Source organism: Diabrotica virgifera, chromosome 1 (genome assembly GCF_917563875.1).
Source record: "Diabrotica virgifera virgifera chromosome 1, PGI_DIABVI_V3a".
Lineage (NCBI taxonomy): Eukaryota > Metazoa > Arthropoda > Insecta > Coleoptera > Chrysomelidae > Diabrotica > Diabrotica virgifera.
The window spans coordinates 199,557,091-199,629,179 of record NC_065443.1 but is presented as its reverse complement, the minus strand read 5'-3'; the positions used below and the strand labels follow the sequence as shown (position 1 = coordinate 199,629,179).

General features: G+C 31.8%; 3 protein-coding genes across 3 annotated transcripts in view; 1 reads left to right on the top strand and 2 right to left on the bottom strand.

The window, feature by feature from the left end:
• Positions 1-15,808: 15,808 nt before the first annotated feature.
• On the top strand, positions 15,809-24,655 carry LOC114332970 (uncharacterized). The gene is made up of 2 exons (XM_028282777.2): positions 15,809-15,888; positions 24,199-24,655. The coding sequence occupies exons 1-2, from the start codon at positions 15,844-15,846 to the stop codon at positions 24,544-24,546; spliced, it is 393 nt and encodes a 130-aa protein (XP_028138578.2). The 5' UTR covers positions 15,809-15,843; the 3' UTR covers positions 24,547-24,655.
• Positions 24,656-39,897: 15,242 nt separating this feature from the next.
• Positions 39,898-52,922, bottom strand: LOC114332974 (uncharacterized). Its single transcript, XM_028282779.2, has 2 exons — positions 52,718-52,922; positions 39,898-40,314 (listed from the first exon to the last, which is right to left on the bottom strand). Exons 1-2 carry the CDS (start codon positions 52,781-52,783, stop codon positions 40,147-40,149), a joined length of 234 nt encoding a protein of 77 aa, XP_028138580.2. The 5' UTR covers positions 52,784-52,922; the 3' UTR covers positions 39,898-40,146.
• Positions 52,923-58,693: 5,771 nt separating this feature from the next.
• The window catches only part of LOC114332973 (uncharacterized), a 22,849-nt gene continuing 9,453 nt past the window's right edge, over positions 58,694-72,089 (bottom strand). Inside the window, exon 2 of the mRNA XM_028282778.2 lies at positions 58,694-59,107. Coding sequence (XP_028138579.2) covers positions 58,772-59,107 — 336 coding nt within the window. The 3' untranslated portion in view covers positions 58,694-58,771. The remainder of the gene's footprint in view (positions 59,108-72,089) is intronic.

Below are 72,089 nucleotides of genomic sequence, written 5' to 3'. Positions count from 1 at the left end.
TGGATCCAAAGTACAAAACAAAGTAGGATGTGCAATAATCAATATTCAAAGTGGATTTAAAAAATTATTCAAATTGCCTTGTGAATCATCGATTTATGTCGTTGAAATGATAGCGATACTTTTTGCTTTAAGACACATATTTAGTAACGAACCCTATAGCTGCATAATATTTACAGACAGTAAGAGTGTCGTTGATAGACTAATTAACGTACATAAGTCCCGACAACTCAATCATATAGAATTGGAAATTATAACTCTTTATAATAAAATTGTAAATTTAGGAAAAAACATCATTATATCATGGATAAAGGGACACGCAGGCATTAGGGGTAACGAAATAGTAGACAGGCTAGCCAAATCCGCCCTAGAAATAGGCGAAGAACTTCCCATGAACTTACTACCAATTTCGGATATTGATGTTATTAGTAGAAGACACCAAAAAGAAAATTGGCAAAGGCATTATCGAAACACGAGAACTGGTAGTAATTACAAACAAATGCAGCCTGAAATTCCCATAAAAGATGGTTTCATTCTGTATCAAATCGCCACTTCATAAGAGTTATAAACAGATTGAGATGTAATCATGCTCTTACCCCCCTTCATATGTACAGTTTGGGTCTCACAGAGTCACCTAACTGTGAGTGTGGAAAAGAAGGTGATTTACTACATATTCCCCTCGAATGTTCACATCAATCAGTAAATATAAACAAATTATATGATAATTTTAATATATTAAAAATTCCACTTCCCGTCTACCTGAACAGCTTGATATTTTCTGAAGATATTAGTACGTTAAAAACAATTTAGGAACATATCAAAAACTGTAAATATAAATTGTAGCAATAAAATTTACCGTATATTTAAGAAATTTTGTTAAAACAAAGCAGGCATGTTTGTTAAAACAAAACAAACATATAAAAAAAATACAAAAAAAATAAAAATTTACAAAAAAAATATTTACAACAAAAACAGTGTTATTTAGATAATAATTGTAATATGTTAGTTTGTTATGTATTTAGAGTTAGAAATACAGAAAAAATTCCTTTGATTGAAAAAACAAATTTGTTTACTTTTAAAATAACAAAATGTCTGGCTAATTGGCTCGGCCAAGGCCATCAAATTTACAGAAAAAAAAGAACAAATCAATTGGAAGTTCTGTCCGACAAAATACATGGGACGTTTTCGTAGTCTGACGTTCCAAATTTTTAACCTGTTCCACAATTACAACTTCCTTTATTCCAGTGTTTCCGTACATCAAAGTTTGTCCGACTAGACACCCTTAAGCTATTAACAAATTTTCAGCTTGCTATTAATCAACTTTTTTTCATACGCAGGATCAAGGCCTATTTGTTATAAAAATAAACCTATAGGTCTGGATCCCGCGTATGAAAAAAAAGTTGATTAATAGCAAGCTGAAAATTTGTTAATAGCTTAAGGGTGTCTAGTCGAATAAACTTTGATATATGGGAACACTGAAACAGGGGTAGTTTTAATTGTGGAACAGGTTAAAAATTTGGAACGGTCACAGCACGAAAACGGCACATTTATTTTGTCCGACAGAACAGACTTAAACTCTCCGAACAGAGATTAAACTCTCATGAAAAAATCAGACTGCTATTTATTACCTGTCATAATTCCTGTCATTTGACATATTCTACATGTTCCACTCATTAAAACGCCCATTTGGTGATAAATAGCAGTCTGATTTTTGCATGAGAGTTTAATCTCTGTTCGAAGAGTTTAAGTCTGTTCTGTCGGACAAAATAAATGTGCCGTTTTCGTGCTGTGACCGTTCCAAATTTTTAACCTGTTCCACAATTAAAACTACCCCTGTTCCAGTGTTCACACATATCAAAGTTTATTCGAATAGACACCCTTAAGCTATTAACAAATTTTCAGCTTGCTATTAATCAACTTTTTTTTTATACGCGGGATCCAGACCTACTAGACTTGTATGATGTGTGTATTTTAAATTACGTAATTAAATACTTTCCTTTGTTTTTATTTTAACTGCTTGTAACTATTTTATAGCCTTGTTGTGTCATATTTATTTTTTATATTGATTACAGTATTTTTAGATACCTACCGTATGTATGTATTATATAGATGAATAATTCAAAAAACTTTATACGCCAGTCAATGGGAGCAAGAATAAGATATTACCTCCGAATTCTATCCTACTTCATGGATTTTATTGAAATTTTGGGTCTAGCCTCTACTTATCTCCTAATTCAAAGTATACCCTATGCTGATGTGTGCTTTCATCTTGGGGGTGGTTCCCAAAACTTCTTAGAGGTGGAAAATTTTAAATTACCACGGGATTCGCTAGAGAACCTAATTCCAAGCAAAAACTGTTCTAAATTTTTTTTTTGAAAACTCGATACTTTTTGAGATATTCGTGGTTGAAAATTGGCCATTTTCATTGAAACAATACCTTTTCGAACGGTTTTTTTGCGAATACCTTAAAAACTATGCATCTAACTAAAAAAAACTATATTAAACATTTTTGTAGGTAATAAAAAAACAAAGAGACGCTTGCCTTCATAAATCTTCTGGTTATAATACAAAAAGAGATGTGGTAGGTGGAAATACAGTGGAACATACCTAATTCGAACTTGCATAATTCGAAATCTTCTTTAATTCGAATTTTTATTCTGGTCCCTAGCATTTCCTATATAAGTAATGGTAAAAAGTCGTGAATAATTCGAATTATATTTTGGATAATTCGAACTTTTCTGCTATCTTTTCTGAATATCTTAGAATCTTTTGTCATTACTGAGAAGCTAAATTCTAAAAAGCAGCTAAAAATTTCAGATCTCTTTGGAAAAAAATAAAGTCGGACTTTTTTATAGCTTGCAAATGTTTTAATTGGTGTTTTTGGCCGAATTTTGTTAGCCAATTTTTTTAGGTTGACAAAACTCGGGCAAGATTAGGAACAAAAACATCTCCAAGCGATAAAAATGATCAACTACTGTTTTTTTGCTGATCAACTACTAATATTTATCATTTGCAGATGTTTTTGTAGGTAATCCTTGTTTTTGTAGATTTATTTTTTAACTCGAATTTTTGGATAATTCGAATTTTTTAACGGTCCCCTGAGATTCGAATTATCCAAAATTCACTGTAGTTTATTTTTTGGTACATTTACAAATTGGTGTATTCAACTTGAAATAACCGAAAAACAGTCGATTTTCGGTGTATAATGCTACTTATATCTTTTATAGTGCTTGATAAGACCTTTAAAATGAGCTATATTAAAGGTCCATTGCATTTAAACTAAGCGAGATATGCTGCAAACAAAATTGATAACTAATGTATTTTAAGAAAAAATGAGAAGTAATTTTAACGTCCATCCATCAAAATGTAAATCCATCATTTTCCTTCTACAATACCTTTTATTATGGTGTTATTTATATGTTCAAAAAGTTGTACGGGTTTAAAATGAATGGTTTTTGAAAAAAAAAGATCAAAATTATAGAGAGCATTTTTAAATTTTCTTAAAAATCTTCCTTTTTCTCCATGTAACTTGAAAATGATAAGAGATACAGTAAAGAAAAATAAAAAGGAAATTTTTATCTAAAAAAGCCCTACATTTTTGTTTGGTATCTTTTTTTCGTATCTCTTATCTTTTTCAAGTTACATGGAGGAAAAGGAAGATTTTTAAGAAAATTTAAAAATGCGCTCTATCATTTGATCTTATTTTTATCAAAAACTATTCATTTTAATCCTGTCCAACTTTTTGAATATAAAAATAATATTATAATAAAAAGTATTGTAGAAGAAAAACGATGTATTTAAATTCTGATGGATGAGGGGTTCATTTCTTCTTAAAATACATTAGGCATAAACTTTTTTGCAGAATATCTCGCTTAGTTTGAATGTAATCGATATTCAGTATTGCTCATTTTAAAGGCCTTTTCAAGCACTACGAAAGTTATTAGTATCATTATACACCTAAAATCGACAGTTTCTCTGTTATTTCAAGTTGAATACACCGATTTGAGCATGCAGCAAAAAACAAACTTTTCTTCCTACCATATGCATTTTAAGTAGAAGATTTATGAAGGAACGAATCTCTTTGTTTTTTTTATAACCTACAGAAATATTTTATATAGTTTTTTTGCTAGATGCACAGTTTTTAAGGTATTTGCAAAAATCCGTCCGAAAAGGTGTCATTTTTCAATGAAAATGGCCAATTTTCAACCACGAATAACTCAAAAATATTGAGTTTTCAAAAAATAATTATGGAAAAGTTTTTGCTAAAATTAGGTTCTCTAGGCTTTTCCGTGGCTATTTTGACCAAAACATTTTCCACCCACGAGAAAGGGTGGAGGCCACCCCAAGATAAAAGCGCACATCGGCATAGGGTAGACTTTGTTTCTTGAGCTATTCCCTACTTACTGTGAAAATATCAAGTAAATCGATGTAGCAGGATGGAATTCGGAGCCAAATACCCTCATTGACTGCTCTATTAATTTTGACAGCAATTATTACTCTTTCAGTTATAAAGGGTGTCCAGAAACTCTCCTGACAAACGAAGACCGGAGATTCCTGAGATAATTTGAAGATTATTTTAGCCCAATTCACCTAGTCCGAAAACTAAGGGAGCTAGAGCTCTTTAAAGATGTTTTGTAAATAGTTTTTTTAAAATATCTCCAGAACGCTTCTATTTAGAAAAACTAAAACTCGTACGCCTATTTACCTTCTAGAGATAAATCGATTCCACCAATCGTGAATTTCTAGTACCGGTCATAGGCGTCCGGTTTGGGTAGGACAACGGTAATTTATCACTTAACTTTTTTGTCCTTAACGCTAAAGCATTTCTGACACAGGATTATTAAATTGTGAGGTATTATAGTACTAAATGGTACTCTTGCTTTAAGTCGGTAGGATGCACCGTTTTATAGAAAAATCAATGTGAATATTTTTCGTTTGTTGAATTTGAAAAAAAATCACAAAAAAACTATTTAGAAAAACGAAAACTGGTAGGTTTATTTATCTTCCAGAGATAAATCGATTTCCTTAATTGCGAAAGTCTACTACCGGTCATATGCGTCCTTTTTGGGTAGGTCAACGGTTATTTTATCTCATAACTGTTTTGCCTTTAATTTTTAAGCATTTTCGACACTTGATGATTAAGTTATGAGGTATTCTATTACTAAAAGCTACTCTTCCTTTAAGTCGGTAAAATACACCGTTAGCAGATGCCGCTAGGCACCTACTACCATCTCGTCAGTTGCGGTGGGAGATGGATATGTCGAAGATTTTTACCTGGGCCAGAGAAAAGCAGCCTATGCAGTCTCTGATGAACCTCTAAAAAGAGGTGAAATCGTCGATAAGATTGCTGGCTGCACTCTCTGATCTGAGTAAAAATTAAGACAGTTTTGGTTTCGCACCGCAACTGAATGAATAAAAATGGTATACATTTTTATTTTTACACCGTTATTATTTAAATTTTTTTCAACGAAAACATTTCGTTTATAAATTCGCAAAAGTCTGTGTGTTATTGCGTTGCCGCTTCTGCAATACTCAGATCAGATTTATCGATGGATACTTATGTAGTTTTTTCTTCTGAATCCAAATCTGAAAACAGCATTTCGATATTTCTAACCGTATTCGGATAATCGACCCAAAGTGTAAAATGTGACGTCACAATCGGGTTATTTTCTTCCGACACACTACACGTCCAGCTGAAATCGTTGCTATTAAGTAGGCTAGTTTTTTTAATCTCGATTTGTTAAGCAAAGCATAATAGGTTATGTACATTTGAGTTTGACACTTCGTGAATGTCAAACTAAATTTTAAATTAAGTATTAATAAAACGTTAATGACATTTGATAGTGAATTTAATTATTATATAAAATAAATAAGATGTTCAAAAATACAATTTGAGTATATTTTAAATCAATAATTTATTGTGTGTGTTTATGTTTTATTGGCACTGGTTTAAGCAACCAACTGGCCAGTCAATGTGTTTTGAATTCTCTCTTTTACAAAATATATGCTTAGTATCTAAATTTAAAACTATTAGTACTACTGTTTTTTTTACTCTGTTTTTTTTATTATTTTTTTTATTATATTTTTTAACATTTTTTTTTATTACATTTTTTATTTTTTTTTTATTTTTTTTTATTTTTTTTTTTATTTTTTTTTTTTTTAGTTTTTTTTTTTTTTTTTGTATATTTTTTTATCGCGCTAAGACCTAAACCCGATTCAACCTCGCGGAGGTTTAGATCTTAGTAACTTTTTATTTTATTTAATTATTTTTTTTTTTTTTTTTTTATTTTTTTTTCTTTTTTTCTCAGAGCTTTAATTTTAAACAATTAACATGGTTGTACAAAATTTTATAAACATCTAGATTGTTTGATTATAAAAGGTATATAAGATTAAAAGGAATTTGTACATTAATTTGAACTAGATTGGCAAAAAAGTTTGATATTTCAATAAAATGTAAAGGACATTCTAATAGCATATGTTGTAGATCAGCTAGCTCTCCACATAAACATTCATCATTATCTACAAGTCCTATTTCTCTTTTGTAGACTGGAGTCAGACAGTGATTACTTCTTATTCGACAAATAGTTTTGATAAAGCCTTTGTTGGAAACTTGATTAAACCATGTCTTGATGGGAAGTGTAGGCTGGATTTTTTTGTAATAATTTCCTTTGTCTGAATTATTGTATTGTTCCTGCCATTTCGTCCGTTTGATAGATCTCATAATAGAAATTATGTCTCCCATAGGAAGTTGATAAGTATGCAGAGTGGATTCCTTCGTTGTTGCTTTTTTAGCCAGATCATCTACTATTTCGTTGTTTTTTATACCAATGTGTGCTTTTATCCAACACAATATTATATTTTTGCCCGATTTCAAAGCTTCACTGTTCATTGCTATGATGTCACTGATGATATAATTTTCTGCAAAATTATGTACATTGTATTTCAATGTCTTTACAATGCTTTGGCAGTCTGTAAATATAACATAATTGAGTTCTTTTTGATTAATACATATTTTGTATGCTTCTTTGATTGCTATGAGTTCAGCTGTGAAAATTGTCATTTTATCAGGTAATCTGTTGTTTATTTTTATACTTTTTTGTGGGTAATATATAGCATATCCAACTTTTCCTTCCATTTTTGAACCATCCGTATATAATTTCTGATAACTCCCCCAGTTTTTTTGTACACACTGAAGGTGGTCTATTTTAGTAAGGAAGTCTGTCGCACGAATATTACTTAAATGACAGTTAACTGGAGATAAATAATCTTCATAATTTAGCTTTCGAGACGAGCTTTGTTCAATTTGGTGTATGTCGCCAATGGAATTAGAAACGTTGAGGAAGCTTTCCACAACTAAAAGCAGTTTCTTTTTTTCCCAGTAATAATGAGTTAGGTATGAGGTGGTTAAATGAACAATTTTATTTAATAGCAGTTTATCGTTAACCGCTGTTTTAACTATAAATTTCTCACTTAGGTATTCCCTGCGTAATGAAAGTGGAGGTTCATTAAGCTCACATTCCATGACCAATATAGGTGTGCTACGAAGATAACCAGTGCATAACCTAAGTGCCTTATTTTTGATCCTCTCGATTTTTTGGAGTACAGAGTTTGATGCTGAGCCATAAAAAATAGATCCATAGTCTAAGATTGATCTTATCAAATTTCTGTATAGTAATATTGATATGTTTGGATCAGCTCCCCAGTTACTGACACTTACAGTCTTCATGATATTCATTGCATTTTCCATTCTTCGTAATATGTAATTTGTGTGTTCTTTCCAATTTAATTTGGAGTCTAAAAATACGCCAAGAAATTTTATTGAAGTTTTATAAGGAATACTAGTATTATCAAATTGTAGATGGCTTTGAGGAACATATCGTTTTTTAGTGAAGGTAACAATGGTTGATTTACTCTCTGATATTGTTAAGTTATTATCGGTAGCCCATTTTTTTATAATATTCAATGTCGATTTAAGGTAGTTATTACATCTATCTATTGACTTATTTTCTGCATATATCGCAACATCATCAGCGTACTGTAGGATTTTTATGTGTTGAGGAAGTTTAGTTTCTAAGTCAGCAGTATACAGTATATATAATATAGGACTTAGGATGCTACCCTGAGGTAGTCCCAAAGATGTGTATCGGGAGTTAGATTGATCTCCATTTAATCTAACGTGAACTGCTCGATTAATGTATAAGTTAATGATGTTCCATGTTACTATCTCGGGTATTCCTATTTCCAACATTTTCGCGTATAGTATGTGAAGATTAACGTTGTCGTAAGCCCCTTTTATATCTAAGAACAAAGCACTAACTGCTTTCTTATAAGTAAAGGAACTATAAATGTCTATTAAAAAGTGGCAGAGGCTATCTTGTGTGGATTTACCTTTTCTAAAACCAAACTGACTTCTTGGTAATAGGTCGTTCTTTTCTAGCCAAAATTCCAGACGGTTTTTAATAAGTCTCTCATATGTTTTTAGTATACAGGAAGCCAGACCGATTGGACGGTAAGAATCCCAATTCTTTGATGATTTTCCTGGTTTTAAAACCGGGATAATAGTGTAAACGTGCCAATCGTCAGGAATCTTTATGCGGCGCATCCAAATTTCATTATATATATTTAGTAGTGCAGCCTTACCAATTCTTGAAAGATTTGATAGCATCGAGTAATGGATATTATCGGCACCTGGTGCTGAATTTGAGTTTTTCTTCAACGCAAAGTTTAGTTCAGTGGCAGAAAATGGTTTGACTAGGAAACGGATTGGTTCTGGATAGTCGTACAGAGCATTTAGTTGTAAATCAGGAATTACTAATTCTGCAGACGGCGGTGTGATATTTTGATGGAACTCTTCTATCCACGAAGCTTCCGACAGAATAACAGGGACTTTGTTCTTTGTTTTTCTATTTTTTATTTGGTTAACTTTTGACCATACATCTTTAATAGGGACTGACCTATTTAGGGATCCGACATAATCTCTCCAGCTATTTCTTTTAGTTTGTTTAGTGATCTTCTTGACATGTGCATCATCTTTTTTATACTTAAGTAGGTTTTCATGGTTTGGATTTTCTTTGAATATACAAAAACTTTCCTGTCTTCTTCTGACTGCTTCTTCACATTCTAAATCCCACCAGTATTTTCCTCTGGAAGTCGGTTTTTTTATTTTAAATTTGGGGATGCAGTAGGATGCAGTTGTATTTATATTGTGTAAAATTTGTTCATAAGAATTTATATCTTTAAATTGAGAGAATACATCTTCCGAATACTGTTCATATAATTTCCAGTCGGCATTCTTTAAATTCCACTTTTGTGAATATGGATTATATGTATGAGTTGGTTGATCCTCTAACTCTACTCTTATAGGTGTATGGTCTGAACCAAATAGGTCTTGAAGTGTTTTCCAAGTGATCAGGTGGTTTAAGTCAGGAGTACAAATGGTCAGGTCTATTGCCGATTTCGAGAAGTTCCTAAAGAAAGTAGGAGAGCCATCATTTTTGAATATTAAATTATTATCGTCTATACAGTCCATCAAGATTTTACCTTTCATATCTGTTTGGTTGTCTAGGCCCCAGGCAATGTGGTGAGCATTAAGGTCACCTCCTATTATAAATGGTCTTTCTATAGATGTTATGAAATTGTTCCATTGTTGTAACAATAACTTGGTTCCTGGGGGAACATACATAGATATAAATGTGACAGTATATGACTTAAACTTTATTTTTATTGCTACTTTATTGACGTTTATTAAATCTACTTTCATGGTGACTTCCTCGTAATATAGGTTTGAATTTATTAAAATTGCTGAGCCACCGCCAACAGTTACTGAAAAGCGGTCGTCTCTGACAATATTGTACCCGTGAAAGTTATAATACTTTTCTGGTTTAAATCTAGTTTCTGATAATAATGCGATATCAACTTTCTGGTCTTCTAATAGGTGGATAAGGTTTTCTCTATTAGAGTTAGCCGATCTACAATTCCATTGACAAATTACCAATCTATTCATTATTATATAAGAGAGAACTTAAAACTGATTGAATTGAATTTACTAGAACTGATTTTTCTGGAATTTCAAAATTTTTGTGATTTATATTAGAGATAATACTTGTAACTATATTTGATATTAATTCTGTTAATTCTTTTGATGGTTCATGTATTTTAGATCCTTGTTCTGGATTAAATGTAGATTGATACGAAGAAGAGGTGATAATACCACCAGGTCTGTTGGACATGGGGTTTAACTTTATTATTTTTTGATGTTCCATTGTTACTTGGTCTGGTGAGGAAGAGATAGGTCGTTTGTATTTTGGTGGTTTTATTATTGTATATCTATTTGAAACTGAAGGTAGAGCGAACTGATTGGAAGATGTTTGAGACGTGGACAATTGAGTAAAGGAATATGAAGAGGATGGTGCATTCATATTTGGAGTTTGATGAGAATTTATTGAGGAATTATTGGCTGCTATAGATGCATAAGTTATCTTAGGAAAGAGTTTAATTGTTTCCTTAAAAGATAAGCTGTTTTCAGACATATAATGTTTTATTTTCTTTTGGCGATCAAATTCTGGGCATATCTCCCATTCATTAGTGAAGTGTTCACCTTCACAGGATAGACATTTTTTGTTAAACGATGATAAAGAACAAGAATCGGAAAGGTGAGATTCATGACACTTAAAACAGCGAGGATTACTTTTACACTGCTTACTCATGTGCCCATACCTATAGCAGTGGTAACAGATAATTACCTTTTGCTGGTATTTTTCAACAGTGTGTAAGACATGATTAATTACTACATACTTTGGTATATTCTGGCACTTAAAAGACACAATAACTGATTTTGTTGGATTAAATATTACTTTGTCATCTGCTACTATTTTTCTTGTTATTCGTTTCACATACTCAACCGAGAATTTGCAATGGTGATCAAATTCCTTTATTCTATTTTTAAGATATTCTTCCGATATATCTGAATCTATATCCCTTACTACACCTAGTTTAAACAATTGAAATTTTGGAATGTATGCGGTCAGATTTTTTTAAATAAGGAATTTGGAAGTAACTAAAGCATTTGCGCTACTATAATTTTTAAATGAGACCCTAACTCGGTTGCGTCCGATTGAGTCAATTTTTTTTATATAATTGTCAATTTCTGGATGTAACGTAAATAGGATCTCGCCTATTTTAACAGCGTTTAATTTTCCTGTAAAATTTAAACTGGAGTTTTCAATGAAAATGTAAAAAGGTCCTAAATCAATTTTTTCGTATAAATAAACAGGCCTGGTTTTTTCTGGTTGATCTGAGTTTACTAAAGTATTTTGTTTTTCATTAATATTGTTAAGATTAATACTACTACTTATCTTATTTTGAGGCTGGTTGGGTAGAAATCCATTTAAATCTTGTAAATCACAGCTACTATCCATCGAATTCTCAATATCAGGCGGTTCGCCTCCACTAGATGACTCCATAGAGGAGTTTTCAAGTAACGTTTAACTTATGAACACTTTCAAAATGTAAACTAAATAAGGAAAAGTTTAACAAAACTAAACAAACTAAATTAGAACGGTATAAATCAAATAATCCGCCAAAAATTAATATTTTTCGGAGAGATTTCCAAATTTAAATTAACTTTGACAATTATTTTGACGTATGTGAATAATTTATTAACAGCTTCAAAAAGGTTTATACGAGTATGCGGCCTCCCCTTTATGATAAATGGACTGCTCCATTTGCTATGAAATTAAAATATAGTCGTTTCGCTAAATTCGACACAACTGGCTAGTGTTTTAGTAGGTAATTTTTTTGTTTTTGCGAATTTTGCCACAATTGACAAAATTACTAATTATTTAGTAATTATTAACTAATTAATAATTATTTTTCCCTATAAAAATCACTAACCAGTTGTGTCTGAGTTTAGCGAACCGACAGTATATGAAAGAATATTTTTTGGTATAAACAATTATGGTCTGATATGTGCAATTACATCTTTCTAATGGAAAAAAATATTTGAAGATTTTTCTCAAATTATAGATACCAGCAACATTTTCATTTATAACTCTTTTATTTTTAATTTGACGAAGAAAAGTTAGTCTTCATAAAAAGCTCTTCATGTTCTAAGATTTATGATGCAACCATCATATGTAAAATTTTATTAATTTTATACGAGGTATATAAAAAATATTAATTTCGATCAATAATGAACTGCCTTTATAGTTCATAACATTTAAATTAGAATGATATAATTGCACATTAAAACATGATTATTAATTCTAAACTACTTTTCATAATTAGTCCATTCTTTCACGGTTTTTGCTCTAAATTTTAAAGAACCGCTTGGATTGACATGAAATTTGGCATACGCATAGCTTACATGTCAAAGAAAAAAAGTGATATTGTGCCGACGTGCGCTTTTGCCCTGGGGGTGATTTTCACCCCCACTTGGGGGTGAAAAAATAGATGTCCAAAACAACTCCGGAAATAGGTAAACTGACTAATTTTAAGTAACTTTTGTTCTATAGAGCTTTTTCGCCAAGTCAACACTTTTCGAGTTATTTGCGAGTGAATATGTTCATTTTTCAACAAAATAACCACATTTTTAGACGGTTTTTCGCAAATAACTCAAAAAGTAAGTATTTTGTCGAAAAAACTATTCTTAGCAAAAATATAGCCTATAAAAAAGTAAAAAAATGGTGTACGCGTTAGGTCTCGGGATCTCGTAGAACCAGAGTTATAGCGAATGAAATATAGATTCATATTCACCAAATTTCAAATAGAATATTTCGACGTGAAATATCCAAAAAATTAAGCACTTTGTGGGAAAAACCCATGTTTACCCAAGTGTTTAAAAAAAGCTTTATTTCTGTTTTTACAAAAAGTTTCTAGCATTAAATTTAAGCAAGTTACGCTCAAAATAATGTTGGTCCCTTTTGTTTTTGCAAAAAAAATCGGGAAGACCACCCCCTAATTAGCAACTTAAATGAAGTTAATCGTTGCCGCTCCATAAATTATTTTATTTATATTGTGTTTATATGATCTGTAAGTTTCATCGATTCAAAGTGTTTATTTTTGCAAAAATTTGGTTTCAAAGTAAAATTTTTAAAAATTTAAATTTTGAAAAATATGCTTTTTTTCAAAATAACTTAAAAATTGTTAGAGATACCAAAAGTCTCGAAATACAAAAAAAGTCAGATTTGCTTTTCTGAATATCATGTATTTTTTGTTTTTCTGTTAGACAAAAATTGATCAAGATTTGGTGTTTCTAAATTTGCATACATTCGTGATCAGTGACTCGTTCAACCCCTTTTAACTACAGCCGTTTCAATAATAAGGACTTTGAACCGATGAAACTTACAGATCATATAAACAATATATACACGAGTCAAGAAACTTGTGAAGTCGTTACGAATAAGTTCATTTAAGATACTAATTAGGGGGTGATTTTCTCGATTTTTTTACCAAAACCAAAAGGGACTAACTTTATTTTGAGCGTAACTTGTTTAATTCTGATGCTAGAAATTTTTTTTATAAAACAAAAATGAAGCCTTTTTAAACTAAATAAGTTTAAATGAGTTTTCCCCGCAATATGCTTCATTTTTGCTTATTTCACGTTAAAGTATTCCACTTGGAATTTGACGAATATGAACCTATATTTCATTAGCTACAACTCTGCTTCTACTAAATAAAAAAACGTGATATATTCACTATTTTTTTAAATTTTTTATAGGCTATATTTTTGTTAAGAACGCTTTTTCGACAAAATACTTACAATTTGAGTTATTTGCGAAAAACCGTCTAAAAGCGTGGTTATTTTGTTCAAAAAATGAACATATTCACTGCTAAATAACTCGAAAAGTTTCGACTTAGTGAAAAAACTCTATAGAACAAAAGTTACTTTAAATTAGCCAGTTTACCCATTTCCTGACTTTGTTTGGACGAATATTTTTTAACCCCCAAGAGGGGGTGAAAACCACCCCCAGGGCAAAAGCACATATCGGCACAATATCACTTTTTTTCTTTGACTTGTTAGCTGTGTGTCTGCCAAATTTCATGTCAGTCCAAGCGGTTCTTTAAAATTTAAAGGTTTTGCAATATTTTACCGTTGATGAATGGACTAAACAGCAATTTATCATATTATGAATTAAAATACGTAAATAAATAAAGTTTTCGTTATGATAATGCTCGCATTTTCAGATTGTTTTTATTTTTTCTTTTATTTGAAAAAACTAAATATTTTCAAATCGATTTTTCTAGAAAATGGTGCATCCTACTGACTTAAAGCACGACTACCTTTTAGTACGAATACCTCACAATTTAATAACCCAGTATCAAAAATGTTTTCGTTTTTCTAAATAGAATCGTTCTTGAGATATTTAAGAAAAACTAATTCCAAGATGCCATCTTCAATGAGCTCCAGCTCCCTTAGGAAGCATTTTCGAATTAGGTAAATTGGGTTAAATTGTCTTAAAGTTATCTGAGGAATGTCCTGTTTCCCTTTCTTGGTAGAGTTTTTGGACACCCTGTATTTATACCAATGGAAAAAACAAAATCACAATATTAGCGCTATAGCTGATAATTATACAGGGTGTAACAAAAATACAGGTCATAAATTAAATCACATATTCTGGGACCAAAAATAGTTCGAATGAACCTAACTTACCTTAGTACAAATATGCACATAAAAAAAGTTATAGCCCTTTGAAGTTACAAAATGAAAATCGATTTTTTCGAATATATCGAAAACTATTAGAGATTTTTTATTGAAAATGGATATGTGGCATTTCTGTGGCAGGAGCATCTTAAAGAAAAATTATAGTGAAATTTGTGCTCCCCATAAAAATTTTATGGGGGTTTTGTTCCCTTAAACCCCCCCAAACTTTTCTGTACGTTCCAATTAAATTATTATTGTGGTACCATTAGTTAAATTCGATATTTTTAAAACTTTTTTGGCTCCTAGTATTTTTTCGATAAGGCAGTTTTTATCGAGTTGCGGCTTCTTTTTTAATATGTTTACATAAAAATTTTATGGGGGTTTTGTTCCTTTAAACCCCCCAAATGTTTGTGTACGCTCCAATTAAACTATTACTGCGACACCATTAGTTAAACAAAATGTTTTTAAAACTTTTTTGCCTCTTTGTATTTTTTCGAGAAGGCAACTTTTATTGAGATATGGCTTCTTTTTTAATACGGTTCAAAATATACCTAAAAATGTAAATCATACATAAATTTTCATATAATTACAAAGTCTCCATAAACGTACTTAACCATATACAAATATGTGGTGGATTTGAAAAATATTCAAAATATCGCGATAAAAACTGACTTTTCTCGAAAAAGTACTAAGAGCCAAAAAAGTTTTAAAAATATTGTGTTTAAGTAATGGTACTACAATAATAATTTAATTTGAACGTACACAAAAGTTTGGGGGGTTTAAAGGAACTAAACCCCCATAAAATTTTTATAGGGTGTCCAAATTTCACTATATTTTTTTCTTAAGATGCTACTGTCATAAGAATGCCATATGTCCATTTTCAATAAAAAATCTTTAACAGTTTTCGATATATTGGAAAAAATCGATTTTCATTTTGTAACTTCAAAGGGTTGTAACTTTTTTTATATGCACATTTGTACTAAGGTAAGTTAGGTTCAATCAAACTATTTTTGGTCCCAGAATATGTGATTGACTTTATGACCTGTATTTTCGTTACACCCTGTATAAAATATTAATGTCAGTATTATTGCTCTATTAAAATTCTATTAATTGGCGATTAGGTACCATCATTTTAAATGTTAATTATTCACTTTAAATATATTTAAATAGATCAATGTGGTTCGTGCTCTACAAAAATTTTCACAATGAAAGTGTTAGTCGTAATTCTTGTTATAATATCCGTTTCAGCGGTAAGTAATATTTTTGATTCATTTTGTCACTTGTTCTTTTTTTGTAGCTGAATTACTGAAATACACTGTTCTCTACATTATTTTACAACAGTTGTTATATTTTTTATCTAAATTGATGGGCATAGAAATCGGCCCGCTTAAAAATTTGGTCATTTTTGATGGCTCGAATTTCCTAAACTTGTTGTCCGATATAAATGATTTTATTAATATGTTATAGCCTTATTCCTTAACAATATCGCTGTAATAATATTGTTGCTAAACAAGAAAATATTCATTGAATACAGGGTATACGAATCAAACTGTGTGTTTTTTAAGTTCGCATCCCTGTGAATATTCTAGCATTTATAAAATACTAAAATTAAAACCCCACTATAGCATCATGTTTTCTCAACATTATATTTTTGTTTCATTCGCTTATTCTGGACCATAAAAAAGTTAGGTACTTTAACAACTAGCCATGTTCGCTTATGTTGCTTTATTATTGTATGTCCGCAAATGCTTCGCTTCCGAGATCAGGAGTGTTAAAATTTTTCTTACGCACTGATGATTTATTTATTGCTCTAAACCCTGTTGAAATATGCAAAATTAAATTTGGTGAATTTTAAGACGAAGTTAGTGTTCATATTTTGACATACAACTAAGAATTTTATATTCTTCACTGGCGCGCATACGGGATATATTACAGGTTATTTACGGGTAATATGACCCGTATGCGCGCCAACGGTGAATATAACATTCTTAAATATACATTTGAAAATGCGCAGTGACTACGACTTAAGACCCACCAAATTTCATTTGCATGTCTCAACCGGTTTTATAGCAATAAATAAATCGTCAGTTTGTAAGAAAAATTTTAACATCCCTTATCTCGGAAACGAAGCATTTGCGGACAGATGATTATAAAGCAAACTGTCATTATTTGTTTATACAGAATTGCCCCTTATAGTTTGCCATAGTTCTTTACCAATACCCTGTATTGATGAGAAACATGGTTAGTTGTTAAAGGGCCCAACTTTTTTATAGTCCAACATAAGCGAATGAATTAAAAAACAGAATGTTGAGAAAACATGACGATATAGTTGGGTTTTAATTTCAGTATTTTATAGATGCTAGAATATTCCACAGGGTGATGCGAACTTTGAGAAAAAGCTACAGTTTGATTTGTACACCCGGTGTATAATTGAAATTTACCTGTTAAGCAAGAATATTATTACTAGTCGAGGAAATGAAGCTGAAAAAATGGCAAAACCTCGCAATTTTTTCGTCCAGCATCGATTTGTACAAAAATTTGGGATTAGGCTCATTTCACCCTCTAGTTCATTTTCTATATTGAGCCGTTGTACGCTTTTGGTTTTTTCAGGGTGAAAACTACCCCTTATTGTAAAAAATTATAAAATAACATTTTAAACTTTAATATTGTCAACATTTGTTTCTAATTAGTTACATAATAAGTGTTTTATGCTTTAAGATATACCATCATAATATTTCAACCCTTAGAACCACCCTTCTTGGAGCTATATATAAAAAATCAGTTATCCTAAAAGAATAATTTCGGCTTGCATCGATTTACATAAAAATTTGGGATTAGGATCACCTCACCCTGTACTTCATATTCTATAACATGCTCAAGGGCGTCGATTATTTTTAGGGGTGTAAACTACCCTTATTGTCAAAAATTATATAAAAACGTTGTAAACTTTAATATGAGTAAAATTTGGTTTTGATTGGCTAAAAATAATGATTGTTTTATGCTTTAGGATATAATATCATAATATTTCAACCCTTAAAACCCACTCTTAAGAACATTACAATTTTTATAAGTAGATAATTTAATAAGTAGATAATTTTATAAGTAGTAAACAAAAACATTTATTTACACAAAAATACGAATTTAAAAATATGTAGAAGTAAAAATACAGCTAGTTTTTAAGTCATCTTCCAGTATACGAACCAGATCTGTGGTATTATACATGCATTGAAAATGTTCCATAAGCGGACTATTCGAACATTTCGAAAAAAAAAATTGTTTTATAAACATAACTCCTTCACTTTTGACGATAAAAGGTTTTTTCGAAAATTATTTTGTAGAATTTTTGAAGAACTATAAGACTGTGTAAAATAAATTCCGTTAGATCCCTTACTTTTTAATTGGGGCGGGTTTAAAGGGTTCGAATAAGGCGGTGTGTGCTCGTAAATAGAGGTTTTAAACAGCTATATCTCGCTTACTGTTACCTGTAATGAAAATATATGTACAATATAATTTTAGTTATTAAAAAGTCTTTAATTTAGTAATCTATCATTTTTTTCGTATCTCCAACGTTTTCGGAGATATTTTGAATTAAAAGGTAAAAAATACGAAATTGAAAAAAATCTATTTTTCTTTAAACTCTAATTTTTCTAAAATTAGGCTTTTTAAATAAGTCAAACTTCTTGGGTGTATTGACAATACAAATATACAAGGAATTACTGAAAGGTGAAGACCAGTTTTTAATTAGGAGGGTAGTTAGGGGGTTATTTTCACCGAATTTTTCGTAGAGAAAAGCAGGTACCGACCTTTTTTTGATCATAAGTCGCTCTATTTTCACGTTAGAAATTTTTTGTTATTATTCTTTGAAAGATTTAATTATATACTCGAAAAAAGATAATTTAAGTTTTCTTTGAAATGCAAATTTTTCCCTTTATTTGGCTTTGAATATTTCAAATTATGCATTTGACGAAAAAAGCTAACTTTTAACATACCGTATCTCGGTTTGTGTTGGGCTTAAAGATATTATAGAAAAAGAATTTAGTTTCTGTTACTAAAAGGTACAATTTTGATTTCTGCAGTTTTTTTGATTAATTGCATATTTTTCGAGGTATTCTCAAAAAACTCTCTAAAAAGTCGATTTTTTCGACGAAAAACTGTTACTTTCAAGCGCGAATAACTCGAAAAATATTAGTTTTACGAAGAAAATGTAAAAAACATTTTTTCTTAGAATTAGTTTTTACATCGATTTTCCTGGTTAAAGTGTAATAAACAATTCCCACCCCCGAGATGGGGTGGCAGCCACCCCCAAGGTTTTAGCGTACAGCCGCATGATATAGAAAATGATTCTTGGGCTATTCCCTACCTTCTGTGAAAATTTCAAGTAAATCCATGCTGGACGAAAAAATTGCGAGACAAAATGCTTCATTTCCTCGACTATACAGCGTTATTGTAAGAATTAATCTACACTCACTAGTCCAGGGTAATAACGTTTTTTCCATGACACTCGAGCAGCCAGGGTACTGAAGCGTTTTTTCGACAGGTAATACCTATAAGAGCAAATTGTAACTATTTCCTGCGTAGGATCTGGCGGCCATTTTTATTTATAAACAATTAAGTGACAAAAAATGGCATTTTCCCATTATTTTTCAAATCAATGGAAAACAGTGAAAGTTATGGTTTTTTTAGTACAAATATCTTTGAGATTATGGAAAAAGCTTTAAAATGACATATTACAAAGTTTGATATACTCATTTATTGTTAATATAATTGTGAAAAAAGGTCGGAATTGCAAAAAAAATTAATTTCGCAATATCTATTGTAAAAATTAGTGTACAGCTTTGAAATTTTTGTCATATAAGGGTTCTTTGGTGCTTAATATGTGATAAAAATTTCAAAGCGATTGATTCTATTGTTTAAATTTTATTCAAATTGTTTATCCCAGAGAGCATTTTTTTTACAATAACATAAGTCAGAAAAAAATGACGTTAGAACCATTCCACAGGTGTCAAATGAAAGAGCATGAGCTATATTTTCAACTTGGTTTAAAAAAAGTGAATAAAAAATGCATTTATTAGTAATAAATAATTATGCAAAAGTATCGTAAATCTTTCCTTATAAACTTTTTATTTTGTTATATAAGAAATTATAAGTATATATTTATTACAATTTTTTATCAATTATGATATAAATAACATTATTTGGTAGTTCTGCACTTAAAACAGGGTAAAAAAGTTAATTTTTTTGGAAAAAGTTATTCAAAAAGTTTATAAGGAAATATTTACGATACTTTTGCACAATTATTTATTACTAATAAATGCATTTTTTATTCGCTTTTTTTAAACCAAGTTGAAAATATAGTTCATGCTCTTCCATTTGACACCTGTGGAATGGTTCTAGCGTCATTTTTTTCTGACTTATGTTAGTGCAAAAAAAATGCTCACTGAGATAAACAATTCGAATAAAATTTAAACAATTGAATGAATCGAGTTGAAATTTTTATCACATATTAAGCACCAAAGAACCCTCATTTGACAAAAATTTCAAACCTGTACACTAACTTTTACAGCAGTTATTGCGAAAATAATTTTTTTTGCAATTCCGACTTTTTTCGCAATTATATTAACAATAAATGAGTATATCAAACTTTGTAATATGTCATTTTAAAGCTTTTTCCAGAATCTCAAAGATATTTGTACTAAAAAAATCATAAGTTTCACTGTTTTCCATTGATTTGAAAAAAAAGGGAAAAAATGCCATTTTTTGACAGTTAATTGTTTATAAATAAAAATGGCCGCCAGATCCTAAGCAGGAAATAGTTACAATTTGTTCCTATAGGTATTACTTGTCGAAAAAACGATTCAGTACCCTGGCTGCTCGAGTGTCACGAACAGGGTATATTTTTGTCTTATTACCCTGGCCTACACCTGCAGAGAAAACGGGCACCCCAAAAAATGGGTCATTTTTAATGTCTTGTATTTCCTAAACCTGATGTCCGATTTAAGTAATTTTTTAATATGTTATAGCCTTATTCTTTATCAATATCGCTGTAATAATATTGTTGCTAGAGAGGTACATTGTCATTGTATACAGGGTGTACGAATCAAACTGTGTTTTTTTTCAAACTTTGGAACACCATGTGGAATGTTCTAGCTTTTATAAAATACTGAAATTATAACCAAACTATAGCCTCAGGTTTTCTTAACATTCTGTTTTTTGATTCATTCGCTTATGTTGGATAATAAAAAAGTTAATAACTTTAACAACTACCCCTGTTTTTCGTTAATACAGGGTGTTTTTAAATAAGTACGGCAAACTTTAAGGAGTAATTCTGCATGATAAAATAATGACAGTTTGCTTTATAAACGTATGCCCGCAAATGCTTCGTTTCCGAGATAGGGGGTGTTGAAATTGTTCTTACAAACTGACGATTTATTTATTTCTCTAAAAAGGTTTGTGATATGCAAATGGAATTTGGTAGATTTTAAGAGGTAGTTATTGCGCATTTTTTGGCATACAAATAAGAATTTTATATTCACCATTGGCGTGCATACGGGTATAAATATTTTAGATATATCCCGTATGCACGCCAATAGTGAATATAAAATTCTCAATTGTATGCCAAAAAATGCGCAATAACTAGCTCTTAAAATTTACCAAATTTCATTTGCATGTCACAAACTGTTTTAGAGCAATAAATAAATCGTCAGTTTGTAAGAACAATTTCAACACCCCCTATCTCAGAAACGAAGTATTTGCGGGCATAAGTTTATAAAGCAAACTGTCATTATTTTATCATGCAGAATTACCCCTTAAAGCTTGCCGTACTTATTGAAAAACACCCTGTATTGACGAAAAACAGGGGTAGTTGTTAAAGTGCCTAACTTTTTTATTATCCAACATAAGCGAATGAATAAAAAACCAAAATGTTAAGAAAATCTGTGTCTATAGTTGGGTTTCAATTTTAGTATTTTATAAAAGCTAGAACATTCCACAGGGTGTTCCAAAGTTTGAGAAAAAAACACAGTTTGATTCTTACACCCTGTATACAATGACAGTGTACCTGTCTAGCAACAAGATTATTACAGCGATATTGATAAAGAATAAGGCTATAACATATTAAAAAAATTACTTAAATCGGACATCACGTTTAGGAAATACAAGACATTAAAAATGACCCATTTTTTGGGGTGCCCGTTTTCTCTACCGGTGAGTGTATAATATCAAAAAGATCACTTAAATCGGACAACAGATTTAGGAAATTCGAAACATCAAAAATGACCAATTTTTTAATGGGGCCGATTTCTATGAACGTCAGTTTATATTTTATGATGAAGTGTATATTCACTGCTACTCGATTTACATATAACATTTAACGCTGTTTTCAGACTTCCAATCGGCACTTCGTTCGGTTGTTTCATAGGTCCTCTTCTATGTTTGTTTCTCTCAGATCTTCTATTCATCTACTCTATTTCTTCCTTCCAACTTTTTCTCGGTCTACCTTTTTTTTCCCTTTCGTCCTGGTTGGCAGTTTAGTATTTGTTTTGGTATTAGTTGTTCATCCATTTCATTAACAACAGACTAGGAAGTAAGTTGGATTTCTATCAGCCAAAAGAGCAAGCAGGTTTGAGAGCAGGATTGGGCACAAATGATCATTTACAAGTAATTAACCTTCCAATGATCAACCTTTTTTTGTTACACGGATGACCAAGGGGGGAAAAATGACCCCAGTTCAAAAATGACAATTAATAAAAAAATGTTTTTTTTATTTTTTTTTGGCATGGACTTTATGTCATTCAGCCAGTCACAACATGAGTACTCGTGTCATGTGTAGTGTGTATGTTGAGTAAGTGTCTTGTTACTTTGCAAAGTCGACGTCATTAGCGTAAAACTACTTGGAATTACACATAATAGACGGTATTTTACTAAACATCAACTTCACTACTTGGAATATATTTTTTATTCGTAAAATATAGGGAATTTTTTTTATTTCAAAATATGAGGATATCTAGAATGATATTAAAGTCAAATAAAAAAATAATGAGTTAAAAATTGAAAATACTTTTGAATTTATTAAAGAAAAACATACGCTGGGGTCACAATTTCCCCCGCTTGGTCATCCGAAAGTTAAGAACTTAGTAGAAAAAAGAGTTGAATATAACAAGCCATTAGTCCTAATATTTTTAGACTACGAAAAAGCTTTTGACACCATAAGTCATCAAAAAATGTTAAAAGCCTTAACAGAGTGTCGTATAGATTATCGCTATATAAACATCATTAAATACATCTGTCAAAATGTGAAAGCAAGCGTGAAACTGGCAGATAAAAAGACCAACGCATTTAAAATAAAACGGGGAGTGCGACAGGGAGAAACAATTTCGTCAAAATTGTTTACAACGTTATTAGAGCATAATATGTTTAAGAACGCAAATCTGAGTGAAAAAGTAATTAATATCAACGGAGAAATGCTTAGTCATTTGAGATTCGCTGACGATATTGTTCTTTTTGCTGACAGCATCGATGATGCAGTATCGCAACTAGAGAAACTATACCTAGCCTACTTACAAGTTGGATTAAAAATCAACTATACAAAAACGCAAATCATGGCAAATCTTGTGTTAAGCGAAAATATTTCAGTAAATGGCATGCCTATTGAAGAAACCACCTCTTATAAGGATTTAGGGCATGAGATATGCGTAGGAAGAGATAATCAAACGTGCGAACTAATCCGCCGCATAGGGCTCACTTGGGTGGCATTCGGAAAGCTGAGCTATGTCCTTAAGTCAGAACTGCCTATGTGTCTCAAAATAAAGTATTTGATCATTGTGTGTTGCCAGTACTTACCTATGGTACAGAAACTTTAGCAATAACCAAAGAAAATAAGAAATAAAATTTGTGTTACCCAAAGAGTCATGGAACGCTAAATCTCAATGTTAGGCATTTCTCGTCGGGATCGAATTACGAACAGGGATATAAGACGGAGAACATTAGTAAAGGATGCCATTGAAAGAATTATGACCTTAAAGTGGAACTGGGCTGGACACATAGCTAGAATGTTGGATAACAGATGAACGCAGCGAATAATACACTGTAGACCAAGACAAGAAGCATATCGAAGTAGAGGTCGTCCGCCAACCAGATAATCTGATGACATCAAACGGATCAACAGAAACTGGATGCAAAGAGCACAGGACAGAAATGCATGGAGAAGACTGAGGGAGATATATATCCAGCATTGGATAGATTCGGGTTGAATGATGATGATGATGTTCATCCATTCTTTGTATATGTCCGACCCAGATAAGTTGTTTTGTTGATAAATCGTCCATGATTGTTCTTTTGATTCAAATTATTTTAGATATCTGTAGTAGTAGCAGTGCTTCTTCTTGGTCATGTCGTCTAATATGAAATCTTTTTATCTCCTAGTTTTCTCAGAATTCTAAAAAAATGAATTTATCTAAAATATGTTGGCTCAAAATTTTGCACCTACGCCTTTAAGAAATAACCTTTGCATCTAGTTAAATTAAATTAAAATATTAGTGATTATTAATACAAATTTTTTTCAGGCAAAAAAAATCACACTTGACGATCTTTCAGAAGCTTTTATAAGCTGTGGTGCTACCTACGGTGGACCAAACGACATTAGAAAACTCGTAGTTGCTCCAAATCCTGACATCAAAACCTTGGCACCGCAAACTCTCTGTATCAATATAAAACTTAAAGTTACCAATGAAAATTGTGACATTGACAAAACCGTCCTTCGTGAGATTGTAATGCTTCTTACTGGCAATAAGACAACTGCAGACAAAGTTGACAAGAGATGCACAAAGCGCATTGAGAGTGACACTCCTGAGATTGCAAGTTTTAATTTTTGGCGCTGTGGAAGACTTATTATTGACAATGAAAACAATTAAGTGAATAATGGAAAAAACTTTTTTATTTTCTTCTACAGTGGTAGTTATAATACTATCAAAATAATGTACTTGTAAATTATTTGAATAAAGAATACCAGAATAAAAAGAATACCTATTATTTTCAGGATAGTCACTTAGGTCACCGTATAGTCCAGGGCACATCCGTTTTGAGATGGACGTTGAGAGGTGACTCATATTTTTTTGCAGAAGTTTCTTGGAACTATCTCCTATAATAATAATTGGGTTATCCTCCCACTCAAAAATGTCCGGAACATTGTTTAAATAATCAAAATGTCGAAAAATTAAGGAAAAATTCGATTATTTTCTTCGTTTTTTGATTATAACTTTCAAAGTATTCATTTTCGAGAAAAGTTATACTAATAGAAAGTTGCATAATTAAATTTCCTATAATATAGGATTGGTTACAAATTTTAAAAAATGTCACCCTTATTGCAAAATAGCAATAATTGCGAAAAAACATAAAAAACAAGTATGTGCATTTTACGTTTTTTCACCATTCATGCTACACTTAGGACCTTCATATTTTATTCATAAAAACTATATAATATAGTAAAATAATACTGTAAATTTCATTAATATCAGTGCAATACATTTTACAAAATTAATTTTGAAATCCAGCTTTCGTAAAAAAAATTCATGTTTCAAAATATTGCAGGACTAAAAATAAAGCAGATAGCAAGTTGAAATTTTTTTACGTATAGAAGAATACCGTACCTTTCATTTGCAATTTTTAAAATTAAAATCCATTAACTACGCTTTTTGGTGCTACGCGCAGGACAGCGGTGTTCGATTCACACAAGTTGATTTCCACCAAAATTTCTTCCAATCTTTATCTAATATATTATTTTCTTACACTATATTTTGTTGTATTTTAATATTTTAATTCCACAAAAATCAAACTAATTTGAATATTGTTTGTGAAATATTGTTTAAATAGTTGCATATGTTTAAAAATAATAAATTTTTATTCTCTAACTTAAAATATATGAACAAAGAAAGTTTTTGCCAAAAAAGTGTTATTTCAAAGGACAGAGCATGTGTTTTTATTTTGCAATAAAAAAATTTATTTATTTATACCGAAATGTACTAAAAATTCAAATTTGTCAATAATTATCAAAGGTCATTGGAATGCCCAATCAAAGCAAACTATCCGCTGTCCTGCGCGTAGCACCAAAAAAAGTGCATTTAAAAAAATTCCTGACGCCGTAGTGGTTAACTGATTTTAATTTTGCAAATTGCAAATGAAAGGTACGGTATTCTCCTGTATGTAAAAAAATTAAATATGCTGTCTGCTTTATATTCAGTCCTGCAAGATTTTGAAAGAATTAATATTTTTTGCGAAAGCTGGATTTCAAAATTTATTTTGCAAAATCTATTCAACCGATCTCAATGAAATTCACAGTATTCTTTTCTTATATCAAAAAGTTTTTCTTGGTAAAAGATGAATGTCCTAAGGGTAGCATAAATGGTTGAAAAACGTAAAATGCGAATCCTTGTTTTTTTATCGTTTTTTCGCAATTATTGCTATTTTGCAACAAGGGTGACAATTTTTAAAAATATTAACGAATTCTATACTGTAGGAAATTTAATTATGCAACTTTTATATTAGTACAACTTTTCTCAGAAATGAATACTTCCAAAGTTATAATCAAAAAACGAAGAACAAAATCGAATATTTCCTTCATTTTTTGACATTTTGATTATTTAAACAATGTTCCGGACCTTTTTGAGTGGGAGGATAACTCAAATAATATTAGATATATGAGCTATTTTCAAGCAATTTCTGCAAAAAAATATGAGTCACCTCTCAACGTCCAAATGTACTAATATTTTTACAGATGCGCCCTGGTCTAGTAGCCTTTTCAATTCTTATGGACAAACCCAAGTATTTCTCATGTGTTCTTTGGGGGTCCTGGTGAATTCGTAACTATTTTATTTCCCCATACTAATTACAGGCTAATTGGTAACTCTAGCCCTCAAGTAATTTTTCGGTAACCAATCAACTACCGGTGAATTCGTAACTAAATAAAGGTATAATCCTTTAGACTTAATATAAACATATGTGAAAAATATCTTTACTTTTAAATTATCAGATGGATTTGAATAATTTATTATTGATAAACATCTAAATATTGAATTTACAATTACTTGATAAAACCAAGCTCGTGTAGAGCTATATACTTGATGGAAATAATCAACTTACGTGCATAAAAATCGGCCCACTTAAAAATTTGGTCATTTTTGATGTCTCATATTTCCTAAGCCTGTTGGCCAATTTAAGTGATTTTTGAACATGTTATAACCTGATTCTTTAAAAATGCCTCTACAGTAATATTGTTTCTAAACAGGTAAATTTTCGTTGTATACCGGGTGTACCAATCAAACTGTGTTTTTTTCTCAAAGTTCGCATCACCCTGTGGAATATTCTAGCATTTATATAATACTGAAATTAAAACTCAACTATAGCCTCAGGTTTTCTTAACATTTTGTTTTTTGATTTATTCGTTTACGTTAGATAATAAAAAAGTTAGGTACTTTAACATCTAGGCATTTTCTCATTCAATACACGGTGTTTTTAAATAAATTCGTCAAACTTTACTTACTTTTAAGTACATTAGTACATAAGTACATTAGTATGGTATAACTAGACCCAAACGCAGACATCCAAAGTGAAAGTTATCCTTCAACACCAAATTGTTCTATATGGTCCACATAATGTTCAGAAAAAAGTCACACGATTTTGAGCGTCGGGTTTGGGGGGGGGGGGGAGAGGGGGAGAAGTCGGTAAATTCGTAGTTTTTTATGTTTTTCGTAAGTATTTTTAAAACTGTACGATTTAGCATAAACAACCTTCTATACAAAAATGTTCTACATTAAATTTAAATAAAAAAGGCCCTATGCATATTCCTTCTAAAATGAACGGTTTCAAAGTTACGGAGGTAGTGTAGTATAACTGGTCCAAAAAAAGGCCTAACCTAAACATCCAAAGTAAAAGTTTTCTTCCAACACCAAATTATTCTATATCGTCCACATATTGTTTTGTAAAAAGTTACACCATTTTGAGCGTCCGGTTTGGGGGGGAGATGGGGAGAAATCGGTGAATTAGTAGTTTTTTTAAGTTTTTCGTCAATATTTCTAAAACTATGTTTTAGCGTAAACAATTTTCTATACAAAAATGTTCTACATAAAATTTAAAACAAAAAATGTCCTATACATACTTGTTATAAAATTAACGGTTCCAGAGTTACGGAGGGTGAAAAGTGGAGGTTTTCGATACTTTTTATATTTTTTGGGCAATTTCCTACTGATTTTCTTTAACAGGATTGGGTTTTATAAATCAAATTTGCTATTTCAGTGACCGATGGTTTGTTAATGATAAACCCTTGAAGAAACGTCAACCTCACCACCCAAAATCATCATCAATTGCCCAAAAAATATAAAAAGTGTCGAAAACCTCCACTTTTCACCCTCCGTAACTCTGGAACCGTTGAATCTATAACAATTATGTATAGGACGTTTTTTGTTTTAAATTTTATGTAGAACATTTTTGTATAGAATATTGTTTACGCTAAAGCATAGTTTTAGAAATATTGACGAAAAACTTAAAAAAACTACTAATTTACCGACTTCTCCCCCATCTCCCCCCCAAAACCGGACGCTCAAAATGGTGTAACTGTTTACTGAACCATATGTGGACCATATAGAACAATTTGGTGTTGGAGGAAAACTTTTATTTTTGATGTCTGGGTTAGGCCTTTTTTGAACCAATTATAATATACCGCATCTGTAACTTTGGAACCGTTCATTTTAGAAGGATTATGCATTGGACCTTTCTTATTTCAAATTTAATGTAGAACATCTTTGTATAGAAGGTTGTTCACGCTAAACCGCATAGTTTTAGAAATATTGACGAAAAACTTAAAAAACTACTAATTTACCGACTTCTCTCCCCTCTCCCCCCAAACCTGACGCTCAAAATGGTGTGACTTTTTTCTGAACATTATGTGGACCATATAGAAAAATTTGGTGTTGGATGATAACTTTCACTTTGGATGTCTGGGTTTGGGTCTAGTTATACCATACTATTAAAGTTTGTCGCACTTATTTAAAAACACCGTGTATTGAAGGAGAACATGCCTAGTTGTTAAAGTACCTAACTTTTTTATTATCCAACATAAACGAATAAATAAAAAAACAGAATGTTAAGAAACCCTGAGGCTATAGTTGGGTTTTAATTTCAGTACATACTTTATAAATGCTAAAATATTCCACAGGGTGATACGAACTTTGAGAAAAAAAACACAGTTTGATTGGTACACCCGGTATACAATAAACCTTATAAATAAATTTACCTGTTTAGCAACAATATTATTACAGTGGTATTGTCAAAGAATCAGGCTATAACATGTTCAAAAAATCACTTAAATCGACCGACAAGTTTAGGAAATATGAGACATCAAAAATGACCAAATATTTAAATGGGCCGATTTCTATGCACGTAAAATTATTTATAACACGTGTTAATGAAACACTATAATATTGTTTCAATTATTTTATTAAGATATTTCAATTTTTGCTATTTTATTATAATATGTACATATTATAATACAAATATAATGTTTTTAAGCAAACCAAGAAACATTCGGTTTAGATTTAAGGTATTAGATTTAATCAATGGTTTCGAATTCACCTGAAGAAAGTTTCGAGTTGGCAGGTCAGGTAATAGAAAAGTTACGAATTGGACGGTGTACATTTTGATTTGAAAATTTTTGTCATTAAAAGTTACGAGTTGGCGCGTGTCCATTTTTGGCTGCTAATTACGAATTTCCAGGGTGGATTTCGATCCAAGTGGTCAAAAATTGTTATAAACAATTTAATTGTTTATAAGGCTCTAGCTCGTAAACTAAGAGATAAAAAATGTATTCCTTAATAAAAAACTAAGAAAATTGCGTGTAATAAACTTAAATCCAATAATTAGAACTCAAAATATTCCAAAATTAGTGCATCATACAAATTGCAAAATAAGTATTTTTCGAAGCTTTTTCGATTTTAACTCGGCTTCTACTCGTGCAAGTAAGATTTACAAATAGCCCAATAAATGACCGTTTTGGAGTGTAATTTCCAGGGGCAACTACGAATTGCATGAAAATTTGGATTTAGTTTCTACTTACCCTCCACTTCAAAGTTGAATTTGTGCCGTTGGTTGCTTTTACTTGGGGGTGACATTTACCCCTTCTCGGAGGGTGAAACACGCGTGTTTAAACTAAGGTCGGAAATAGATAAACTGACTTATTTTAAGCACTTTTTGTTCTATAAAGTTTTTTACGTAAGTCAATACTTTTCGAGTTATTCGCGATTTAAAATGTTGATTTTTCGACAAAAAAAACTAGGTTTTCAGACCGTTTTCCCAAATAACTAAAAAAGTAAATATTTTATCGAAAATAATATTTTTAGCAAAAGTGTAGCCTCTAAAAAAACAAAAAAATGGTGTACCAGTAAAGTCTACAAATTGAGTAGAAGCAAAGTTGTAGCTCATGAAAATTACAATCTTATTCGTCTAATTCCAAATCGAATAATTCAACGCGAAATCACCGAAGAAAGAAGCGTTTTTCGGGAAAACCTTATTAACATTTTTAAAGTATCGAAAAAGGCTTATTATTTGTTTTTTACAAAAGTTTACAGCATCAAAAATAAACGAGTTACACTGAAAAAAAGTTGGTCCCTTTTTTTTGGTAAAAAAAATCGTTAAAACCTCCCTCTATTTAGCACCCTAAATGAAATTCATCGTTTATCTTTACGATTTATTTTAACTGTATGTGTATTGTTTATATGATCTGTAAGTTTGATTGGTTTGAAGGGCTTATTTTTGAAAACATTTGGTTTTATAGTAAAATAAAATTTTCCAAAAATCTTTGAAAAATTTCATCTTTTCAACATAACTTAAAAAGTATTAGTGATAAGAAAAATCTTAAAGAGTAAAAAAATGTAGATTTTGCTATTGTAAATATGCTAGTTTTATTTTGTTTCTCCGTAAGACAAAAATTGGTTAAGATATGGCTGTTCAAAAGTTGCATACGCTCGTGATTAGTGACCCATTCAAGCTTTCTCAATTATAACCCTTTCAAAAATAAGCACTTTAAACCGGTGAGACTGACAGATCATATAAAAAATAGATAGGTAAGTAAATTTTTTGTAAAGCGGTAGCGATTAATTTCATTTCGGGAGCTAAACACGGCGAGATTTTCATGATGTTTTACAAAAAAAAAAGAGGGCCAACTTTATTTTGAGCGTAACTCGCTTATTTTTAATGCTAAAACTTTTGTTTAAAATTTAAAACAAAGCTTTTTATTAACAATTTAAAAAAGTTTAAATAAGTTTTCCCGAAAAGTACTTAATTTTTCGGTGATTTCACCTTGAATTATTCGATTTGGAATTAGACGAATAAGAACGTATTTTTCATGAGCTACAACTTTGTTTTTATTTGATTGATAGACTTTACTGAGAGACCATTTTTTGGGGTTTTTTATAAGCTACACTTTTGCTAAGAATATTTTTTTCGATAAAATATTTACTTTTTGAGTTATTTGCGAAAAACCGTCTGAAAACGTAGTTGTTTTGTCGAAAAATCAACATTTTCAATGGCAAATAACTCGAAAAGTATTGACTTAAGTAAAAAACTCTATAGAACAAAAGTTGCTTAAAATCAGTCAATTTATCCATTTCCGGTCTTATCTTGAACGTATGTTTTTTCACCCCCGAGAAGGGGTGACTGTCACCCCCCAAGTAAAAGCAACCAACGGCACAATTTCAACTTTGAAGTGGAGGGTAAGTAGAACCTAAATCCAAATTTTCATGCAATTCGGAGTTGCCCCCAAAAGTTACACGGTATCGCCGAATTTCCCGTTCATTTACTGGGCTAAAGGATCCTTTTAAAACTTAATTCATATAGGTACTTTCAAACAAAAATTAGTTAAAAATGATTTTAAATTTATTTATATCAAAGATATACCCATTTGAAATTATAATTTTCTTAAACATTTGTACATTAATTTGTTTACAAGGGTTTTAAACAAATTTAAGCAATAAACATTTATAATAATTTAATCGGCAGTTATGATAGAAGAACTCAAAATGAACATTGTAAGCTTAGGAAAACGTTCTTAGGCTTATTTTTGGCCTAGATATAGATATATTATTAGCGCGCTCTGAGGCGCAGGATCAACAACAATAAGAATAATATATACAACAATGAGAATAACTCCCTTTTAAGTAACATTTTTTAAATCTTAACTTTTTTTGTTTGGTTTCTCTCACTTGTACAAAAAATCGAAGTAAAAGTAAATAGAATGAAATGTGATACGAGGTACTTTATGATAATTTAGTTATAAGATATTATATGACAAAATTATATTAGGATCCTTAAAAATGAAACATGAAGATAGACTATATTATATATTATATAAATTATAATCTATATCTAGAGGTTTGCGCGCGAACCTTTTCACTGTTTGCCCATCTTGCGCATCAGAGCGCGCTATTAATATATCTTCGCCAAAAATAAACCTAGGAACATTTTTCTATGCTCAAAATGTTCCTTTTGAATTGTTATACCATAGCTGTTAATTAAATTATAAATGGTTATGGCTTAAATTTGCTTATGACTCTTGTAAACAAATTAATGTACAGATCGATCGAAAAATCGAAGAATACTTATTTTGCATTTTGCAGTTTGCATTATGCACTAATTTTAGAATATGTACAGTGCCCTTCAGATAAAACTATCCACCTTAAATAACTTTTGAACCACTGATGTTTATAAAAAGCGCAAAAACACGTCAAATAATATTTCAAGGGGGAGACATCATGCCATATTTAAGCTTGCTGGGAAAGGCACCCTCTCACCCGCCATACCATCCCTTAATTTCTTTTTAATTACTATCACTTTTTTTTATTTGATACTTGGATTATCCTCGTTGTACCGATTTCAAGAATGTATAACAATGATGCTTGTAATGACTAGGTTATGAGAAAAATAAATACAAGCAAGAAAACTGGATTGAAGAAATTTTTTATGACATTTAGAATGGACATTTCACTACCAAAAAATTTGTAGAATAATAGTTTATTTTTCAAAATCTCTGCCATTTATTATTAGCTATATACTATTGTACGGAGGTGAATGGCAGTCATTTTTAACAATTTTATTGTAAACATTTTTGATAATGAAATGATCTAGGTCTCGATCCCGCGTATGAAAAAAGTTGATTTATAGCAAGCTGAAAATTTGGTAATAGCTTAAGGGTGTCTAGTCGAATAAACTTTGATATATGGGAACACTGGAACAGGGGCAGTTTTAATTGTGGAACAGATTAAAAATTTGGAACGGTCAGACCACGAAAACGGCACATTTATTTTGTCCGACAGAACAGACTTAAACTCTCCGAAAAGAGAATAAACTCTCATGCCAAAATCAGACTGCTATTTATCACCTGTCATAATTCCTGCCATTTCACATATTCTACATGTTCCACTCATTAAAACGCCTATTTGGTGATAAATAGCAGTCTGATTTTTGCATGAGAGTTTAATCTCTGTTCGGAGAGTTTAAGTCCGACTTGTGGTTTGTCCGACTAGACACCCTTAAGCTATTAACAAATTTTCAGCTTGCTATTAATCAACTTTTTTTTCATACGCGGGATCCAGACCTATTCATTCTAAATGTTTGTAATAAAATTGTTAAAAATAGTTATTTATGAAATAGTTTGTAAAGTATGCTTTTTGCGAACGCAGGCGATGTTTAGAGCACGAGTGACAACGGAGCGAGTGCTATACATCGCGTAAGTTCGCAAATAGTACTTCACGCACAGTTTCATACAATATTTTATCTACAATAAACAAATAAAAAAACTGTAACTCTTCGTCACTGGAATTCATTTCTATTCTACACTTTGACATTTAAAAATTCTAATTTCTTCCAGATCACAAAACTGTCAAAATTTTTGTTGTAATTTATTGTAATTTAATATCACCATGAGATCGCGAAAGTTAAGGATATTTGATTATATGAAAGTGTGTCAAAAACAGTGCGAAAAAGTAAATCCCATTTAAAATACATTGTTATTTCACGCACACTTTAAATCCTTCACGCACTGCTATCTATAATGACAGTTTTCACAAACTAAAAACTTATACATAATATGACATAGAGTGGATAAAATAATTTTATCTACTCTATCTCATATTATTGTATATGTAGGTTTTTAGTTTGTGAAAACTGTCATTATAGATAGCAATGCGTGAATGATTTAAAGTGTGCGTAATCAAATATCCTTAACTTTCGCGTTGTCATGGTGATGACATGTGAGCAATCAATTACAACAAACGTTTTGACAGTTTTGTGGTTTAAAAGAAGTTAGAATTTTTAAATGTCAAAGTTCTAAAAATTTTAGAATAGAAATTAATTCCAGTGACGAAGAGTTACAGTTTTTTTATTTGTTTATCGTAGATACAATATTGTATGAAACTGTGCGTAAAGTTGTTTTGCGAACTTACGCGATGTATAGCACGCATTCCGCTGTCGCTCGTGCTCTAAACATCGCGTGCGTTCGCAAAAAGCATTCTTCACGAACTATTTCATAAAGAACTATTTTTAATCCAGTTTTCTTGCTTTTGTAATTATTTTTCTCATAAACTAACCACTACAAGCATCACGTGTTATATACATTCTTGAAATCAGCACAAAAAGAAGATTCCAATCATCAATTAAAAAAAGGTGGAAGTAATTTCAAAAAATTTAAGGGATGGCACGGAAGGTGAAAGGGTTCCTTACCCAGCAAACTTAAATATGGCCTAATGTCTCCCCCTTCAAATATTATTTGACGTATTTTTGCGCTTTTCCTAAAAATCAGTGGTTCAAAAGTTATTTAAGTTGGATAAGTTTTATCTCAAGAGCACTGTATCTTGAGTTCTAATTATTGATAATAAGTTAAGTAAACACAATTCTTTATTTTTTATTAATTATTTTATTTGAAAAATTTTGTTTAATCTCTTTTAGTTTACGAGCTGGATCCTTATAAAAAATTTATAAACAATTAAATTGTTTATAATAATTTTTTTGACCACTCGGATCGAAATGTACCCTCGAAATTCTTAATTAGTAGCAAAAATAAATAAGAAATTCTTAGGTTCATCCATCAGAATTGCAAAGGCCACAAAGACCTCTATTTGACGCCTAGATTAGAAAACGAGTGGTGTTTTTGTGCCGGAAATGAGAATGATTGGGTGGATAATTGGAGTGACATAAAAGAATAAAATTATTATGAATACGTATATTAGGAAAAGACTAGGGGTGGCACCAACTGATGCCAACAAAAATATTTGTGATTCTTTAAGCCAAACTTTAATTGCAACAAAAATTATGTGAAATTTTATTAGGTTGGCCGTGAAAATATTCAACCAAAAATACTTTTTCGAAAATAAAGTAGTTAAGATTGTTGGTGCGTAAAATATTTATAAAACAGACAATATTCCTAGTTGGCTATGACTTGGACACTAAACTTTCTTAAAAATTTGAAATTATATTACTTTTATAGTTCCAGTTGCTTTGTTACCATTATTATAGTTTATTCGATTCCAAGGTAAGCTGAAACGTCAGTTTCAGACGCCTGATTGGTGGGTTTGTCGTGTCGTCGCATCTTGTCATTGGTTAGAAATTAATTTATAATATAGAATAAACTAATTTGCCAGCTATCCTTTTTTAGACTCAGCTTTTATTACCTAATCCATAGTAATACTTAATAGTAATGGTAGGGTAGCAAAGTATGACAAATGTGCAGTTACTCGAGTGCTTTGGGGGCCTATTGGGGTATGAAGAGTAGCTCCAAAAACCAAAAAAGTTAAGTAAAGTTTTCCATTTTAGTGGGGACTTGTCCATTTTTAATTTAATTTTCCATTTCCAACAATAGTTTTTGTAGATTATAGCGCCATCTATCCATAACTCAAATAAATGTCTCAAATAAAAGTTACTTATTTTTACGTAAGGAATCCAAATCTGCAATAAAAAATGGGGGCTCCCATTTAATATTTTAAAGTAATCCCCAACCCCACCTCTGTGGGTTATCGTACTTGATGCCATTCGACAGATTTTTCAAAAATTTTGAATTAGTGTATTTTTCAGTTTTTCGATCTGATGATCATTTCGGGAAATATCGTGGGGTTCGTAATTAAAATATTAAATTTAGCCCCAACCCCTCTCCGTGGGAAGTCGTGTTTGGTATCATTCGATAGATTTTTGAAAAATATTGAGTACGCATTTCTTAGTTTTTCGATCTGTCATTCATTTCGCGAAATATTCGCTTTTTTCTTGTGAAATTTTGGGACTCGCCCATTTCCTTACGCCCCGCTCAAATCGTCAGATTTTTTAAATATACATTGTTTTGCATGTACTTAACTTACCTTATCTTAATCTGACGATTTAGAGTTTTTCTAAGGAAATTGTTTTTCAACGTGGAATGAAGTAAACTGTTCTGTTGTATGAAGGCATATAAATCCTTAAAATTTATCCACCAAGGAGTGGAAGTCCTATGCTTTTCAATTTAATCATGGATGAAATCATCAAAAACGTCAACAAAGGAAGAGGATATAGAATGGGAAACAAAGAAGTAAAAATACTCTGATATGCAGACGACGCAATATTGATAGCCCAAGGTGAAGATAGTCTGCAAAGATTAGTCCACAGATTTAACATAAGAGCAAAAGAATTCAATATAATAATTTCATCTCAGAAAACCAAAACAATAGTAATCAATAAAGAACCAATCAGATGCAAAATAGAAACTGATCCTGTATTGAACAAGTAATGGAAGTAAAATACCTTGGAATTACATTGTGAAGTTACGAAGACCTAGACAAAAAAGTGAGAAATCAAGTACAAAAAGCAAATAGATTGGCAGGATGCCTTAATAACACTATATGGCGAAACCGACATATTAACACTGAGATGAAGTCAAGAATTTATAAAGCCAGTGTAAGACCAATAATGACATATGCATCAGAAACAAGACCTGATACAGCCACACACAAAGACTACTGGAAACGGCAGAGATGAGAGTACTGAGAAGAATTACAGGAAATACACTGAGAGATCGAAAGAGGAGCGAAGATATTAGAAGACAATGTAACGTACTGTGTATAAACGAATGGACACTAAATAGAAAAAAAGAATGGAACAACCACCCAGAATGGGGGAGACACGTGTGGTCAAAATAGCACGAGATAAATCACCAGTCGGTAGAAGAAGTATCGGCCGACCGCGCAAAAGATGGAGTGACAACCTTCCATAGAGGTATCAATCCGCCAATGAACAAGCAGAATTGCTTATAAAGAGAAAGAAGAAGAAGAAGGCGAAGAGTGGAAGTACAAAACGTTTTCGGTCAGACTGACCATCATCAGTGTAAACGTCCAGTGTACAAGTAATTGTAACTAGCTACTTCAATAAGTATAAAAACCTCTAAAATACATTATTGTTACATTATAATATTAAAAAGTGGTCGACATTAAGTCGATGTCTTAAGATTTAAAGATCACATGTGAATGTATTTCATCCTTGCTCGAAAATTGCACAAGGTATGTACTTGTGTTTTTGTGAGAGGTTACGAACCAACTTTCTACACTGATGATGGTCAGTCTGACCGAAAACCTTTTGTACTTCCACTCCTTCGTGGATAAATTTTAAAGATTTTTAATAAATTCATATGCCTACATACAACAGACGTGTTAACTTTATTCCACGTTGTTATATTGAAGCTTTACAGCCAACTGCAGGGTTTACCCCCTTTTTAAAGTTCATTTTTTTTCGGCCCCCTTAACGAACTCCCCTGCATTAAGGGCCAATATATGGTAGAGGTACATTTACAGGGTACAAGGTTTCTCCCTATATGATAATCTGACGAGCTCGAGTAACTGCAAAAATCCGCGCTTGGTCTCCCCTACAATAATGTACTTACTTGATATCTCTTTCTGATACCACTGTATACGTTACTCGAGCCTTAACACATTCACGGACACGACTGCATATGCAGACACTTATTCCATAAGAACATGTGTCTACATGTAAAGCGTGTCCGTGAATGTGTTAAGTTTATTTTCTCTATAAACTTCCTCGATAAGTTAACATACATATTTTTTAAAAGATAGTCAGTTAGTCATATCTACATACTCCTGGTAGGTTTGTATTGGAAATACTTTTGATTTTTTTATAGGAATATTAAAAAAAATGAAATATTATTTTACTTATAGGATTGGACAATAGTTTTACTTCTCTATACCAATTGTTCATATTTATACGTACCTATCAGCTTTTTTTTATGATTTTATCGCTTTTGCACACACAATTTACGGGTCCCGGACAATTGCCCGAAATCAGCATAGGGATTACGAACACTCGATACGAATCGTATCCGCCATGTTTTCCCGTAAGGCGCTATTGTAAAACATGGCGGATACGATGCGTATCGGGTGTTCGAAATCCCACCTCTGTTTCCCGAAAGACAATTCCCCGAAAGCAATTCCCCGAATGGACAATTCCCCGAATGGACAATTCCCCTAATGTACAATTCCCCGAATGGACAATTCCCCGAATGGACAATTGCTCGAATAGACAATTGGCAGATAAACAATTGTCCGAAAAGAGAATTGACCGAAAAATATATTTAAATAATTATTGCTTTACATAAGTTATTACTGTTATATTGTGTTCGACCTAGCTATAGTATTTTTACTACAAAAGCGATATTACGTAGGTCAAAATTTTTGACGTAAGAGAACTGTCAAAACATTAGAATGTGACTTTTCATTATTGCCATGTTTATTATAAACATGGCAATAATGAAAAGTCACATTCTAATGATTTGACAGTTCTTTTACGTCAAAAATTTTGACCTACGTAATATCGCTTTTGTAGTAAAAATAATATATCTAATTGCTGCTCGTTAATTGATTTATTATTATAATATATATTTTGTATTCCATGTTTCCTTTACACTTTACTCAGGCTTAGAACTGGCAGCGTACCGCTGACGTGCTTAAAACTTGGAATAAACATCCAATTTGTAATTTTTTTGAGATTTTTTATTTTTTTGAATTATTTTTACAGTTTACTTTATTTTTTGTTACCTACTTTTTTAAATTTTTTATTTTGTTGAATTTTTTTAGAGTTTATTTTAATTTTTATTGATTTTTGTAAATTTATTTATGCCCATGATCTTTATATGTATTTCCTACATACTAATACGATAAATTATGTGCTATTCTCCGCAAGAATTCGTAAGTATTCGCAGGGTCGTAATTGTTTACCAGACTTGCAATCCGCTCTGCACAATCTCTGTATTTTTTACGTGTAAAAGGGCTTTCCAAGCCCTCCTTATACTGTTCAATTTAAAGTTCATGTAAGCTCTGCTCCAGCTGAATGCCTTTAATAAATCTCCAAATGTTTGGATGATCTACGGAAATCTGTTGTTCAAACCCTCGATGCAATCCTTCTATGGAATTGTTTGTTTTTGGTAAAATTTCTTGGACCCATCATAACAATTTCACAGATCATGTGAAAATAAGGGCAAACGATGTTGTCTACCTCTTTGTGGACGCCTGATCCAGGTATCTTCAAAATAATCAATTACTGACTGGGCTTTTGCTGTCAACACATCTTGCTCGAAAATCGTTTCAAATGCCTCCACTGCGTCTGCAGTAGGAACGAATGTTAAGGCCAGCAATAATTGGAGCTTTAAAGCAAAATCTGAATCAGTTTCATATCTTCTTTTTAAACCGTCTGATTGGAGACATTGAGTGAAATGGAAAAAGCAACCACAATGTCTCGAGTCGGGATATTCTTGTCTTATAGCACTTATCATACTTTGGATGTTTATTCCAAGTTCTAAACACGCCAGCGGTACAAGTGTGAAGGGAACATGGAATAAAAAATAGATATTATAATAATAGATTCATTAAGGACATAGCTAGGTCGAACACAATATAAGCAGTAATAACTATTTAAATAGCACGTACGTTACCATTTTAGTATATAGGGAACAAATATAAAGCAATAACTATTTAAATATATTTTTCGGTCAATTCTCTTTTCGGGCAATTGTTTATCTGCCAATTGTCTATTTGGGTAATTGTCCATTTGGGGAATTGTTTTCGGGGATTTGTCTTTCGGGAAACTGTTTTCGGGCAATTGTCCTAGATCCACAATTTACATAAACAAAAAATTGTTTGGTCTTTAATAGATGTATGATAATCATGATCAACGCCCACAAATAACAAAAAGGGAAAAATTGTTCCATCTTTATTTTTAACAACAACAAAGTATTTGCATGAAAATTATTTCCTTAATTTTACTTTATTCCTTCCTTCTCATTTCTCGTTCTTCTTCACTAAACATTTCAATACGTTTAACGCAGTTTCATTGGCATCTGCTCCCTTGTTCTTTGTGCACTCATCAACAACTTCACTAGCCTTGGCCTCATCCTTGGTCCAATGGCTTACATCTTGTTTTAGAACGGTTAGGTTTATATCACCATTTTAATTCTGTAATCCAGTTTTCTTGTTGATGCAAAAGATCGCTGCGCCTACTTTAGCGACATCTGCATCATCTTGCAATACCAGTTTTCTTGGATCGTTTGGCCCACCTAACACGCCACTAACGCATTCGTGGTAGGCAGTTATGATCTGGTATTTACGTTCTGTAGCCTAAAATAAATTCAATTCGATTTGTTAAGAATATATTTTATAATACGTAGTATTAACTATGGAAGTAGAAAGCCCAGTACAAATAAATGGAGAAAGATGAGGTACATTTAAATGGGATAAGGGAATTAAACAAGGATATGGACTAAGTCGTCTCTTGTTTATAATAGTCATGGATACCCTAATAAAAAAATACCCGAGATCAAACAAGAAACCTTCAATATATAGTAGGATATAAAAACTCAAATTCAATAAAGATCAACTCTCTCTAGTTTTAATCACAGACACATTAGAGAAAATGCAGAAACTAATAGATATTTGGCAAAAAGAGATACAGAATTTAAAAATGGAAACGAATCTCAATTAAACAAAACTTATTTTTTTTTTTTTTTTGTAAGCATTTATTAACAATCAGAATTACATATTCTATAAGCTAATTTGATAACAAGTACAATAACATATATCAATGTATTATTGTACACTAAAATGGCGTTATGAGGTACATCACCCAGCGGTTTCACCTCAGTTTCAGCGAAGATCTATGGGCCATAATCTTCGCAATCTTCTGTTGTTTAGTGGCTGCAGTAATGGTAATATTAATTGGTTGGGGTGGTCTTCCAATTTCTCGTGATGTCTGTTGGCTCTTTCTTGAATTACTGTGCTGACTAACGGGATGTTTAGGTCTGTATGAAGGGTTTGGTTGGAAATGTACCACGGGGCATTTGCGATGGTGCGTAGAATTTTTGATTGAGTTCTTTGGATAATTTTTGTGTTTGCTTTGCTGGCACAACTCCATAGTTCTATACCGTACGTCCATATAGGTTTGATGACTGTTTTATAAATCAGCAGTTTGTTCTCAATTGAGAGTCGAGATTTTCTACCTATAAGCCAATTTATTTCTTTCACTCTCAACTCAATTTGTTTCTTCTTCTTTAAAATGTGTTGTTTCCAGTTTAATTTAGAATCAAGATGAAGCCCCAGGTATTTGACGATGTTCTGTTGTGGTATGTTGACTTGATTAAGGCTAATATTTGGGCATTGGTCTTTCCTTAGTGTGAAAGTTATATGTGTTGACTTAGTTTCGTTAGCTTTTATCTTCCATTTCTTTAACCACTGTCATCTGAGTGTTTGATTTGCTGGCACAACTCCATAGTTCTATACCGTACGTCCATATAGGTTTGATGACTGTTTTATAAATCAGCAGTTTGTTCTCAATTGAGAGTCGAGATTTTCTACCTATAAGCCAATTTATTTCTTTCACTCTCAACTCAATTTGTTTCTTCTTCTTTAAAATGTGTTGTTTCCAGTTTAATTTAGAATCAAGATGAAGCCCCAGGTATTTGACGATGTTCTGTTGTGGTATGTTGACTTGATTAAGGCTAATATTTGGGCATTGGTCTTTCCTTAGTGTGAAAGTTATATGTGTTGACTTAGTTTCGTTAGCTTTTATCTTCCATTTCTTTAACCACTGTCATCTGAGTGTTTGATTTGCTGGCACAACTCCATAGTTCTATACCGTACGTCCATATAGGTTTGATGACTGTTTTATAAATCAGCAGTTTGTTCTCAATTGAGAGTCGAGATTTTCTACCTATAAGCCAATTTATTTCTTTCACTCTCAACTCAATTTGTTTCTTCTTCTTTAAAATGTGTTGTTTCCAGTTTAATTTAGAATCAAGATGAAGCCCCAGGTATTTGACGATGTTCTGTTGTGGTATGTTGACTTGATTAAGGCTAATATTTGGGCATTGGTCTTTCCTTAGTGTGAAAGTTATATGTGTTGACTTAGTTTCGTTAGCTTTTATCTTCCATTTCTTTAACCACTGTCCAATTTGGTCTAGGTGTTCTTGAAGTTTTAATACTGCAGCTCTTGGATCCTCTTCAGTTGCAAATATTGCTGTGTCATCAGCGAAAGTTCCAATGGTGGTTTGTGGAGAGGTTGGTAAATCGGATGTGTACAGTACATAAAGAAGTGGACCCAATATACTACCTTGTGGGACTCCTGATTGAATTTTGTTACGGTTTGATAGTTCATCCTCCACTTTAGTTTCAAATTCTCTGTGATTTAGATATGATTTTAGGGATTTTTTGATTTTATAAAGTAATCCTGGGTGCCATACCTTATCAAATGCTTGGATAATGTCCAGAAAGGCTGCTGTGCAATACTGTTTATTGTCCAAAGCTCTATTAATTACATTTGATATGCGATGGCATTGTTGCACTGTAGAATGACCTTGCCGGAATCCAGATTGGTGTTCTGGGATCCAGTTTTGGAATTCTAGGTCGCTCATAATTCTTTTAAGTAACAGCTTTTCAAGAAGTTTTGACATTATTGGCAGTAGACTTATTGGGCGGTATGATGAAACATCCGTTAAAGATTTATCAGGTTTCGGTATCATAATTACTTGGGCAATTTTTAGTGATATAGGCCAATAATTAAGCCTTAAGATTGCATTTAATATGTACAATAACTTCATTATACCTTTTTTAGGAAGTTGTTTTAGCATTGTTGCTGTTATGAGATCAGTGCCTGGTGCCTTCTTTTCATTCAAATGATTAATTTCATCTTTGATCTCCTTCGGTGTAATTAAAGTTAGTCGCTCTCGTTGATTAATTGGTAAGGCTAGTTCCTGCTCTACTTCTTGTACTTGGTCATTGTCGTGTGGCTTGAAGACTTCAGTTAGATGTTCAGCAAATAAATCAGCTTTTTTTTGTTGCTTTTTGCCCATGGTCCTGGTGGTAATGAGTTTTTCCGAATTGGAGGTGAAGTATTTATTGGTTTATTTTTGTTTTTGATTGGTTTCCAGATAGAGTTATCTTGACGCGAAAGGTTTGATACATAGTTTTCAAATGAGTTGTTTCTCATCTGTTCTAGAGCTGTTTTTAAGTTTCTTGTTTTGTTATTATAAATTGTCCTGTCGTCTGGTCTGTGAGTTCTTTGCCAAATTGATCTGGCTTTTCGTTTTTCTGCTACTAGTCTTTTTATTTCAAGAGGAATGTTGGTTGAAAATTTTTTTTGTCCAGGTTGAGGGGTAGACTGTTTGGCAGCATTTTGAAGTAAGTTGATTAGATTATTAGTTTCTGTTTCTATTTGTTCGGGAGTTTGCAATATCACTAGTAGATTTACTTCCTGTTCTATGATTAGCCGGTATGTGTCCCAGTTTGTTTTGAAGTTATGCAGTCGAGGTGTTGGTTTTTTGATTATCACCGTTGTGCTAATTGTGGCAATTATGGGACTATGATCTGATGATAAATCAAAACTTGGTACTACATCTGTATATGATTGAGATATTCCGTTTGTAATAAAGAAATCCAATAGGTCTGGTGTTTTATTTGGATCGGTTGGCCAATATGTCGGTGATCCCGTCGATAGGAATGAGTAGCTTTTATCCTGGATAACTTTTGCTAGCTCTCTGCCTTTGGTGGTTGTTAGGCGTGAACCCCATAGCGTATGTTTACAGTTGTAATCTCCACCTGCTATAAATTTTGGCCCTAGAGTTTCGAAAAAGGGTAGAAGATATTCTTTTGCAAGTCTATGCCTGGGCGGACAATAAATTGCTGTGACAGTTATATCATATGGAAGAGTTTGTATTTTTATCGATGTTGCTTGAATGTGATTTGTTTCGTATTTTAGCATTTCATAATGTTTTATAGTTTCTCTTATCAATATGGCTGAACCTCCGTGGGCTGTACCATCTGGGTGATTTGTGTAATATAATTTATACTTAGGTATCTTGAAGTAGGTTCTGTCTGTAAAATGGGTTTCACTTACTAGTAGTATGTCAATGAAATTTTGTTCCAGAAATAGTTTTATATCTTCTTTATGATTAGGAAGACCATTGGCATTCCATTGGGCAATTCTTATGAACTTTGACATTGTTAGTTTATTTTATTTACTAGCATGGAAATCATGTTGAGCACCATACTGTTTTGTTGCATTAGCTGGTTAAATAAATTTTTAAACTCTTCTAGAAATTTGGTAAGTATACTCGCTGTATCTTCGTTATTGTTCTGATTATTTGCTGCAGCTTGAGCGTAACTTTCATACTGATTCTGAATCCTGGGTTGTGTATATATTCTGGGTTGTGTATGTATTTGATTTATTGCTGGATTTAATACGTTTCCTCTGTTATGATACCTGTTATTAATATTATAAATTTTTTGGTAATATTCACATCCTTTATAATTTGCGGGGTGATCCCCACCACATAATGCACATTTTGCTGGAGTTTCTCTAGTCTTCTTACAAGTTGTGGTATTGTGGGCTCCTCCGCATTTGACGCATACAAATGGTTTATTGCAATATGACTTGGAGTGACCGTACGATTGGCATCTCATGCATTGTATTATGCGATTTTTGGTTGTTCGGGGAGGTTCAATTTCAATAACTCTATTCTGTAGCCCCCTTAAGTTATAAATATCTTTGTTATTTGCTGCCGGTTCGAGATCCACGAAGAACAAATTAAGTGGCTCTTTAGTAATTCTGTGTTGTGCATTTATTATATTTCGAACTTTATGACCCAGTTTTAGGAGTTCGTTTTTTATATCCTCGGTGTTAGTAGAGTGGTGAAGGTATTTTATTACAACTCTATAGGCTCGATCCTGTTTTAACTGATATGTATGGTGATAAATGTTATGTTCATTAAAATATCTAACCATTTTTCTATATGTATCTGACGTGCCACAACTTAATTTTACGACATTGTTAGTTAAACTTTTTGTATGATATTCTTTCCTTTCTGCTACATCCTTAATTTTTTGTACCATTTTTTGATAGTCTTGTACACCGTGTATGAAAATTGGTGGAGGGTTTGCTGTGTTGTTCTCCTTGGGAGGGATTACTTCATTTTCTAGCGCTTCAAATCTATTTTCTGTTACAATAATATTTGTACTGTTTGCATTGTCTGTTGTTTTTCTGATTTTTCTTCTTTTTGAGCTTCTAATTTCTTGCCAATCGTTGCTGCTAGCTGGTTCGTTGTTTTCTTCCTCTTCTTCACTGGTGGATGGCAATCGTTGTAATTGATAATTTGAAGCAGAACTATGATGTGTGATCGGCACTAGTGGAATTTGTGTCTGTGGTAGTGGAGGGTACAAGTTAGGTGGCATTGGTTTAGTTGGTGCTGGTTGCGACATCGATATTAGATATGGCGTGGTTTGTACATTCATGGCTAGTTGCCCTTGTGTGTTGACTTGTTGATACATTTGTGGGTTGGTTATTGAATTATTACTAAACTCTGTATTTATCCCGGATGGAAACATATTTTAAAAAATATGTTTATCATCATTTGCGTACCTGTGTATTAGTTTTCCTGGACTGGGCTTGTCACAGTCCCGAACAGGGTGTTTTTTTGCTGTACTAAATTACTTCGATATGACGATACAAGAATGGACTGAACAAATTTTATCTACGTTAAATAATCTGTGGTTAAATCACAAAATTCGAAGAGAAACTTTGAATTACGTATTTAAACTTTGACAGTTATTTTGACAAACAAAACTTATGATAATAAATAAAGATGAGAAAAAAAGAAATACTAATATAATAGCGTTGATTGATATTATATTAGGTATCAATATTATATTATAATATTTCAATCAATGATAATAGTAAGGGAACAAGTAATAGAACAAATATCTACTTTTGAATATTTGGGAAATATAACAACATATGATGGGAAAACAGACGTGGCAATAAGTAATAAACCGAAGAACGCTACTAACGTGTACTTCTCTTTAAATAATACAATCTTTGTAAAGTCAGAAGTAGACAACAAAACTAAACTCAAAGTATATAACAGCATACGAAATCCGATAATGACATATGGGGTAGAAATATGGATTGTGCAAAAGAAACACGAATCAATGATAAATGCGACCGAGATGATACATGAGAAGAATAGCTGCTAGAAGTTGCGAAGAGTTATGAAGTTTGATATATTCAGAAATGAATAAGGAGAGAGCTGGAACAAGAATCGATAATGAGGAAGATCGAAAACAAACAATTGAGCTGGTTTGGCCACATACAACGAATAGAGCAAAAAATACTAACAAAAAAGGTACATGATGCCAAAATGGGAAACAAAAGAAAAGAGGGAAGGCCTAGGAAGACATGAATGGACCAGATCCAGGGTATAGCTGAAATGAGTCACATGAGTATAAGAAACATGAAGAACCTGGCCACCAATAGAAGCGCATGGAAGAAATGGATAAGAGACGGAACTCGACATCCGACGCCCTAAAGGGCACTAAGGATTAGGAAAAAGAATTATTAATTGTAGTACTATAAGTTCCTCTAGGAATAATCAAAACGATCGAAAATATCTACTAGAAAAACATAATAAAATTAAAAGTAGACGAAGAAATAACTGACCTAATTGAAGTTGTCAATGAGATAGAAGAGGGGGATTCTCTGAGTTTTTTTATTGTTTAACCTGATCACGGATTAAATAATAATAAAAAATGTAGGAACTAATTCAAGTTGATGATGATGATGATTTACAGATGCTTAGAACGTATGCTGCACCAATTTAATATAACCGCCACAAAATGTAACATTTTAATTTCTAAAAAAAAGACAAAATTCATATTTAAATGTAAATTAGAGATCGAGTGTAGGGTAATAGAACACGAGATGGAGATTAAATGTTTGGCGTCATATTAAGCCGAATATCAATAAAAATTTATGTTGTACGTTGTATTTGACACAAATTTGCTCGTGTGAGTTGAAATTTTTGTTGATGTGGACTGTGCGCCGCAAGGATTTATGCAAAAATATTTTCGTGACGAACAACGCATGCTGTCGGTCGTGCTGTCGGGTTTTCAGTCGACTTCAAAGAAATTTTCGCCGTACATCAGTGTTAATGTGGACTTGATTATCCACGGCGGTGCAACAAACAAAATAAATATTTACGTCGTAAACATACTTGACCAGATTTAAATTTGTGCCGCAAATATTTTTTCCGCATTTTAAAATACAACACACACAATAGGGAACTTGCAGATTTTTTTATTACATAATAATGTTCAGTTTTGTATAAAAATGAGATTTCCAAAATTTCACGCTTTAAAAACTCATAATAACTTAGAAGTACAAATTTAAATTCTTCTGTATCTTAAAATAGTTCAAATGACCCGTGACGTCACAGAGTTTAACTATATGGTTCCGTTTATGGTTATATTTGGATATCTTCTTCTTCTTCTTTAGTTTTTTGGCCTCCACCTACTTGGCTATTTGGCCAGCTCGTCGTCGCGTAATATAGGAAAAATATTTATATTCTAATGACATTTATCGTATGTCATTGTAATAATATATACTAGTTTGTAAAGACTGAAATAGTTTTGTACACACTTATGACAACAGGTAAAAGGGGGAGAAATGTACTTTTGAAGTGTGTAAAATTAATAATTCTTAGCTGAGCGCGTTCGGCTTATAAAGCCATCTTCGGAGCTATGGTCAAAAAGGTCAAAATACCACTATGAAGAGAGATGGGTTCCATTTATGACATGAAATACTTCTGTTTCTTATGTAGTTTTTTATTGGTTGGAAAAAACCTTGTCTGTCTGTTTAAAAAATATACTGTTGGTTATTTTTGTATATTTTGCATATTTGTATATAATTTGCATATTGAACAATTTTTTAAACAGACAGACAAGGTTTTTTCCAACCAATAAAAAACTACATAAGAAACAGAAGTATTTCATATCATAAATGGAACCCATCTCTCTACATAGTGGTATTTTGACCTTTTTGACCATAGCTCCGAAGATGGCTTTATAAGCCGAAAGCGCTCAGCTAAGAATTATTAATTTTACACACTTCAAAAGTACACTTCTCCCCCTTTTACCTGATATACTAGTTTGTTGAGATTGGAGTTTGATACAGTTTTTGAAGGAAACTAAAAAGGTTTACTATGAAAAATAAAACCATTTTGTAAAAGTACAAGTTTTCTATGAATAGTTCAAATGATCAAAGACACTTGTACCATCAACATAATCGTATTTTCCACTGACGTTTATATTGTCTCATGCAAAATTATATACAATTTTGTTTACGGATGTAAACATATAACCCCGTGACGTCACGACGCGTTTTGGGCTGGCTGGTATAATTTGAATTTTTAATCGTCTTTAGGGGCCAAACGAAAGACAAACAAAACTTTTTTATCTTTGATACATGTTTTAAATTATGTTCTGTTGTGATTTATAACATTTTTTTCGAATTTAAAATTTTATGCAAATTCCCTATTTTCTATTGATTTGGATCCGCATTTCCTATGGAAAGCTCGAAATATAATAGAAAAAATAAGTAAATAATCACCCTATCTAGCTACAAAAACCTTGATATAGAAGTGGAAAAACAAGTAAATAGCCGCAGATTGCCTGAATAAAACAGTACGACATATAAAATTGCGTTAAACAATTGTCTCCATTAGTTAAGCAATGAATCCACACTCTAAAAAGCTACAATCTACCTAAAGAATTAAGTATCAATACCACACCAATCAGAAAGATCGTTGGACAATGGGCAAAAAATAATGCAGTAATGAGGCTACGAAAAACCTACTACTACCAACTTGTCTTAGCACGATCGAACTTTGAATGAACAAATGGAAAATAAAAGTAAAGGAAGCTAAATTCAAATAAACGTTTACAATTAAATAAACGTTCACAATATTACAGTGATAAATATGTTCAATTGTACACTTGAGTCCAGCGTTCTTTACCCGTGCGTCATCATTTAAACCATACGAAATAAGTTAGAAATTTACTAAACGCAACAGCAAGTGACAGTAAGTAGCTAATGCTCCGATCACGGGTTAAAATTTGACGTTATCAAATCAATAAAATGTTAAATGTAAGTTTTGCTTTAAACTTTTGGTGCAGAATTACAGCTACATTTGAAGTAGCTTAACAAATTCTTTTAATAATCATTTAGGCAATTGATTATGTACTATAGAAAGGAACTACAACGTTAACGAGGTTTTATTATTTCATATGGTTAATGAATCTCTATATATGAAAAAACCGCGGAGTGCTACCATTTAAAGGGGTGCGTTTTTGAGTAATGGGTGAATTAGTCCCTGGGCACAGGTTACATTAGGGTGAGTGCTATGCACTTTTGGTACAAACACGTCTACATAAAAATTGTTCCTGGTTAAATTTCCTATCTAAATATAAGTTTTTAAAGTCAAAAAACCTTTTTTTACAAAAATATATTCAAAAGAAAAAGCACAAAGGAACCCAAAAGAAAGAAATTTTGTTTTTTGTCCCATAACTTTTGTCCACGGCAATATAGGTATAGACATTTCTTCACAGAAGAAAAACTTACATATTTTGTCTTTAAAATGATTTTGGTAGAGGTAATTAGGATTTACAGTTTTCGAAATATGATTTTTCAAAATTTGCCACTCACAGCAATTTTGGGCAATTTTCGTTGTTATTTCGCAAATATTGTTCTGCAACTTTTTTCTACGTAACTTTAGGCATATGCAATAGTACATGTAAGAGGAATAGAAATCAATTACCTTTAAAATATTCTACTGTATAATGTTGTACGACTTCTTTTAAAGAGGTTATCTTTTTCAAGACTTTATACTTTTAACGAGTTTTTATATTTTTTACCATTATTTTTAAAATTACCCATTATAACTTTTTTTTCTGCATTTAGGTATATATTATATAATAAAAAAGATAGCTTATTCTGTTTACTTTAAAATGGTGTATTATAAAAAATTCTAGGATTATTTTTGAATAAGATATGCTTTTTTCAAATGTAATAAGTACTTGCAACGATTTTTGATTTTAGGATTATTTTTTAAATTCCCCATTATAACTTTTTTATGTGATTGTGTGTTATGATTGAATCTTATTTTTTATAGGTAATACTTTGGATCCACTTGACTCGGCCGGCAAACTTCAAAATATGGATTAATTCCAATATTTACTGTCAAAGCTCCTGCACCACAAGTTTTGCTTGAAAAAATAGCATGTAAATGTACCAAAGGATGTACAAAAAACTGCGGTTGTAGGAAGATAGGAATTAGTTGTTCAATATTCTGCAAAAGGTTGAATGTGCATGGGTACTAATTGTGAGAACTCTCAGATAACTGAGGTGTCAGAGAAAGTTATTGAAGCTAATAATAACGAAGAGATGGACTTTGATTTTGAAAATTTTTTAAATGTCAACGTTTAAATAATTTTAACTAAAGTGGTGTTTTCTAAGGCTAATGTTTATGTATTTTTTGTAAAAGAAATAATATTAAATAATAGAGGTAAAAAAATATCAAAGAATCACTCGGTTTCCATTACATATTTAAATATAGATGATACACCATTTTAAAGAACAGAAAGTAAGCCCTCTTTATTGAGCAATATATAGTATATTCATGTACAAGAAAAAAAAGTTATAATGATAAATTTCAAAAATAACCGTAAAAAATGTAAAAAATAATATTTTTTTATATTAGGTATTATATAATATATAATATACATATAATATATTATATAATAATATTATTTTATTTGTATATTATATTATAAAAAATCGTTAAAAGTATAAAACCTTGAAAAACTTTAATCTCTTTAAAAAAGTCGTACAAGATATACAGTAGACCATTTTTAAGGTAATAGATTTCTATTCCTATTACGTGTACCATTGCATATACCTAGAGTTACGTAGAAAATAGTTACAGAACAGTATTTGCGAAATAACAAGGAAAATTGCCCAAAATTGCTGTGAGTGGCGAACTTTGAAAAATCATATTTCGAAAACTATAAATCTTAAGTACCTCTACTAAACAACATTTTAAAGAAGAAATATGTAGGTTTTTTTTCTGTAAAGAAATATCTATACCTATATCCTCGTGGACAAAAGTTATGGGACAAAAAACAAAATTTCTTTCTTTTAGGTTTCTTTGTGCTTTTTCTTTTGAATATATTTTTGTAAAAAAAAGTATCATTGACTTTAAAAAGTGATATTTAGATAGGAAATTTAACCAGGAACAATTTTAATGTAGATATGTTTGTACCAAAAGTGCATAGAACTCACCCTAATGTACATGTGCCCAGGGACTAATTCACCCATTTCTCAAAATCGCACCCTTTTAAATGGTATCACTCCAAGGTTTTTTCATGTATAGATGTCTATTGACCAAATGAAATAATAAAACCCCGTTAACGTTGTAGTTCCTTTTAGCTATTTTATTTTGAATATAATCAATAGTCTAATTAGTGATAGTGATTAATAACTAAATAAACAATTTATAAAAAAAATCAATATTTTCGTTTTGTCATTTCATTCACTTTGGCGGAACCTTAACACAACCTTATATTCTTATTCCTTAACTGTCACTTAAAAAAACTTCCTAAACAAAATAAAATACACTTTTACCATAAAATTTCAAACTCCAATATAAAATTAGTTGTGAAAAAACTGTTTGTGTAAAATAATAAACTTCAAAATGCAAAAATTCGACAAACAAACAGCAAAAAATTCAACAGATTGACAGCCACAAAAGTAAACAAACCTGAAACGTCACAAAAAATTTGAAAGCATTCCTACGCGTGTTTTTTGTATCTATCTCGTTTTAATATACTGAGACTAGAGCATTCATAAAAATAACATTTGTTTTTACTTAATAAGAGGCGGTAGCTGGTTTGTATTTATTTTCATGCGTGGAAGAGAATGATGCTAAAGTATGTGTTTTATTTCGCCAGGTATTAATGACGCACGGGTAAAGATTCGTGGACTCAAGTGTAGTATAGGAGACTAATATATAAGGTATTTTCTCGATGGAGAAATGTCTTTAATAATTTTAACTATTTATAATGGGAAATAAGCCACAATATTATTAAAAAATGATTTTTATTAACGTTTCGACGCCCAAATCGGGTGCCGTTGTCAAAATACAAAATACTACTAACAGAAACAAAAATGTTGTTGCTTAGTAAAAAAATTCTTCTAATAATTTATTTAATTTGACTCATTTATATCGGCAATTCAGATACATATGATACATTTTAAAGTAGAAGACTTTAAAATGATATTGCCAATATTTATGAGTCAAATTAAATAAATTATTAGAAGAATTTTTTTACTAAGCAACAACATTTTTGTTTCTGTTAGTAGTATTTTGTATTTTGACAACGGCACCCGATTTGGGCGTCGAAACGTTATTAAAAATCATTTTTTAATAATATTGTGGCTTATTTCTCATTATAAATAGTTAAAATTGTAAAAATGCCACAAGAAAATAGCTTCAGAACAACATTAAGTCTTTAATAATATTCATCAAACAAAATTACTTATTGTTCCTCTGCTCTGAGAACAAATTGTAAATAAAGTGTTGGTAAAAAAATTGATAAAGAAAACTTAGAAATTACAATAGCAAACTTAAAAATATCTTACCAGAGCAACTGCTACAACAAGTGATAGAACTACTAAATACTTCATGTTAAATGATTCAATTAACATCAGCTATCTCATCCTTGTCTTTTTATATGTATATTTTGTCATTGACTTCTTGCCCCAAAAAAGTATTTTAAAAAAGAGATTTATAATAAAATGAAACAATATATCCTTTCTATAAAATTATCTCATACCAATATTTCCGTTATCGTATCTATTGAATAATAACCTTTATAACCCTATAAAGTAGGTTTTATATATCATGTATATTTTCCAATTATGGCATAATAGTCTAGTAAAATAAAATTACACTACATGTAAATCAAAATGTAAATTCGTACAGGTTGAAACAAATTTTATATCAAAGTTTAGGTGGGTACAAAAGATATTTTCAAGAAAGTATCCAAATCATACAAGGGGATCATTGTTTAAATAATTAAAAAGGGGTCATTTTTGCAAAAAAATTACTTTTTTAACTGCGGAGGTCATTTAGTTACTAATGAAGGTATATAGGATTATTTTCTGCAAAGCTGAAGGGTAAATCTTTCACATAAGACTTACCAAATTAAATTTGACCCCCTATTTATTTAATTAATTATACATAAAACTTAAAAAACAAATTTGCAAAAAAATATTTTTAGCGTTTTAAATAAGCACTATAAAATATCCTATTTTACAGGAGAAGTTGTGCTATGTTATCAGTGTTAACCAAAAAAAAATTGGTTCAAAAATATTTAATATTTTTTGAGATATTGCATTTGTTTATTAAATGTTACTCTATTTTCAATTGCAAAAACGCGGTTGTTGCCAAAGAAATATTCACCTGTATTAAATTTTATTATTTTTATTTTTATGTATATTTTCGATAAATGTATTGATAAATTCAAATTTCAATTAAACTTCCCCCTAAAATGGAATTTGAAAATTATTCAAATTTGTTTATAATTTGTTTTACTAATAACGTCGAGGGGATTAAATATTTGGAATGCTGTTTCGATAATTGGATTCCTGGGAATTTTTCACTAATTAAAAAATTTTTTTTGTCTTTTTCCTCTTCTTTTTTTTTCTTGGAGGTATATTACCACGGGCCCTTTTAGGGTCAAGTTTCATTAAGAATGTCGAATCTCTAAGTTGTAGATTCTAGACCTAAAAATATTAAGATTTAACTAAAATCTCTTAAATAAAATGTGGCTACTTACTGAGTTACAGAGTGTTTTATTTAAAAATTTAAAAATTATTTTTACCAAGAACTTTCAAACTATTTGACGTATCCTTATCATACGTAGCAGAAAGTGTGAGTACTATACAGTCTACTAAATTGTGAAAAATAAAAGTTTCTAGTTACTACCAGAGGCGTACGACAGGGGATAGTTACTGGTTGACCCTTCCCAAATTCTACGTCACTGAGGGAATTATTATTTTAGCGAAATTTTTCGATTCTCCATTACTTTCTATGTAAATAATATACTCTCTACTGGTAACGATTAAGTGATTAGTTTTCGAGATATTGGACGTTAAAAATGAAACGGCATAGTTATTTTGATTCATTCATTCATTCATTTTAAACTTCCAATATCTCTCAAACTGATGACTTTATTGATACCAATAAAGTTATTTACATACAAAGTATTGGAGAATCGAAAAATTTCGCTAAAATAGTAACTCACTCAGTGGCGTAGAATTTGGGAAGGGTCAATCATTCACTGTCCCCTGTCGTACGCCTCTGGCACCAGCTAGAAACGTTTATTAATCATAATTTAGTAGGGTGTATAATAGCTACACTTTCTGCCAAGTATGATAAGGATACGTCAAATAGTTTTAAAGTACTTGGTAACAATAATTTTTAAATTTTTAAATAAAACACCCTGTAACTCAGTAAGTAGCCACATTTTATTTAAGAGATTTTAGTTAAATCTTAATATTTTTAGGTCTAGAATCTACAACTCAGAGATTAGTCATTCTTAATAAAATTTAACCCTAAAAGGGCCCGTAGTAATATAACTCCAAGAAAAAAAAAGAAGAAGAAAAAACGATAAAAAATTTTGTTAATTAGTAAAAAATTCCCAGGAAGCCAATTATCGAAACGGCATTTTAAAATACTTAATCCCCGCGACGTTATTAAAAAAACAAATTATAAACCAATTTGAATAATTTTCAAATGCCATTTTAGGTGGGGAGTTTAATTGAAATTTGAATTTGTCAATACATTTATCGAAAGTATACATAAAAGTAAAAATAATAAAATTTAATACAGGTGAATATTTCTTTGGCAACAACCGCGTTTTTGCAATTGAAAATAGAGTAACATTTAAAAAACAAATGCAATATCTCAAAAAATATTAAATATTTTTGGACCAGTTTTTTTTTGGCTAATACCGATAGCATAGCGCAACTTCTCCTGTAAAACAGGATATTTTATAGTGCTTATTTAAAACGCTAAAAATATTTTTTGCAAATTTGTTTTTAAAGTTTTATGTATAATTATTTAAATAAATAGGGGGTCAAATTTAATTTAGTAAGTCTTATGTGAAAGATTTACCCTTCAACTTTGCAGAAAACAATCCTATATATCTTCATTAGTAACTGAATGACCTCCGCAGTTAAAAGAGTAATTTTTTTGCAAAAATGACCCCTTTTTAATTATTTAAACAATGATCCCCTTGTATGATTTGGATACTTTCTTGAAAATATCTTTTGTAACCACCTAAGCTTTGATATAAAATTTGTTTTAACCTGTACGAATTTACATTTTGACTTTTTTTTATTTTATTAGGCTATAATATTTACTTTGCATATTATACACTAATAGATATACAGGCAATAAATATTAAATATTTTCAAAAAAGGAATTATAAGCTTCGAGTTTTTCGTTTGTCTTTAATACCGTTTCTGCACATCATAACCGAATTGGTCCATTTGATGTAACTAAGGTTGTATGTATTTTATGATTGTATGATCTAATGTATTTAAATAATTTAAATACGAAGGCTTTTATCACAAATATAATAGGTACCTATATACATACAAAAAATGTATTATAGTCGATGTCAAACAATAAGGCTCGCACAATTTTCCCCTTGTTGCCATATTTTAAATTTGAAAATATAATATATAGGGAATAAACGACGTTTTCCTGCTAAACTTGACGGTAGCGAATAAACTAATATACGAGGAAAAATTTGTTGAATCTGTTTGCCGTCAAGTATGTAACAGTGGGTTATGATGTCATTAAATCTACGACTGCATGCCTAATTGTTTGTTCTATATTAGGCGTACTGGAGACAATTGGCTGCATAATCCGTCAGTAACTACTAGAGATAAACAATTTAATTCTGAAAATAGAACTAAAGATGACGATTTTCAAGTCTCAAAAACAGAAATAAAAAATATTACTTTTATAATCATGAAGTACCTAAATTTAAGCTCAAACCTTCTTCTATCAGGTCTAAATAAGAATTTTTGCCATATCTGATTCTAAAATATATTTTTTTAATTGTAAATAAGGAAGCTTCCTTTTGAGAAGACGGGCGATTAACAACTGGAAATCAATGTTTTAAAATGAAATAAGCTTTGAAATTAGATTTATTTATGTTTTTGAGCCTTAAAAAATGGCATCTTTCGTTCTATTTTCAGTTTTAAATTGGTTATATCTCGAAAACTGCCAATTTAAAAGAAAAATTATTTTTTAGAATGATCCAAAAAATCTAAAACAGTATCTACCTGGGTCAAATTTTTTTTAATATAAAAAAAGTTTTGTTTTAATTAATAAAATTAATTATAGTCATAACAAAGTTATATCGGGCACCTCTTGATTTTATAATTATTCACATCTAAATTATATATCCAATAATTCTAACAATAAAACACTGAAAACGTTAGTTTTCTATACTTCCACAAAATTTATTACAACTAAGTGACTACAGCTGTTTCGGCAGAGTGCCTTTCTCAAGTGATATAGTTTACAATGTGTTTGCCTTTTTAAGTCTTTAACTGAATAGGTTGAGGAGTGGGGAGCTGTTTGTCTCGAGTTGGTCATTCAGAATTATACCTGTATTTTTCAATTTATTAATTTCCATAGATTCTAAGAAAGATAGCTTAAGGCCTTTATTTTGAATATGCAGAATTTGAAACTCTTCATTGAAAGAATGATTATGATTTAGAAGGTGAAGTGCGTATGTAGAAGTGTCTGTTTTTCTATTGTTGAAAGCCCTTTTGTGTTCTGCTATCCGTTTGTCAAAGGTTCTGCCAGTTTGACCGATGTAAGTTTTCGGACAGTCACCACACGTTAGTTTGTACACACCACTCTGTAGTTGCTTCCTCTTTCGGCTTTTATTGTTCTTAATATATTTGCTTAAGTTGTTGTTAGTTCTGAAAGCTGGTGTTATTCCTTTCTTTTTTATGCATCTGGCTATTTTTGTTGTTATCTTGCCAGTGTATGTCAGAGAGCAGAAGGTACTGGGTTCTTTCTGTGGTGGTGGATACACTAATTTCAGGGTTTCTTATGGAGTTTTTGGTTTCAAATTTTGTTAACTGTTTGTTCGTTATAGCCAATGTTTACTGCTATTTGTTTAATGATGTTTAGTTCTATCTCGATTCTGTAGGTTGTAGAAGCCTCGGAGGTGTTACCAGAGAAGGCTCCCATTGTTTTCACTCTGGTAGGATGTAGAATGACATTTTTTGATGTTGTTTTTTGTGCTATTAGATTGAAAACATAGTTTCTTGATAGCAGTTGCCGCTAGGGCATCCCTGCCATTTTGTTCGTTGCAATCCGTGACTGCACGCCGAGGTTTGTCCTAGTTGGGTCAGAGAGAGCAGCATATGTGCCTCCTGAGGAGAGACTAATAAGTTTCGAAACCGGTAGAGGTGCTTGCTGCACTTTCTATTGAACTGGAATAATAATGCGGCTGTAGTTTCGTGTTGCAACGAAATTGAAAATAGTTATTCATTTTTGATTTATATTTACTCCCATTGGAGTACGAAGGGAACCATTCTCGTTGGAACTTTACCGCGCTGAGCAGATGGGACGTGAATTATAAATTGTAAAATTCCCTCATCTTTCTTAGTCTCAGCATCCCTTATGGCTTGCAAATTGTAGAAGCCTCGGAGGTGTTACCAGAGAAGGTTCCCATTGTTTTCACTCTGGTAGGATGTAGAATGACATTTTTTGATGTTGTTTTTTGTCCTATTAGATTGAAAACTTAGTTTTTTTTTAAACTATTTAGAAAAACGAGAACTGGTGCACTTATTTTTCTTGCAGAGATAAATCGATTTCCTCAATTGCGAAATTCTAGTACCGGTCCTATGCGTCCGTTTTGGGTAGGTCAACGGTTTTTTTATCGCATAATAGTTTTATCTTGCATTTTTAAGCATTTTTGACACTTGATGATTAAATTATGAGGTATTCTAGAACTAAAAGATACTCTTGCTTTAAGTAGGTAAATTTCACCATGTTTTTTTGAAAAATTTTTCACATTTTTTTCCAATGCAAAAAACGAAAAATTTTTAAATCTATTTTCGTAGAAAACGTTGAATCCTACCGACTTAAAGCTAGAGTGTATTTTAGTACTCGAATACCTTACAATTAAATAATCCAGTGTCAGAAATGCTTAGAAGTTAAAGTCAAAAAAGTCATGCGATAAAATAACCGTTGCCCTACCCAAAACGGGCGCCTATGACCGCTACTAGAGACTTGTAATTGATGGAATCTATTTATCTCTGGAAATTAAATAAGAGCACCTGTTTTCGTTTTTCTAAATAGAAGCGTTCTGGAACTATTTAAGAAAAGCCAATTCCAAGACGCCATCTTCAAAGAACTCTAGCTCCCTTCGGACTAGGTGAATTGGGTTAAATTTGGGATTGGGTTAAATTGTCTTAAAATTATCTAAAGAAACGTCGGTCTTCGTTTTTCGGGTGAGTTTATGGACACCCTTTATATGGTAATCATGATTAACGTCCATAAATAATTAAAAAAAGAGAAAAAATTGTTCCATCTTTATTTTTAACAAGCATTTACATGAAAATTAGTTCCTTAATTTTACCGTTATACCTTCCTTGTTATTTACCGTTTTTCTTCACTAAACATTTAAATACGTTAAATGCAGTTTCATTGGCATCTGCTCCTTTGTTCTTTGTGCACTCATCAACAATTTCACTAGCTTTAACGTCGTCCTTTGCCCAAAGGCTGACATCTTGTTTTAGAACGTTTATGTTTATATCACCATTTTCACTCTGTACTCCAGTTTTCTTGTTGATGCAAAAGATCGCTGCACCTACTTTAGCGACATCTGCATCATCTTGCAGTACCAGTTTTCTTGGATCATTTGGCCCTCCTGACTCGCCGCTGACACATTCGTGGAAGGCAGTTCTGAGCTGCTCTCTACGTTCCCCAGCCTAAAATACATTCAATTACATAGATTTGTTTCTATAAGTTTCTCTAGTAATAATAACAATTATCGAAAATATCGACTAGAACAACTCAATAAGAGTAAAAATAGACGAAGAAATAACTGACCCAATTGAAGATGTCAATGAGAAAAGAGAGGGGTATCTAGAGGTTCTCTATTATGTTTGAGTTTTCTATTATCAGGGATGAAGTAAAAAAAAGAATGTGTGTGTACTTTGTACGCACGTAAGAAGATATTCTTCTATTATATAGGTAATTTAAACGAAGTAAATATACTTAACAGATTATTTGTATTTTATTTAAAAATTAAACTAACTTTCTTATCTACCACTTTCAAATTTTTTTATTAAAACAACCAAAAATAAAAAAAATATGAATCGCCCAGGATTCGAAACCGCGTCCTTCCAATCTCGGAGCTAACGCCCTACCAACTACTCCAGCGAGGTCCTTGTAATTGACGTGTAAGTTTCGGATATAATTACACAACAAGGCGACAAATAGTGTAAAAATATTATGCCTACATAATATTTCATTATTTTACTACAGAGAAACACAAATTCAAAAACACAAGAATTATAATAAATAATACATTTACTAAAAACACTAATATATTCTTTTAATGACTTATTTGCACGGTTACAGATACAGTGGCGTAGCGTGAGTGTCGGCCGCCCTCTTATTTAGGTATTTTAATTTATTGTATACTATACATTACATACATTAATTATAGAGAACTTTTCGGTGAGAAAAGTCATCATTATTTTGCATTATACTGGTTGGATTTTAAATAAAAAAAGTTTATCTAAGTTTTACAATCACGTTTATTTGCAAAAATTATTTTACTTTAACCAATTAGATACATTGATATAGCTTAGTACCTATCACTTAAGATTAGGTACACCTTGACGATCGACAAAATTAAATAAAATCAATTTTTAATTAGAACTAGAAACGATACTATATAATGTTATATTTTTAATTTTATTGAAAAGTAATATGAGTATTTGTTCGAATTAAAAACAAAACTTCCGTCTTCAATTAAACATTTATACGTCTACTTTTTTTAAGAGCAAAGTCTTTTATTGCACCGTCAATGTATATCGCATCACACACCTCTTTCTCTATAGATAAAATAGCCAAATTAGTTAGTCTTAGAGTACTCATTGTCGATGTTAAATATTTTTTAATCAATTTCAATTTTGAAAAACTCCTCTTACAGCTGGCATTGCTTGTAGCAACTGTAAACAATATTCAGAATATTATTAAAATATTGGGCAGAGTATCTTCCAGCTTGAATTTAGCAATAAAGAAAATAATTCAAATGAGTCTGCATTAATCAATTTCGTTGCCTGTAGCAGCAACGAAAATCCGCAGTCGTTAGTTTCTATAGCTTGAAACCCTGCTCGTCAATTTCGTCAGATGCGTAGTCTACATTCTACATTTCTACATTCAGTGTTGTCTGGATATAATAATATAGTCGACGTTAGATAAACAAACTTATCCGTTAAATTTTGTAGCTGTTGAAACCGCTCACGAATTTCTACAACAACTCTATCTACCGAAGAAAACAGCTTTCGTCTCAACTCATTTTCATAAGAAAAGTTAGCACCTTTAGTTCCGGCATCAAAAATATGCTTTCTTGTTATGCGCCTTCGAGGATTTATGGAAATTCAAAGTTCTTTACACATATTTTTGCATAACCTACAGCGCCATTTGCCCATTCCTCTCTTTTCTTGTCAATATCTTATGAGCGCACAATCTTATATGTCAAGTCCCCTTGTTTGTAAATATTTTTGTGCATCATTCACTTCATGTAACACCAGTTGCCACAGGCCCAAAAAACAAAGAAAGGAAAATGACTACATCGAAACTAGTAAAGCACCTGCATCTGTCCTAGTATTTAAGCTTTCACCTGCCTCTGTCAGTTTTTCCAAAGTGGCGAGAATATCTTTGTAATGATGCCATGTCACATTTACGGCATCGCCTCTTGCACTCCACCGCATGTCTGTAATCCTTCTTTTGCATGTAGCTGCTATCAGAACTTCCCAACGATGTGTCGATGAGGGAAAAAAAGAATAGCAACGTTCTAAAGTGCCGAAAAAAATTGTGATGATTGTTAGTCACAAACGAGGAATTCTCACAAGTCATATAGACGTTGCCAGTCGCTACAAAATATCATTCAAAGCAAAGGAATTCCCTGAATTCGTCACAAAATATGTAATGAAAAATTCCGTGCTCCTTTCAATCGGTCCGAATTTGTAGTTGCGATAAAAATATAAAATGGTTCAAATATTTACAAAATATTTTTATTATTTATTGGTAAATTTTGCCGCCCCCTAACAAGTGCCGCCCGGGGCGGGCCGCCCCCACTACGCTACGCCACTGTACAGATACATACATACCTATCTTGAAAGATTAGCAATGAACTACATGCTGTCTGTGTGCGCAGGCGCGCAGATTTATGTACAATTTTACCCTCAATCGAATCGCCTCTAAAGAAGAATATCTTCAAAAAGTCAAAACGAAATGGGAGAAAAACAACTTAAAAAATCTGACTTGCATGATTTACAGATGATTGGCAACGTATGCTGCACAAATTTAATATAACCGCCAGGAAATGTAACACGTTAATTTCTCCAAAAAAGACAAAATACATGGTTATAAAACCAAATCTACTTAGACATAAATCAGAGCTGGAGGTTTAAATAATAGAACAAGGGACGGAGATTAAATATCTAGGCCTCACACTATGTATGAAGCTATGGAAAATCTAAACAGAAATGGACGAATAAGTAAACAATTACACTATCTAGCTACGAAAAATTTAATTAGAAATAGAAATGAAAGAAGAAGTAAACCTTGCCTGTTGCCTGAATGACACAATATGTCGAAATAAAAATGTTAGGAAATAAATGGAAGACAAAACAGCCATCAGACAAACAATGTCATACGCAGTAGAAACATGACCTAACACAGAGAGTAAGAAAATATATGGTAAGACACTATGGGACAGCGCTATTAGTATAGATATACGACAGACATACAAGGTGGAGAAGATCAAGGACAGAGTAAGAAATGGAAGAGTAGAATGGAGCGATCATAATAAGCTCAATAATAAGTCTGGATCCCGCGTACCAAAACAAAGTTTATTAATAGCAAGCTAAGAATGTTTCTTAATAGCTTAATGGTGCCTAGTCTGACAAACTTTAATGTACTGGAACACTGGAATAGGGGAGATTTTTTTTGTGGAACAGGTTACAGGTTTCGAACGTCAGACTACAAAAACGTCATATGTATTTTGTCGGACAGAACTTTCTAGTGATGAGGGAGACTGGTCTTGGTCTTGCGGTCTTGGTCTTGATCTTGCAGAAAGACCAAGATCAAGACCAAGACCAAGACCGCCTTTTGGTTGCAAGACCAAGACCAAGACCAAGCTTGCAAGAACAAGACCAAGACCAAGACCGAACCTTGCAAGACCACGCAAGACCAAGACTAACCTGCAAGACTCTTGCACTTTTTTGAGAAAAATTGGTTTTTATTATTTAACTTTATTTTTTAGTTAAATAATATATACTGACATTGTAAGAAACCTTAAACAATATCGAATTTTTAAAATACATAATATTTTGGTTATATTTTTAAGTCGTTTTGATTAAGTCAAACGGTTTGCATTTTCTCAACCTTCAAAGTGTCCAGAAGGCAAGTTTTCAAACGGCGACAGTTCAAGGACAATTGAAATTACTTGTAAGACAAAAAAATGTAATTATAGATAGGGTAATCCATTTAAAAAAAATGCAATTAAAACTGTTTTTATGTACCAGTAGTTTTCGCTTTTTTGTCTAATAAAAATACTGACACTTATTTCAATCCTTTTCGCATAATCGAGGAAAAATGTAGGTCGTTAAATTTAAAATTAATACAAAAAATATCATAATAAATTTTGAAAAGGGATTCACAATGCTGTGAAAGCATTGTGGCCTGAATAAAAAATAACTGGTTGTCGATTTTAATGTGTCAATCTTGGTATCGCAAAATCCAAAGCTCAGGTTCAGTTTCTGAATATAATGACAAAAATTCCGATACTGGGAAATTTTTAAAATTATTTTTTGGATTAATTTTTTACAATCAACGAAAGTTGGAAGTTGAATTATTTGTGAAAATCCCGGATGATAAACGCGTAAAGAAGTTTACTGATTTCATAGTTGAAAACTATTTGGAAGAATCTAGGTTTTCTCCCAGAAAGGGCCAGTACTACAAATAGTATGTGCCGCACTTGAAATGCATGCGCATCATTTCAGTGTGTTTTAAATTCTAGTTTTTACTACCCACATCCGAATATTTTCAACTTTTTAAATGTCATAATGGGTACTCAATCCAAAAATATGTGAAAATAAAAAGTGCGAATAACTCGTGTTACGAAAGCAATATAGTTTAATAGTTATTTATGATATAAGTGTTAAAAGTACACGTTTAAGGCACGCATGTGAAATTTTGCAGAATGAGCGATAGCGAGTTCAGAATGAGCGATAGCGATAGCGAGTTCATGAGTGCCTTAAAAAATGTACTTTTTAACACGCATATCATACAATATTTTTTCTACAAACGTAATTACAGGACAATATCTACAAAAACTTGTACTTGAACGTGACTGACATTCCATTTTTATATTTTTTTGACATTACATCAAAATTGTCTATACGGTCAATACGAACTGCAGTGCCTTAAAAATATTTTAAAGCACTAGTGCCTTAAAGTAACATTTTTAACGCACGTATGGAGTGCTGAAAATTGCATTTTTAACACGGTTGTAGAAAAATAAAATTAAAGAACTGCAAGGTAACAAATTACAGAATTAAGCGTTTATAACTCCCCATTAGGTATAGTTATTATGTTATAGTATTAGGTCTATAAATAGGTATGGTAAATATGAACGTATTTAGTAAAAAGTATGTTTTAGTTAGTTTATAAAAAAAGTTAATTATATTAAATAATGATTAAATAGAGTAAAAAATATTTGATTTGTGTGTTCTCTTAAAAAAATTTAATTTATTTTCTTAAATTTGACCCTCGTAGGATAAATACTACAGTGTTCGAGTGAAAGGAGCAGATAATTATCTGTTAACAACTATAAACCGTTTATCCCTTTTCGTAAAATCCGTGAATTGAAGGGCCCCAACCATTTGTGGCACAAGAAGCTCTTTTTCTTTAACATTTTATTAAAATACAGGGGCAATAAACAATAATCTAGACTCAAGACGTGGTCTGAAGTCAGGCGGCAGGTATCGACAGCATGCAAAACACAACGTGACACAACCGAAGGCCGGCAATTGCAATAAGGGTTGTAAATGCAGGTTTTTCCTACTGATAAACATTACCATTATAAAAATATACTCTAATCTCTTTATATAGAGAGAAATAATTAGGTCATTAGGTGAATGTATAATGTTAAAATTGGTATCCGTTTGAAACTACATTCTACATTCTGTTAAAATTTTAAAGCAAATAATATAGTTTCATTCTTCACATCTTTATTTATTCCAATGTACATTTTATTCGAAATTGTTTGGTTCAAATTATTACTACCAAAAAAGCAAGACCAGCAAGACTCTTGCAGAAAGACCAAGACCAAGAACAAGACCGGCTAGTGCAAGACCAAGACCAAGACCAAGACTGCCTTTTAGCTGCAAGACCAAGACCAAGACCAAGCTTGTAAGAACAAGACCAAGACCAAGACTAGCCTGGTCTTGGTCTTGTTCTTGTTTTGCTCATCACTAGAACTTTCAATTGATTCGTTACCCTTTCATTAAACTTTTATGCGAATATCAGACTGCTATTTACCAACAATACAATGCCTGTCGTTTGACATGTTCTACGTGTCGGACTTATTAAAATGCCCATATTTGTCGGACAAACAATTTTTCATATAATATAAAGATTGCTATTGAATTAACCTAAAAACAACCTGCTAGTCTTTACAATCATAATGTCAGGATGACACGTTCCACAATTAAAATCACGTTCCACTTAAAACTTCCCCTGTTCCAGTGTTCCCATACATCAAAGTTTGTCCGACTAGACACCGTCAGGCTGTTAATAAATTTTCAGCTTGCTACTAATAATTTTTTTTTTAGTACGTGGGATTTAGACCTATCACAATAAATAGAGCAGTAAAGATGGTGAGAGACGATTTTCCAGTAGGAAGACGATTAGTGACGACAACTGACTGTAGGCACATATCAGAATACTTATTAAGCCTACTAGATGAAAAATTAATAAAAAAACAAAACAAAACCTCAAGTAAAACACAAACCCGCTAATTAAGCTATTAAACAATGTAGCTAAAGACCTCTATCTAATCAAAGCACTAGGAAAAGCGCAAGAGGAAGTACAGCCTAAAATGGGAGAAGCCTATACTATAACCATCAAGTTACTTATCGACAAAAAACGGAATATCATACCTATCAGCTAAAGCAAGATGTACATGTCTGAGTTATTTTAAAGAATACTCATCAATTAACATATAGAAGACATTAAAGAAACTATCAATCAACTGGGCTACGAAGTAGTAAATATTTGGGATATTTTTTTTTTATTATTTATTAAATTAACAATGCACCTAATCTTAAGACTAACCAGCATTTTACATTTAACTTAATCTACTACTGTACTGTCCTAGGTATTCCCAACGGTTCACCTTAGAAATTAATAATTATTGTTGCACACATCACTGTTGTGGCTAGGTTCACTGTCCGAATTTAAACTGACACTGACATTTTTATAGATTTATCACTATCACACAAGTTCAAAAGGTTTGGTGCGTTTGAGCCTGCGGACTAGGTTTTGATTATCTAAAAGTTCTAACACTTCCCTGTTTGTATGGTTGTGGAGTCGTTTTTCGTGACCCTTGGCAATCTTCTTTATTTCTTCTTTGATTGTTGCTATACGAAGTTCCCGATGTAGGTCTTTGTTGCGGATATACCATGGAGCGTTGACTATGTTTCTTAGTATTCGGTTTTGGACTCTTTGAAGGCAAGCATAGTTACTCTCACTAGTACAGCCCCATAACTGTAGACCATAGGACCATACTGGTTGGAGCATTTGTTTGTAAACTAATACTTTGTTTTTGATTGTAAGTTGTGAGCTTCTACCTAATAACCAATATAACTTCTTGTACTTCAGTTTTAGTTCTTCGGTTTTCTTTCTGATATGTTCCTGCCACTTTAATTTGCTATCCAAATGTAGCCCTAGATATTTAACTGTTTTCTTGTACGGAACGATTTTATTGTTTATTCTAACTGGGTGACTATTTATTCTTTTGTAGGTGAAATCGATATGGGCAGATTTCCCTTCATTGATTTTTATGCGCCATTTATTATTCCAGGTGTTTATTTTGTTTACTGCATTTTGCAGGTGTCTAGTTGTTTCTTCGAGTGTTTCACCGACTGCTAGTATTGCAGTGTCGTCTGAAAATGTTGCCAGTGTAATATTTTCTGTAACAGGTATGTCACAAGTATATAATAAATATAGTATGGTTCCCAGAACACTGCCCTGTGGGATTCCTGCTTTAATTGGCCGTAATTCTGAATATTCGCCTTCCTGTTTAACTCTAAAAGTTCTATCTTCCAAATATGATTGTATTAGATGTACAAATTGGATGGGAAGATATCTTTTTAATTTTAGTAACAAGCCTTTGTGCCACACTTTGTCAAATGCTTTTGCTATGTCTAGAAAAATAGCTGAGCATATTTTATTCTCCTCCAGAGATCTCTCTATAATATCTGTTATTCGATGAATTTGGTCTATTGTTGAATGTTTATTGCGAAATCCAAATTGGTGGGAAGGAACAATTTCCCTGTGGTCGAGTATAGGTTGCATTCGTGCTAGCAATATCCTCTCAAATAGTTTGGATAAAATTGGTAGCAGAGATATTGGTCTGTATGATTCTACCTTGTTGGTTGGTCTCCCTGGTTTGGGAATCATGATTAATTCAGATGTTTTCCACGTTATTGGTACATATTGCAACCTGAATACTGCATTTATAAGGTTTGTGACTTTTACGATGGCCTTTCTAGGTAATTGTTGTAGTATTTCTCCTGTTATTAAGTCAAATCCTGGAGCCTTTTTGGGATTGATATTGTTTTTGATTACGTTGGTAACCTCTTTAGGAGTAGTAAGCTTTATTATGTCTTGATCAGTATTGTTCAAATCAATTTCAGTGCTTTGATCATCTTCGTTTTCGGCTTGATGATTATTTCCCATTTCGTTATTTTGGAATACATTTTCCAAGTATAAAGCGAAAAGATTTGCTTTTTGTTTTCCATCTCTTGCCCATGTTCCATTTTCTTTTCTAATCGGCGGAATCTGTTGCGTTGGTCTATTTATTCTTTTTGTACATTTCCACAACGAGTAGTCAGTGGTTTGGTCATCTGTCAGATCATTTAGGTATTGGTTTACTGATTCATTTTTAATTAAATCTATTTCCCTTCTTAACTGTTGAGTGAGGTTGTTTAATATATTTTTATTTTCTGCAGTTCTGCTTTTTTGCCATGTCTTCCTGGCTTTTCTTTTTCTTTGCACCAGTTCTCGAATTTCTTTGGGATAATTTTGTCCTTTGGTTTTTCTTATAATTTGTTTGGTATTATTCCAAGCTGCTTGTTGTATATTTACGGTTAGTGTCTCTGTTTCTTCATCAAGTTGTTCATTAGTTTTGATTGGTACATTAAGCTCAATTCTGTCACTTAACTCCTGTCTAAAGCTAGACCAGTCCGTTCTCTTATTGGTTAATGTTGGGTTATTTTCTCTTAGTATTATATGCTCACTGATTGTGAGTAGTATTAGAGAGTGATCAGAACTGGGACCATCAACTTCTTCTATTTTCATAAAATTTGTTGCAACTTTTCTTGAAATGAAAAAGTCAATTAAGTCTGGTATTTTATTTTGATCAGTACGCCAATATGTTGGTTTTCCAGTTGAGTGCCATTTACCGTTTATCTTTTCTATTGCTGCATGTAGTTCTCTACCCTTTGTATTGGTTAACCTTGAACCCCATACAGTGTTTTTAGCATTAAAGTCTGCACCAATAATAAATTTTTCTCCACGCGTGTTAAGCAAATGGACATAATTTTCTTTTTTTAGATTGTGTTTGGGTGGAAAATATGCAGCTGCTATTGTTACTTCATATTTTTTTGTTTTGACACTTATACTAGCTGCCTGGATGGCTTCAGTCTCTATATTTTCTCTTTCGAGGTGAATTAGATTACTCTTAACGATTATTGCTGCTCCTCCACTAGCTGTGTTTCTAGGGTGAAGAGCTTGATATATTTGATATCCTCTCAGTTTAATATATGTTTGTTTAGTGAAGTGTGTCTCTGATATTAAACATATATCGATTTTTTGGTTATTTAAGGTAAACAGCATCTCCTGCTGATGTTGCAAGAGGCCGTTTGCGTTCCAATGTAAAATTCTTAACTCTTCCGCCATTTTATCGTCTACTAGTTTCTATGCTATTTAATCTTTCTAGGATTTTTTTATTGAATTCTTCTTGATTGTTCATGCGTTCTATTAGTATGTGTAGCATGTTTGATATCGAATTGAGATCATTCTCTACTGGTTGTTTTGGCTGGTTAGAGGCTATTTGGGCATATGTTTGGTTTTGGTTAACCTCTCTTGGATGGATTTGCGTAGGATTCTCCATGTCTGCTGCCTTGTTTTGTAGTTTGGTTGTAGATCTCTGTTTGTTCCGTAATTTTTGAAGAGATATAGCAGTGGTGCAACCTCTATAACTAGCTGGGTGGGCACCACCACAGTGTATGCATTTGGGTTCTTTATCTTGTGGCTTCTTACAATCTTTTGTTAAATGTTTTCCGATGCATTTTACGCATCTCGGTTCTCTTCTGCAATAATTTTGTGTATGTCCGTACTCTTGACACCGTTTACATTGTGGAATCAAATTCGGTTTTCTGAAAGCTTCTATCGTCACTTTCATGTTTAAAATTTCCGTAATTTCATACACTTTTTTTGTATTTTCCTCTTTACTAAAAGTAAGTGCAAAAAGTGGCAGTGGCGATTTGTCCTTTCCTCTTAGTAATTGGGTTACGTTTTCTATTTTATATCCCTTATTTTTTAGGTCTTCTGCTATGTTCTTAACTTGGCAAGTTTGATGCAGTTTTCTTGCAACCACTTTTAGAGGTCTATTTTGTTTATCTTCAAACGAATACCATTCGAGATTTGTGTCATTTAGAGTCTTGGTTAGGTTTCTGTAGCTATTTTCGTCTTTGACATTAATTTTTATATTTCCACCTGCAAGCATGCTAGTTTGATAAGATATTTGCTTACCTGATAAGTGGCTGACTAGGGAGTCGTATTTTTCCAATTTGTTTATAATGACTGGTGGTGGTTTACGTGCCGTTTGTGTCTCATCTGGTTTACTTCTCTGTTGGTGGGAGTGGGGCTGTACTTCCTTTGGGGAGTTGCTTATCTTCTTTTTTTTTGAATTTTGGACTCGAATCCATTCCGTTTCTTTTCTCAGTTCTTCGTCGTCTGTGCGATATTATATATCTTCATTGTGCTGTTGTTTTTCTTCGCCTATCTTCTTTTGTAGGGTATCTATTTGGATTTTCATTTGTTGTATGACGATATGTAGATTTTCTCTTTCTTGTTTTTCCTGTAACCAGGCGTTGTAGAACATCTGCTCATTTTGACTTCTGGCTTGATTCTCAGTAAAGAGCACTTGATTTTGTTGAAAAAGTAATGTTTCACTTGATGTTGTCGGTAGGGAAACCATATTGTCTTTTTCCATTTTTCAGTACACCCATCTCACACTATGGCCCGAGATTGCCTGGACTATTCCAGGCCATATATTCCATGAAATATTTAACAGTACAACTATTTATTTGTGCAGATAAAACTTTTGTATCTTATCACAGTCGAATTTTAATTTTGCAAATAAAAACTTTCTAACTTTAATAACAATCGGTTTTTAATTATCACCTTAATTACTGTAATTATGGCTTAATTCATTTGGTAATGATACGATGTGATGTTTATTTGTCGAAAGCCAAATGAATACTATTTGGGATATTAAGTAAAACAAAACAAACAAACCACTAAATCTATTTCTCTTGAAAAATATGGCAACAAAACAAATCCCCGATTAATATAACAATAATTCAATAAACCTGAAAGAGAATTGAAAAAATTTACACAAACGGTTACCTATGAAAACATACAAAATCGCCTCCAACAATTGTCTCCATTAATTTAACAATAAGTACTCACACTAACTCTGGAAAGTTACGATATACTTACTTAAAGAATTAAGAATCAATAACACCAATCAGAAACATCACTGAACAATGGAGAAGAAATAAGAAATTCTGCTAAGAAAATCCTACAAATTTGGCTTAGCATGACCGAACTTTAAATGAACAAATGGAAAATGAAAGCAAAGGAAACTAAATCCAAAAACGTAACCTTCACAATCAGAAAGGATTCAGTGATAAACACAAACGTAAGGCCAGTGATCATGGTAATGTGCTAGTGCGGAAGCTACACGAAACCATAGGTGAACCCAACATACTTAAGTAATAGACTACGTTAAATAATAATAATCCGTTCAGTATGTTTCTCTCTTTAAAAAGAGAAGAACTCAACTTATTACGCACAAAAGTGGAGAACATCACTCCCAAATCGACTATTTCCTCATAAGGAAAGAAAACATACGTGAATGCAAACGGTTACCTATGAAAACATACAAAATCGCCTCCAACAATTGTCTCCATTAATTTAACAATAAGTACTCACACTCACTCTGGAAAGCTACGATATACTTACTTAAAGAATTAAGAATCAATAACACCAATCAGAAACATCACTGAACAATGGAGAAAAAATAAGAAATTCTGCTAAGAAAATCCTACAAATTTGGCTTAGCAGGACCGAACTTTAAATGAACAAATGGAAAATGAAAGCAAAGGAAGCTAAATCCAAAAACATAACCTTCACAATCAGAAAGGATTCAGTGATAAACACAAACATAAGGCCAGTGATCATGGTAATGTGCTAGTGCGGAAGCTACACGAAACCATAGGTGAACCCAACATACTTAAGTAATAGACTACGTTAAATAATAATAATCCGTTCAGTATGTTTCTCTCTTTAAAAAGAGAAGAACTCAACTTATTACGCACAAAAGTGGAGAACATCACTCCCAAATCGACTATTTCCTTATGAGGAAAGAAAACATACGTGAATGCAAACGGTTACCTATGAAAACATACAAAATCGCCTGCAACAATTGTCTCCATTAATTTAACAATAAGTACTCACACTCACTCTGGAAAGCTACGATATACTTACTTAAAGAATTAAGAATCAATAACACCAATCAGAAACATCACTGAACAATGGAGAAAAAATAAGAAATTCTGCTAAGAAAATCCTACAAATTTGGCTTAGCAGGACCGAACTTTAAATGAACAAATGGAAAATGAAAGCAAAGGAAACTAAATCCAAAAACGTAACCTTCACAATCAGAAAGGATTCAGTGATAAACACAAACATAAGGCCAGTGATCATGGTAATGGGCTAGTGCGGAAGCTACACGAAACCATAGGTGAACCCAACATACTTAAGTAACAGACTACGTTAAATAATAATAATCCGTTCAGTATGTTTCTCTCTTTAAAAAGAGAAGAACTCAACTTATTACGCACAAAAGTGGAGAACATCACTCCCAAATCGACTATTCCCTCATAAGGAAAGAAAACATACGTGAATGCAAGGACTGCAAGGATAGTAAGACACCAAGCCAACAACATAAGCTCTCAGCATAAATTGAGAGGACCACAAAAAAACAAGTGGTGGATGCTAAAAGATGAGAATGAAGATCTATTCAGGGACAGGATTCTATAACTTGATACCAGGGAAGTATATTGTACTTCCCTGATATTGTATTGATACTTATTGTAT

Excerpts from the sequence above, each read along its gene's own strand:
- LOC114332974 (XM_028282779.2), bottom strand. The coding sequence starts at position 52,783 with ATGTTAATTGAATCATTTAACATGAAGTATTTAGTAGTTCTATCACTT. Across the intron at positions 40,315-52,717 it reads TTGTTGTAGCAGTTGCTCTG|GCTACAGAACGTAAATACCA; the intron begins GTAAGATATTTT and ends AATTTATTTTAG.
- LOC114332970 (XM_028282777.2), top strand. The coding sequence starts at position 15,844 with ATGAAAGTGTTAGTCGTAATTCTTGTTATAATATCCGTTTCAGCG. Across the intron at positions 15,889-24,198 it reads TTATAATATCCGTTTCAGCG|GCAAAAAAAATCACACTTGA; the intron begins GTAAGTAATATT and ends AATTTTTTTCAG.